Here is a 72,089-nt window from a genome sequence, read left to right on the forward strand (position 1 = left end):
GTGCGAAAGTGCTTTCCTCGACCTGAAGGCACATCTGGCCGAGCCACCCGTATTATCCAAACCAAAGGCAGAAGAGCCCCTTTTTCTCTACCTAGCTGTCACAGAGGATGCAGCTAGTGCCGTATTGGTCAGAGAAGAAGACTGGGTTCAGAAACCTGTCTATTACATCAGCAAGAGACTTCTCGGGGCTGAATCTCGATACCCATTGATGGAAAAATTGGCGTTTTGCCTTATCACGGACTCCCAAAAGCTCAGGCCATACTTCCAGTCCCACTCAATACACGTCATGACTGATCAGCCTTTAAGGCAGGTTTTGCAAAAACCTGAAGCATCGGGACGCTTGTTAAAGTCGGCTATCGAACTCAGTCAGTTCAAGATTTTATACACCCCACGAACTGCTATAAAAGGTCAGGCCATGGCTAATTTTGTAGCAGAGTGCACAGGATTCCAGGAGGATCCTGTAGAAGACTCACCCTAGCTCACCTCAGCCCAGGCGTCATGGAAGATCTTCGTGGATGGCTCATCCAATGAGAACGGCTCCGGGGCGGGAATCATTCTGATATCCCCTGAGGGACATAGATTCCACTCTGGGCTGAGATTCAGATTCAAGGCCTCCAACAACGAGTCCGAATACGAAGCTTTGCTGGCCGGGCTAAGAATAGCCCAGGAACTCAAGGCGAGCTCCATATAGTGCTTCAGTGATTCCCAGCTCATGGTAAACCAGGTTCTGGGCGAATATCAAGCACGAGGACCCAAGATGGCTGCCTACCTGTCAAAGGTAAAAGTTGAGCTGTCCGCATTTGGGCGAGGCTCAATCGAGCAGAACGCTAACGCAGACGCTCTTGCCAAGATCGCCACCTCCGGGGAGACAGAGGCTTTGGGGTTAGTGCCAGTAGAATTCTTGGAGAAGCCAAGTATAGAAGAAGTCAGGGCGGAGGTCGAGATGATCGACGCCAGGCCGACCTGGATGACCCCCATTCTTGAATATCTCGCCGAGGGGAAGCTACCTGAAGGGCATAATGATGCGCGGTGGGTACCGTACCAGGTCCCAAGGTATACGGTGGTAGACGGGGTGCTATACCGGCGTGGGCACTCCCTACCTCTCCTACGATGTGTTCTTCCAGGCGAAGCAAAGGCCATCCTGCAGGAAGCGCATGAGGGCTTTTGCGGGGATCACACGGGGGGGCAAAGCTTGGCCCTAAAGGTCTTAAGGCAAGGGTATTAATGTCCCACTCTGTCCAAGGACTCGATCTCGTATGTCAAGAAATGTGACAAGTGCCAACAGTTCACCACAGTTGCCCGAGCTCCCCCAGTCGAGCTGAAGATGATCTCTTCCCCGTGGCCATTTGTGGTCCGGGGAATCGACTTGGTTGACGCCCTCCCTACTGGAAAGGCGGGGTCCGATACGCTGTGGTGGCCATCGACTACTTCATGAAGTGGGCTGAGGCAGAACCTTTGGCAACGATAACTTCCAAAAAAGTCCTCGACTTCGTGGTTAAGAGCATTATCTGCCGATTCGAGCTGCCCAAGAAAATCATTTCCGACAATGGGACTCAGTTCGACAGCGACCTATTCACCGAATTTTGCAAAAGGTACGGGATCGTGAAAAGCTTCTCGTCCATGGCCTATCCTCAGGAAAATGGCCAGGTCGAGGCCGTCAATAAGACCCTAAAGGCGGGCCTCAAGAAGAGACTAGACGAAGCTAAGGGGGTCTGGCCAGAACAGCTCCCCCAGGTTCTGTGGGCATACCGACCTCACATCGGACTCCTACGGGTCATACTCCTTTCTCCCTGGCTTTTGGGAGTGAGGCAGTCCTCCCTGTGGAGATTAAGGTACCTTCGCATAGAGTCCAGGCATATGACCAGGACCGCAACCACGAGCTACTTTGCGCTTCCCTTGACTTGGTTGATGAAAGACGAGAAGATTCGGAACTCCAGCTCGCGCATTACCAGCAAAAAATCACTCGTTATTTCAACTCAAAAGTCAAAAAGCGCGCCTTTAACATTGGCGACCTGGTCCTCAGGAGGGTCTTCTTAGTCGGTAAGGATCCCAAAGATGGAGTATTGGGACCGAACTGGGAAGGGCCATATCAAACCATCGAGGTCATTAAAGAAGGAATTTACAAATTAGCTCGGCACGATGGAGGGGCAATCCCACGAACTTGGAACGCCATCCATTTGAAGAGATATTATCAATGACACCCTTGTAAGGCCTAAAATGCCATTTTTTATGTATAAGCAATGAGAATTAACTTTTCGTTTATGATTGTACATGTTTACAAGTGTAATCTAAAGTAACCACGAAAGACCCTTTCCTAGTTACTTGGGGGGCATATGGTGCCTGGATATAGCCAGGTCGCCTTAAAGACTTAGAAGTTAATTCAAATCGATTGATCGTTGTTTTTCTTAAAAAACGCGAGATATTGATAAAAATTAACGCGAACTAAGTTTTCAAACTAAGTTCCTGGACATAACCAGGTCATAAAACTTAGGAGTTAATTTAAATCGATTGATCATTGTTTTTCTTAAAGAGCACGAGATATTGATAAAAATTAATGCGAACTAAGTTTTCAAACTAAGTTCTTGGACATAACCAGGTCATAAAACTTAGAAGTTAATTTAAATTGATTGATCGTTGTTTTTCTTAAAGAGCACGAGATATTGATAAAAATTAACGCGAACTAAGTTTTCAAACTAAGTTCCTGGACATAACCAGGTCATAAAACTTAGAAGTTAATTTAAATCGATTGATCGTTATTTTTTTTAAAGAGCACGAGATATTGATAAAAATTAACGCGAACTAAGTTTTCAAACTAAGTCCCTGGACATAACCAGGTCATAAAACTTAGAAGTTAATTTAAATTGATTAATCAATGTTTTTTCTTAAAAAGCACAGGATATTAGTAAAAAATTAACACGAACTAAGTTTTTTAAAGTAGTGACTAAAATGCGTAGAGGCAAAGGGGAATAAACCAATTAAAAGAAAAAATTGATAAAACTAATTGTCTCGAGGTGGAAAAACCTCATGCAAAGTTACAAACAAAAAAAATGAGAATATTAAAGGAATGGCTGCGAAAAGGAAAGGCCCTAAGCTCCACCAGGCTGCCCCGTGGAGGTCGTTGTCTCGCCCTCCTGCTCGGCTACGACGGGTGCCTCCCCAGTCTCAAAAGGTGCCTCCTGCTGGAGGCGAGCTTTGAACCCCTCCAGGAAGACCTCCCCATCTGCTCCTAAGAAGGAGAAGTCGCTGTCCGGGTTATAAGCCCAGCAATGGTAGAGCATGTCCTCCATGGCGGTGCTGGAAGCTGCCTTCTCCGTTTCCAAGGCGGCCTTAGCCTCCTCGGCCCCAGCCTTCGCAGAGTCTAGCTCGACCAGCGCGGCAGCGAGGGCGGCTTTGGTAGCCTCGACCTCTTGAAGCTTGGGATGGACTTCTTCTAGCTCGGCTTGTACGGCCGCCAGAGCATCCTTGGCTTCCTTTTCCTTCTGTTGGGCCGTCTGCAAGGAAGTCTGATGGGCAGCAAAAGCCGCCTGATGCTCGCCCCTCATATCCTCGAGCTGGGCCTTGGACCTGGCTATGCTTCGGTGAAGGGCCAAGACGCTCTGCGAAAATAGAGGCAACTGCCTTAGGAAAAAAAAAGAGGAAAAACAGGGCAAGGCATGATAATAAAAAATAAGGGTAAAGTCAGCTTACCGTTAGGGCCATGCCCAATGAAGATTCCATTACGCCCACCGGGCTCCTTGTTTCGATGGCCCGCAGCTCCCTCTCATTGAAGCGGTAGAAGTGGTCGACGGCGTAGCTCGCCGTCTCATACACCGTCCCCCGAAAGACGTCTGGAATCTTCTCCAGGGGCTGGGGGTCCACCGGGATGCGCACCTCGGGGGTCGCGATTTCCGAGGCCCCGAGCTTCACTCCTGTGTCCCGGAAAAAGACCGGAGCTCGCGGAGGGGGTGGGGGCATGCTCCCCACAACAGCAAGAGGTGCAGCTTCCTCGGCCTGGGCAGCTGGGGTCTGCTCTTTCCCCTTTGCAGGGGACTTGGTTGGGGTCCTCGTGGCTTTCTTCGCCACCTGGAGCTTCTTCATTTTGGGCCCAGAGGCCCCAGCTGAGGAGTTCCCTCCGGTGAACATAGCTCGCAGATTTTTTCCCCCGGGCTGAGACATCTCCTCTGGCAAAATAAAGACAACATCAATATATCAGTAAGCAGACATACAAGAACAAAAACAACAAAAAAAAAAAGAGCGAAACTCAAGTATATATATATATATACTAAAAGGAATCCTACCCCCCGAGCTAGAAGAGGAATCTATGGTCACGACCATCGGCCCCGGAGCTTCTACGGGGGAATCTAAGACAATTACTTCTCGAGCTGGCGCGGGTTCTGGATCCGAGGCTGGCTCAGGACTAGACTATTCTACGTATTGCCTAAGACCCGGAGCTACGACACCCTCCTGGAGTGATGGCCATGACCAAAGGTTGGTCCCATACTCCTCGAATAGGACCGACCTAAAGGCTAGGGCGTTGTCTACAACTATGGTACCCCTAGGGCGGCTACTTTCGTAATCCAGCATGAGCCGGTCGACACAATGGAGCAGGGTTACATCAAAGTCTGGATCACTTCGATGGCATTGGACAAGTTGTGTGGGATTGAACCTAGCTAGCCGGGGATCTGCAGTGGCCCTATCTAAGTTCCTAAACATATATGGGTTACCTTGGCCGGAGGGACCTGCAGCTGCTCTGGACCGGATCCTCTCCTCGTCCGTTCTTTGAGCGACCTCCAGCGCCCGCTTCCTCGTCCTCACGAGGGGCACCTCGTCCTCCACATCCTCATCCCCCGCGGCCTCCTCCTCGGGGATAGGCCTCATCTCGCGAGCTGGGGGAGGCACCCGAGGCCTCCTCAGGTTCAGAGTCTGGCCTGGGGAGATTAGCTTGCAGGTCAGCATCGTCTCGTCTGTCATGAGCTGGCGATAGTCCTTTTCACTGGGGGGCAAGCCCGCCAGTGTCTCATACTGACTCCCGAGGATCACGGACTTCTCCGTCCTTGAGAAAATGGCTGCAGAATTGTTCTAAGTCAAAAGCTAATAAAAGAAAAAGGAGGGGGGGGGGGAGCTAATCGATACTTAACTAATGATCTAAGGAGAATAGGCACTTACGTGGACGGTTGAAGTAGTGCAGCTCGCAGTTACGAAACCCCGTGGACATGAAGAACTGGTCTTTGAAGTCGTTGGGGTGGCTAGGCAGCTCGATGACCACCGCCGTATTTGGGAATCGGGTCAAGTAATAGAACCCGTCGCCTCGCCCTCGCTGCTCCGGGCTGGCCTTGAGGCAGAAAAAGTACAAAATGTGTGCCGGAGTGGGGACCTCCCACTCCTGTTTCAGAAAAAGGTATCTCAACCCCGCCAACAGGCGGTAAGAGTTGGGGGGGAGCTGGAAAGGTGCCAACCTCACATAGTTGAGGAAGTCGGCGAAGTACTGGTCCAGCGGGAGGAAAGCCCCCGCCTTGAAATGCTCGTCGCTCCACGCTGAGAACACCTCATCGAGCGGCGCGCAACTCCGCTCACCTTCCGCGGGAGGTCGGGCAATCAGGGCGCCTCTCCCCAGTTCGATGTTGTGGGAGAGGAATATTTTATTCATTCTCCCCTGGTCGGTGATCTTTGAGACGATCCTCTCCGCCTCGAAGAAAGCATCGGGCGCCACCTCGAGCTCCCGCTCCACTGCTGGCCCAAATGTGGGGATCGGGGAATCGACCATCACCTCATTTCCCTTGTGCTGTTGGGAAGACGAGCTTCCTATGTTCTTCTTGGGAGCGTTTTTCTTGGGCCCCATCTGGTCGCTTAGCGAACAAAAGAAGAATTTTTAGAAAAAGCGACCTAAAAATGGAGAAGAATGTGAAGGTGTTTCCTTTGCACGAGCTGAGGTAAGCTCAACTCGGGGAGAGTGAGACCACGCAGTTCTTTGAACACGCGCCAGTACTCCCAACGGATCCCCATTTACTTGGGATTCGTGTGACAGGAGGGTCAGGATGAAAAATTGCCTTGGAGGGAAAGTTTCAGTAGGCAAGGGGTACAAAACCGCCTATGAAGCATGCCTCCTAAGCTACCCGGTTTTGCACCCAAAAGTACTGGATATTTTGAACAACCATACCAAAAATCCTACCCAGAAGGTTCCCCCAGAAAATGCACCATTTGAGCCATACTCCTAAATGGCCCTCGTATACGACTAATACCCTAACCTAAAAGTTTTCTCCCTTCATACCCACAAAAAACCAACAAAACCTTGCATGCGGCTACAGTAAATATTTACCTAGGCTACAGTGAAAAATAATTTCAAAACATGCACAGTCAGGGGACTTACGGAGTATTCTGGTTAAGAAGAGGATGAAGGGACCGTCTAGGTTGGGGCTTCGTCGAGGTAGTTGATTCCAAAGCTTCAAGGGAGCCCTTACACCTGAACTTATTGAGTGCTGGGAATGGCAGCCAGAAAGAAGAGGGTTTTTCTTTTGAAGATGAAGAAGAGAGAAGAAGAAGGAAAATTCTGAAAAATTTCAAATGAACAGGTGGCCCATGCGTAAGGTGGCCACCCCTTTTATATATGTGAAAGGCCACGTGAGGAGGACCGTTGGATTGCCCTGATGTGGGATCCAAGGCTCTCCGCTCGAAAGGCGGAACAACGACTGAGTGTAGGCTAGGCCATTTAATGCGGTTATCGGAAGACGTACCGTCACCAACCACGATGTTCCACGTATTCGGCGCCTGCATAAAATGTGGAATATGAAGAGTTCGTGGGGAAGCCTAAAAGCCCCTACTGTGGCCCTACACGACGTCGTGTACCACGAGCAGGGGCTTGGGGTGCAAATGTACGCCCTAATTTTCCCACGGGCTATTAGCGAGTTGAGATACGACCTAAATCATATCAGCCATGTGGATCCCCCATGACTAGAGCTGCTGTCGTCAGGTCCTACCTCGTTAGCTCGGGTATCCAAAGGGTTCACCAAGATTACTTAAGGACTGAGTCTGGACTCTGAAGGCCACAGGTCGAGGGAAGCATCCCGCTCGTGGTACGAGCTGGAGTTGGAGGCTGTGACCTTTTGTAAAGTCAACCACGCAAGGTAAACGTGCATATATCAGACATCACGTGTCTGATATATCCCTGACTTCTCGGACACGTAGCATGAATGTGCGTATTCAGGCGCCCACGACTAGGTTGGGCCGTGCGGCCCATTATCCCCCTTACCTATTGATTAGACCACACTTCATGTGTCAGGTTTTAGGAATTAATCATGAATGTCACAGAAGTGACATGATAGGTAAGAAGGTCACGGGATGACCTTCTTACCAACTCCGAGGTGCCCTCTCCTATAAATATGGAGACCCTGGGAGTTGTAAGGGGTTGGATTCTATTGTGTAAGGAAATACCCTGTTAGAGAATACCAAGCATATAGCAATAATATTGACTTGTGGAGTAGAATGATTTTAACCTTTGAACCACCTAAAAAACGTAATTGTGTCACCAGTTCATTTCCAAAAGATCATTCATCTGTTTCGATTCATAGTTAAGCACTAATCCCTTCCTCTTATTTTCTTAATTACCTGTTGGGGAAGAACCGCGTCAACAATGTCTATTAATTTTGTTTAATTAGTTTTTATTTTAAAGTTATATGGATTTTTTAAGTTTTTTATAGGTTATTGGTATATTATTTTCTAATTAATGTATATATTTTTTGTGGTATGGTATATAATTTTTTTTTGTGATATTTAGTTTCTATTTTATTATACATAGTGACAGTATATAATTTTGTATCATCGTATATATATTTTAATGGTAGTATATAACTTTGTTAACATAGTATATACATTTTTGAGTAATAATTTTGTATGTTTTGATGGTATATTATTTTTTAACTCAGTACATATATTTTGTAGTATGATATATTATTCAACAATCCATAAAAAAACGAAAAAAAAATCAAAATAACTTTAAAATAAAAACTAATTAAACAAAACTAATATACATATACCATAATATTAAAATATTTAGAATAAAATAATAATTTGTTAAATGTCGTATTTAATAATTTGTGATATTAATAAAAAGATTGAACTATTTTACTACAAAACTAAAAATATGAATATTTACTTGCTTTCACGCATCATTAAGAGTCTTTTTGTGAGTCTTTATGTGCCTTGCTTTTGGAGCCAGATTAGGGACTGCTCATCACATTTGGGCTTAAAGCCCATTAAAGCACATCGATGTTTAGCTCCATTACGTGGCTTTCTGTTCGCCTTACACGACACCGTTTTACTACTTTTGTCCCCAACTTTTCTTCCTCTCCTTATTATCACTGTAGGTTCCTTCCTCCGTTTTTCGCAGAGAAACAAAAAGAAAAATGGCGAAAAATCTTAGCCGTGTCTTTTCATCAATCTCGAATCTATCGACCCCAAAATTGACTTCCTCCTTCGCTAGATCCGATCCTCTAAACCCAGCGATTCGACTCATCTCCTCCTCAGCTCAACAACCTCGAGAAAGCGTCAACAAGGAGCGGAAAGAGAGCTCGAAGAAAGATCTGGAATTCGAGAAGAATGAAGAGGATAAAGATGGTGAAGACGATGATGGTGATGAGCTCGACCTGAACGAGGAAACCGGTGAGATCGGTGGGCCTAAAGGACCCGAGCCCACCCGCTACGGAGACTGGGAAAAAAATGGTCGGTGCTATGATTTTTGACACTTTTTCTATGTTGCAAAAAGTATAAATTTTACTTTTGTTCTAAGTAATAATTAAAAACGAAATATCATAAAAATGACGATTATGTTTATATGATCATCATTTTATTTTTTTAGTGTACTTGATCACATTTTAATATGATTACTTTGCAATTGTTTTTTTTTAATGGAAGTTGTTAGAGATAAATTTTTTATCAAAGTAAATTTGACAAAGCTCTTTTATATAAGAAGAAATTCAATTGAAAAGATGAATGTGCCAATTGCCATATATATTGATATAAGTTTATATCCTTTGAATTCTGCCAGTCGCGATTCTTCATTATGCTATTCTAATCTAAACGATTAATTACAATTTAAAAATCATCCTATTTGCGGTGGACAATTACAGTAGTAATTGAATCACATTTATAATTTATACATGAAAATGCAATCTCAGACTCAAATTTCAGCTTTCTGTAAAAGTAAGTTAATAAGGCATAACCAAAAGTTTTAGGGTACACCACCGGTGATGGTGGGGGCAGAGGGTGACCTACAAAGCTTTCTTTCTTTCGGACATTTAGGGATTGATTAGTGATTATATTTAGTGATGCAAATTGATAAGAATTAATTATTAGTGGTGTTATAAATGAGCTAATCTTAAATTAATGGATCACAAATAGTCCTCATTTATTATTATTATTATTTTATTTCAAGTGTTTTTTGCATTATGTGATTCTTGCTTGTAATTTGTAACGTAAATGTCCTTTCTATTTTTGTTGATTTGTTTGTATTTTTTTCCAATTTGATTTTTTTTTTATTTAACCTATAGGCCCAAATGCACACTTAACGATCCTTAGACCCCCAAAAGCCTATAGGCTTTGCTATCTCATAGCCAACAAATGCACACTTAATGACTCTTGGACCCAACTTAGTCATTTTAAGCTCCGTGCTCTTGCAATAAGCAAAACACTAAATCTTTAAGATAGCCTAAGTTAGACTTCGTACTTCTCCATAACTCATATGGAGATACATTATTCTTTTTTATATAAATTTGATTTAATATATGACACGCAGCAAGTAAAGCTTCACCCTACAAATTATAACACAAGTTAGCATGTAAAAGCATGAAGTTAATTGTAACGTCCTACTAATCTAGGACCGTTACACCGTATGTTAAAAATAATGCTTAACTTGTTAAGCGAGTCATTTGGACTTAAAAATATAGTTAATGTTAAACGACAATTTATGTATTAAAAAATTTGTCAATAAGTCAAACTTTTCATTAAAAAAGATTTGAATAATTAAAAGGATCCCAAAGGCTTTAATTCAAAACACATGTTTACAAAATTACAGAACCAGCCTACCTAAGTTGCAAAACTGAGCTAATAACCCCTGCTCCTCATAAGTATTTCGACTGTGCCAACTGAGTAGGTTGATTATGTACACACCACCCATACAACTCTCCAACTTATGACTGGTTTAGCTTTCCTTTATCCTTACCTGCACCATAAAGCAACCGTGAGCTTAGGCTCAATAAAAAAACTATCATGTCATTTAAAATTCACAATAAGAATAACAATAGACATATAATTCATGTCAATTCAACATTCATTCATACAACTTGTGCTGAGCCAATGGGTTCATAAAGTGCCCCCCATGGAAGGATCGAGATTAAGATAATAAACTTAAATATTTCGCAGTAAAATAAAGTTATTTAGATTAATTACTGCTAGTACAGTCTACTAGTATTATGAATACATTTGCCTTAGATCCATGTTACTAATGTAGTAAGATACTTTAGTAGATGTACTTTGCATGCTGAGAGTATGTAGAAGTGGACCATATGTGATTTGTTAATACTTATTTAAACACCGTTTTATAGTATTAATCAAACACACCAAACGATGATCATGTACATGATGATCTTAATCCTGAGGTTACTTTGAACTCCTATATATGTCATCTAATCCTTTTATTCATGCGTTAAGGTTTGTCAGAATGATCAGGCCAAGAACAATTGTTTTGGGGACTCAATGATGTATATGGTTCGGGACATAGTTTAATAGATATGGAATTTATACATTTTTATAGATTGAATAATGGTTCCCTATTGAGTTGAAATTTGGAATTGAAAAGGTTATGAGCGCTCACGTTGTGACACAACCTTCACTAGTAAAGTCAATGGTACTCTAGGAACAAGATATAGCTAAAAGGGTCAAACAATAATTTTATTCCCTTTTAATTATGAACCATTAATAGATGATTAACGTTGTATGTAATGATTATATCAACGGACACTTTATTCTCAATAAAATTCAGTAAATATATGTCTATAATTATCTAGAGTTCAATTTCATATTTTTAGTAGAGTAATCATGAGATTAATAAATATGATTATTTAATCAAAGAGCTTTGATTAATAATGTAATATTTATTGGAGCTTGATATTATAGGTCCATAGGTCCCCTGGGTGGCTCTATCAGCACCATATCAAGGTAAGAGTTGATACAAGAGTATAATTATAATTTGAGAATTTGAGAAGAATTTTATTCTTCGGACTAAGTATGCAATTATATAATAATTGAGGTTAAATAATTAATTTAGAATTAATTATTAATTTTCGAAAATATATTTATTAATTTAAATATATAAAATTTTGAATTTCATATATATATATATAAATAAATAAATAAATTTTTGAAATAAATTATTTTATTTGACTGAGAGAAAATAAAATTAGTAAGTCAAAAATAATTTTTGATTTATTGAATTTTAAAATATGATGATAATGGTGATCATAAATTTGAATTTAGAATTTAGAATTTAAAATTTGAAATATAGTTGTCATATTTTCCTTAAAAAGATTAACACCTTGTTTTGTGGGAGATTAATTTTAATTAAATAATTAAATAAAAGAAAAATACAAAATCTTTGAAAATGGAATAGCGGTACACGCATGGCACAGTCCTTGTACTGATATTGTATCAGCATAGTTTTTATTTTATTTATTTAATTAATTAATAATTTGAAAATAGTTTTTTCAAATGTGGTAAGTTAGACATTTACCTAAAATCAAATCATATCATCATTATTATATTATTTGAAATAATAAGGTAATATAAATCTCTCTCTCTATATATATATATGATATAGAAGAAGAAGAGAAAAACATAACAACAAACATCAGATACAATAATATACAATTTAGAATAGTTCTCAGAGGTTTTTGTTAGACAAAAACTCTCTCTATTTCTTCTTCTTTATTCTAGTCATTCTCAGGTCATAATCCAAATTCTCATGTGTTGAGAAATACTTGTGATTCCTAAAATACAAACTCATGTTTTCTATGTGCCCACACACATTTTGAGGTGTAGAGAACACTCCGGAAGATCGTGGTTTGAGTGCTCAAAGCTTTGGAAAAAAAGATCGATAAAAATACGAAAAGACTCAATGACACTTGATAGGCTTCAAGATGTAAAAATTTATGTTCTTGTTTTTTTTTTGTGTTTATATATTATATGTATACATATTTGTTACATGATTAATAGTATTGTATGATAATGTTTCTGGATTGTTTTCTTGGTCATATAAATTGTTTATATGAATATTGAAAATTTTTGTATGTTGTTGTTCTGTTGTTTCATAATAAGAATAAAACAACAACGGGCCCACCATGCCAATTTTTCGCTACGTGCTCTGATTGGTTTTTCCAACAGTAAAGTCATAATTTTTTCCAGATAAGAGGGCCAATGCCCAACGCATGGTGTAAGTGACTATTTCCTTACCTTATGTCCTATGCAAATTAGCGAAGCAACCCTGAGTATGATCCCTTTCACATGAGCCTTGCAGAAAACCCTAGTCAGAACACCAATGGTACATTTATCAGAGATAATTCAGATAATAGGCTCCAAGACCAAGCCTTAGCTCTTGGGACCTCGGATTCCACTAAACAGGAACGAGATCGTCCACTGAGCCTCCAAAGATAACTCCCCAAAACCCTAAATAAAATGCACCCTAAACTGCATTTGCGTCGCGACGTACCCTTGCATCGCCGCAACTCTAAAACAAACCGAGAAGCCCTTATGTAAAACTCGTGCATTTTGAGTCGCAGTGCTTCCCCTAAAGGGTCGCGATGCTCCAACAATCAGAGAGCTTCCCTATCATTTTCCCCATTTAGGGCCACGATGCCTCGTCTAAAGAGTCGCAGCGCCACGGCGGTTCGAGGCAAACCCACCCTCAAAGAAACTCAAGCGGGCAGCGACGCTCGACCTAAGCGCTGCGACGCTACCACTAGAAAACCCACAACTACGATTTTCCCTTGCATTAGCCAACACCAAAATCAACCCAAAATAGATTTCTCAATAGATTCTTAACCACAAAACACTTCATACTCACCAACAAACCCAATCCCAAGCTCCAAAGTTCCCAAAGCTTAACAAAATACACTAAATCCCACACATTAAAAATTTGAGTTCAAAGTTTAGAAACTTACCCAAATCTGAAAATTATGAATTTCAAGCTCAATTCCAAGCTTAGAACAACCACCAAATCATGTTTCTATCAACACTAGCAGCTCCAAAGTCCCTAAAAGCTTCAAACCAACATAATTTAGCTTAACCTCAGCTTAACCAAGAACACCACAATTTGAGAAGAAAAACAGAACAAATGGGTTCTTACCTCATCTGAATTTTGAAACCTTTAGATTGGGTATGATGGTGCTGCTCCTAATCCTTCCAAATACCCCAAATTCCCAAGAAATTCCTCAAATCCCAGCCAAGACTAGCTTGTGTTCTTGGAAGAGTCTTTGAAAATGACCAAAAGTGAGTAAGTGTTGACCCAAGATTTGGCCAACTGACACGGAGTCAGAATATGCTTGATATGAATGAATATAATGAGAAGAACGTAATGACAAAAGTAAATGAGACACAGTGTTTTATAGTGGTTCGGCCCCAAGATCTGGTAACGACCTACGTCCACTTAGAATGATATTGATCTAAGAATCAGAAGGGTGATCAAAGAACTAGGGTTCAATGAGTTTCACTAACCTCTGAAGAACAATACAATATTACTAGGAGAATTACTCTAGTCTCAAATGATTAAAAAGAAAAAGTCCCTTCCTTGAGCTATCTCCTGCTATTTATAGGTTCAAGGGGGATTAAAAAATATTGTTACATATATTCTTTCCCGAATAATCGGATATTCAGGAGAATGTGTGAGATAAATTCGGGATTCACAAAGATCTTCCCATGAATGTTGTTTTGTATGCGGAACTATCGACCAGCCTGGTCGCAGGTAAGACTGGGCCACTAACTGCTTCTAATGCGTCTTTTGGTCGATACTCTAACAGAACGTTTCCAGGTGTCAGCCACGTGTCCAGGGATCACTTGCCACGTCATCAATGCTAATTTTTTGGATAACATTTGCCCCCCAAGTTTATTTATCACGAGCAGTAAAATAAACTTTTGGACGAACGACTCTTCAGTAACCCCGTCTTACGTGTCAGAACCCTTCGTGTGTTCTTGGAAAAAGTAACCCACTTCTTTCTAATCACGTCCTTTCGGTTCCCCAGAAATGATTTCGACAGCCATCCCGCTTCCCCATATTTTGAAAAAGGGAAACTAATGATTACACTTTTTAATGCCAGAGACAAACTTATATAAGACCTTCGAAGCCTTCCTTTTCTTTTTACGCACGCCACTGTCTTTGCAAGAAACCCTAAAAACCAGAGTTTTAAACTTCTCCGGAGACCGCTCTCCTACATTTCCAAGACTCAGACTGAGAGTTCCTTGATCTCCGAAGACCTTTCTTCCATCTCCACGATCATTTTCTTGGTAAGTTTTCGAATTCCCATGCTTCAGATTTTCGTGGCGCATGTTTCTGTATGTAGACCGTTTGAGATTATCTGTTTCTGGTTTGAGATGCTTGTGAATAGGATGTTTTGTAGGCAAAAAGAGTTACGAGTTAGTTTGATTAGTCAGGATCATATGTTTAGGACGTAAGATCGAAGTAAAGATTCGATCTATAGGCTAGTTGGAAAATAGGTTTTTCCTGCCCTACGGGGAGTTGAAAAAGCTTTCTTGAAAAACTTTTTGCTTTCACCCTTTAATCCGTCTTTCAAACTGTTCGTATGGAACACTTTAGCTTCTTGTTAGAATGTTGTTGTATAAAATCTTGGCTTTTTATACTCGTCCAGCGTTATTCTAAAAAGCTAATGAAAATTCTCTATCCTCACCTCCCCATTCTTCTGTTTGCAGACATTGATGCCAGATTTGTGGGGAGGTGAGCGGCCCATTGACGACGACCTTCTCGCCCAGCTGCTCGAGGGTGAAGAACAACCGGCCGACTGGGTTCACGAGATTCCCTTCTCACGGTCCTCTACTAGACCCCGTCCTTTTCCTCAAATGGCCCGTTCAAAATCAGTAGGCAAGAAAAGACCTGAACCTGAAAACAACCCAAACCATCCTACCCAGCCTGATCCGCAGGCTAGGGCTCCCTTGACCAGTGGTCGAGAAAATCCTATCCCTGACCCTAATATCCAAACTAGGGCCTGCCCTCGGCATTAGAATCTGCCTGATGTCGAGTTTTATACTGCTCCGACCAGTTCAGTGACCATGCGGATGGTTGCTAACTACTTCAGGAAATACCCTCTCACAGGGGTTTCCATTATACGTCCTGCCGTAGACCAGAGGGCTAACCTCCCCGGAGGTGTAAACAGCGCCTGGTCTCGGTATCACATTGAGGCGGGAGCTTACCTCCCTCTTCATCCTTTTTATGAGGGGGTGGCCAATTATTTCGGTGTCGTCCCCTTCCAAATAACTCCAAACGGATATAGAATGCTGGCCGCACTCTATATCCTGTATAAACTTAAGAAATGGCCAGAACCCTCGCCTCATGAGGTCAACTATCTTTTTGACCTTAAATCTAACTCGCAACAACACGGAACAGGTTTTTTCCACTTCTGTCACCAGGAGACCAACCAGACGTTCCTAAGTGATACCACACACATCTCGAACGTGGGACAGTACAGTAAGGAGTACTTCCTTACACTGAACATAACCAGCAATAACCTGGCCTTCTCTCGAGGAGGTAAGTGCTTGTATTTGACTGGTCGATACTTTTAATCAAGTTGTTCTCTTTCATTTTTCTCAGTACTGAAATCTATCTTTCAGGCCCATGGTTACGTCCGACCCCAACACCATGGTGTTGAGGTCCAATACTTTGGCCAGGATGACTGACGCAACAAAAAGTGTCAAGATCCTGGTCACTGATGAAAACCTGAGGCGGTCTGGCCTCCTGGCTCCTCGCCATGAAACAAGAGGGTCCGTGGTAGGCGATGCCACTGCCGAGGGGGTTCCCGAGCAGCAACCTCCTGCATCCCCTCCTCGGAGGAGGCCAACGGGGGTTACTATCAGGGAGCCCACGGGCAATTCTCCCGCAGAAAGGCCTTCTCCTCCCCAAGGCAAAGGGAAACAAAAGGCCAAAGAGCCAGTTGTGGACTTGGGGGAGTCTTCTGATGAGAACGGTAACACTATTTTACTTTTGAACAATTTGCCAATTCCCTGTCACTTGTTTGACGGGGAAGTAAACTTTACATATACTCCTAAATTAGGGCCAGAATTCTTCATGCCAGATAGTGAGTGTATGACTAATAGAGTCAATAGTATAGCGACCAGTAGTTGTAGCTCGGGTATTCACTTTGTTACCTCTTTTCTGTGTATAAAGAATTTTCATTTGCCTCTTGTCTTATCACCTGCTTGTGTTTACTTGTATGCAGACATGGCCACTCCAACATCTTTGACATGTACCAGGCCGAGGAGGAAGAGGAAGTTCCCCAACTTCGGCGAAAGTCGTCAAGGAGGCACACCGGCGAGACCAGCCAGGGGCCCACCAAAAAGAGTCGAACCAAAGATCCTCCAAGGGAGGCACCCACTGGGCAAACTTCCGCCCATCCTCCGACTCCTACGGAGAAACAGACTCCTTCGGCCACGCCAAAACCTCCGGCTGCGCCTACCGGAGAGCAAATTACTCGGGAAGAAGCTCTCGGGGCCAAAATCTTGAGCTGCACTCTGCGATCAGCCAAGGATCGCCTTGTACACATCGGTAAGAACGACCGTGTCAAGGATGCAATGGTCAAAGCAGAAAATATGTCGGTTGACCTGATCCTGAACAGGACCCTGAATGAGATTTCCAGTGTAAGTACTCCCTTGTCTCTCAAGCCTTAGTCCTTTATTTTATTGCAATAGGCTTTAACTTTTTCCTTTGTTCACAGGCCTTACTGTCTGCTACCACTGCTCGCACCCGTGCCCAAGCCTCTATCGACCAGGCTCGGGCAAAGGCCATTGAGAGGTATCAGGTGAAGGCAGCCGAAGAGCTTTCGGCTGCAGAGGCTAGGCACGCCAAGGAGTTGGAGGCGATGGCTCGAGAGAGGGACGCTGCGGTGACAAAGCTGTCAGAGGCTGAAGCTGCAATAAAGTCGAGGCAGCAGTATCGAGATTCCAGCGTAACCCATCTTCGTGAAATCAAAAGGTTGGAAGAGATGCACAAGTCCAAGGACGAGGCCATTGCTACTCTCGAAGGCAAAGTAAAGCAGCTGGAACTTGACAACTCCAAAAATCTGGAGAGGTATAAGAGGACGACGCTCCGATGTTTCTACAACTTCTGGAAACACAATCAGGGTGCCGAATTCAGCTATCTTTCTGAAGATGTTAGGACTGCTAAGCTGGCGCGCTGTGCTGCCCAACTGGCCGAAGAGGAGGCAAGAGCGAGGATCCCTGATTCCCCAAGCCAGGCTGTCGTAGAAGAAGAAGTTGCTGCTGAGGATGCTATTATCCAGGATGCCTGTGAGGACCCTCCGGCCCCAAATGCCTCTTGAACTTTTTCATTTATTTTTTCTTTCCTTTTGATCACACGACCCACAGGTCGTGATGTAAAGACAATATTTTTGCTTTAAACTTTGCTGCACGGGCAGTAAATCTTTTTTCTTTTACTTGAACAATTACATCCAAGCAATGATGCTTGCGGTGTAAAAGATTGTATGATGCTATAATATTTTTATTTATTATAACACTTGTCCGTATGACTGAACTTAGCATAGTACTTTGGTATGATTTAACAAAATATAAATTTTGAAAAATACTTTAAGTACCCTAGCATGCTTTCACTCATTTTGTTCATGTGTTTACATACCTCATGGTACGCTTTGCTATCGATGTGCCTTATATGCCCCCCAAGTGATCGAGGAGCTTTAGGTCCTTGGTCACTTGCCTTGACCATGACCTGTTCGAACATTCCTGTTCGTGTACAAAAATGATACTTGTAATACAGCAAAACAACACACGTAATGAACAAATACTTGTAAATGTAAATTCACAAAGGTTGGCAAGAATGACTGGCTGCGCACAGTCCTTTATAATCTCGTATTATTAAAAATGGACTAAACATATCTTTACGAGTGATTCTGAAATAGAATCTTACATATACGAGCGATTAGCCATACAGTGTGGCTAACCCTCTTTGCTAAACTTGTAAAAAGAAAAATTAATACAAGCCAGTCCTTTAAAAAGGACTGTTTACTGATAATACTTGCGCAGGTGTTCTCCATTCCAATAGCGTGGAACGAGATCTCCGTTTAAGCGTGCAAGTTTGTAGGTGCCCGGATGAAGGACTTCTTCAACTTGGTAAGGTCCTTCCCAATTAGGTCCGAGCACTCCAGCAGTAGGGTCGCGGGTATTTAAGAAAACTCGTCGTAGCACCAAGTCTCCGATGTTGAATTTTCTTTCTTTAACTTTGGAGTTAAAGTACCAGGCGACTTTTTGTTGGTATGCTGCAACTCGGAGTTGAGATTTCTCTCGTATCTCATCGATTGAGTCTAGGGACTCCATCATTAGCTGGCTGTTCTGGTCCTGGTCGTAAGTCAAACGCTGATGTAAGGGGGGATCTAACTCGACAGGTAACATAGCTTCATATCCATAGGCTAAGGAAAACGAGGTATGTCCTGTCGCTGTTCGGTGGGACGTTCTATACGACCAAAGGACTTCAGGCAACTGCTCTGACCACGCTCCTTTGGCTTCCTCAAGTCTTTTCTTCAGGGTGTCTTTAAGAGTCTTATTTACGGCTTTGACCTGCCCATTCACTTGGGGGTGTGCGACTGAAGAAAAGCTTTTAATGACTCCATGTCTTTCGCAGAAATCGGTGAATAAGTCGCTGTCAAACTGGGTCCCATTGTCTGAAACTATCTTCTGGGGCAAACCATATTGACAGACAATGTTCTTGATAACAAAATCGAGAACTTTCTTGGTCGTGATGGTAGCGAGTGGTTCAGCTTCGGCCCATTTGGTGAAGTAATCGACTGCCACGACTACGTATTTTACACCGCCTTTCCCTGTAGGTAGGGATCCGATCAAATCTATCCCCCATACTACAAAAGGCCACGGACTTTGCATCTGCTTCAATTCGTTTGGAGCCACTCGTGGAATTTTGGAGAACCTTTGACATTTATCGCACCTTCGTACAAACTCCATCGAATCCTCGTTCATAGTTGGCTAGAAGTAGCCTTGCCTTAGAATCTTTTTTGCCAAACTCTGCCCCCCAACATGATCCCCGCAGAAGCCTTCATGGACCTCTTTCATGAGTTCCTTAGCTTTTTCTGGTGTAACGCACCTGAGTAGTGGCATTGAATATCCTCTTCGGTACATAATGCCATCGACCAGTATGTACCTAGTAGCTCATCTTTGTAGAGTTCTGGCTTTGTTCCTATCTGTTGGCAGCGTACCATTTGTCAGATACTCCAAGTAAGGTGCCATCCATGTATCCTCCATTCGAATCTCCATACTGGACTCAGCTGCTTTTATGCTTGGTTTACTCAGTCTTTCTACGGGCACAATGTTCAAAGTGTCAGCATCCTTCGCGCTTGCGAGTTTGGCTAAGGCATCCGCGTTTGAATTCTGATCCCGTGGGATTTGCTGGAGGGTGTACTTCGTGAACTGGGCTAGCAAGTCTTTTGTCTTATTTAAGTATGCCACCATTTTCAAGCCTCGCGCTTGGTATTCTCCCAGGACCTGATTCACCACCAGTTGTGAATCACTGTAGATATCAAGCGTCTTTATGCTCATATCCTTTGCCATTCTCAATCCAGCGAGGAGTGCCTCGTATTCCGCTTCATTATTTGATGTGGTAAAGTCGAACCTGATGGCGTAGTGAAATCGATGCCCTTCCGGCGTTATCAATATCACTCCCGCTCCAGCGTGGGATTCGTTGGATGAGCCATTCGTGAATAGCTTCCACGAAGGAGCTTTGTCTTGAGGCTCGGGCGCTTCAGGCTGTTTGCGCTGCTCGCTTTCTGGGAGTTCAGTGAACTCTGCAATAAAGTCAGCCAAGACTTGTCCTTTGATTGCTGCTCGCAGTGAATAAGTTATATCGAACTGTCCCAGTTCTACTGCCCACTTTAATAATCATCCAGCCGCTTCCGGTTTTTGGAGGACTTGCCGAAGGGGTTGGTCAGTTAGGACTGTAATAGGATGGGCCTGAAAGTAGGGGCGTAACTTCCTAGAGGCCAGGATCAAGTAATATGCTAACCTCTCAATTGGTGGATATCTTAATTCTGCGCCAATCAGTCTCTTGCTGACATAGTAGACTGCTTTTTGTACGCCTTCCTCCTTTCGCACTAACACCGCGCTGGCAGCAACTTCAGTAATCGCCAGATAAATAAACAAAGTTTCTCCTTCAATTGGCTTTGATAAGATAGGAGGCTGTGCCATATGCGCTTTCAAGGCCTGGAATGCCTGCTCGCAGTCTCCTGTCCATTCAAACTTCTTATTTCCCCTAAGTAGATTGAAAAAAGGGACACACTTGTCTGTGGATTTTGAAATGAATCTACTTAGGGCTGCGATTCTTCCGGTTAAACTTTGTACATCTTTGATCTTTTCTGGCGACTTCATGTCAATCAGGGCTTTTATCTTGTTGGGGTTGGCTTCGATTCCTCTTGAATTTACAATAAACCCTAAAAACTTCCCTGATCCAACTCCAAAGGAACATTTGAGGGGATTTAACTTCATTTGGTACTTTTTAGCACACTAAAGCACTCTTGTAAATCCCTCACATGCCCTTCTGCCTTCTTAGACTTTACCAGCATGTCATCCACATATACCTCCATGTTTACACAAATTTGCTCTTTGAACATGTTGTTGACTAGCCGTTGGTAAGTCGCACCTGCGTTTTTCAGTCCGAAGGGCATTACTTTGTAACAATATAAGCCCGTATCGGTCCGAAAGCTGGTGTGATCCTCGTTTGGGGGATGCATGCTAATCTGGTTGTAGCTTGAATATGCATCCATGAATGAGAGGATCTCGTGTCCTGCAGTTGCATCGACCAGCTGGTCGATCCTTGGGAGTGGGAAGCAGTCTTTTGGGCAGGCTTTATTGAGGTCTGTAAAATCCACACAGGTCCGCCACTTGCCGTTAGGCTTGGGAACCAGCACTGGATTGGAGACCCACGATGGATAAAATGCCACCCTGATGAACCCATTCTCCTTTAGTCTTTCGACTTCTTCTTTTAAGGCCCTTGATCTATCTTTATCGAGCAACCTTCTTTTTTGTTGCACGGGTGGAAAGGTCTTGTCTATATTCAGGACATGGCTGATTACTGCAGGATCTATCCCAGCCATGTCTTTATGGGACCAGGCGAAAACCTCCTGGTTCTTTCGTAAAAATTCCACCAGTGCGTTCTTCGTGGTAAGCTCTAAGTTTCTCCCAACCTTTACAACTTTGGTTGGGTCTTTTTCGTCGAGTTGGACCTCCTCTAGGTCCTCGACGGGTCCAACATTTTCTTCAAAATCCCCAAATCGAGGATCCAAATCTCCATCCTCACTTTGGGCAACACCCTATTTGGTGACTTCATCACCAGATTGGGCTTGTGCATCTACTGCCATCTGCAACCTATCCGAGGTAGTGCTCCTCGACGCTACACTCTTTGCCTTTGTGATTGAGGCGTTGTAGCACTCCCTGGCTTCCCTCTAGTTCCCTAACACGCGTCCTACCCCCGCGTCTGTTGGGAATTTCATGGCTAGGTGCCACATAGAGATGACGACCTGTAGATCAACCAGTATGGGCCTCCCAATAACGGCGTTGTACGCCGAGGGACAATCGACCACTACAAAAGTGGCGAGTAATGTCCTTGTTGCAGGCGTTGTACCCGTCGTTACTGAGAGTTTGATCAATCTGGCTGGAGCGAGTCCTTCTCCAGAGAAGCCGTATATCGTTTGGTTGCAGGGCTCCAAGTTCTTAACGGACAATTTCATGCGTTCCAGTGTAGATTTATACAGGATATTCACTGAACTTCCTGTATCGACCAGTACCCTCTTCACCATCATATTGGCCATCTGGATGTCCACGACCAGCGGATCGGAATGTGGGAACCTGACGTGTTGGGCATCGACATCAAAGAAGGTTATTTCTGTTGGGGTTTTATGCCCTAATTAAAACCCAAATTCTTTGTAATCTCATTTTATTATCAATAAAAGAATAGAAATCATTTTTTGACTTGGTCAATCACTTTGCTCACATGTTTTATTTTCATGATTATTTGTTTAATATAAACTTCTATTAAATCCAGAGGATATAGCTAATCTTATTTATAGTGGCGTAATCACAGTGGAATATAAATATAATTATATGTTCAAAATAAGTTAGTCCTAAGATTAGTCAGTGCACCGGATTTACACTGACTTGCCAATCTACGATATGATCTACTTACACATTACAGTGTTATATTCTTTCCAGAACATTAGCAAAGTAGATAAGATCGGATGTATTTGTTACATCGGACAGGACCGATATTGACAGTTGATAAGATAAGTAAACATACCGTTATTATCTATTCTAGTCATATCATATAGTTGACCATAGGTCAATTCAATTTCAATTCTGAGTGGTTAGTATTCTAACTGATTGTATTATTTGAGTTCTTTGACTTGTTCGTTACCAGCTTACCCTACGGACTAGCCCATACTTACATCTTGGGAACTCGGTAGTATAATTGAGTGGGAGTGTTAATCATAGATATGAACATCTATAGCTTCTGATGAAGAAGTGAAACGATGGTTTCCTTTTAGTTTGGTTCAAGGTGATAAATGATAGAGATCTCATTTCAGTAATTAAATTAGTTTACTGAAATATCATTTACAAGGAACTAAGTGTTTTAAGGATAAAATACAATGAGGGGTAAAACTGTATTTTAGTCCTATCTCATTGTAGACCGTCTATAGAGGATTGAGTGAAAATTATGGTTGTAACAATGGATAATTAATAGCGTATATATATTTGTTATAGAGCGTTCTATGAATTCAAGAGTGCAATTCCAAGTCTATAGTGGAGTCACGAGGAATTAATAAGTTAGTAAATTTATTTGTTAGATTTATGATAACTTATTGGAGCTTGATTTCATAGGCCCATGGTCCCCATTGTACCTTGGATAAAATCATCTAGATAGTCTCAATTAATTGATTTAATTATCAATTAGAATTATCAAAGTTGACCATGTCAATTTTGGATAGTTTCACAGAGTTGTGTAATTTTGAGAAGAAAAGAGAAATTATGGCAGATTTATTAATTAAGATAAATTGGTATCTAAATTAATAAATAAATTTAAATCAAGGTTCAAATTATAAATAATTAATTTGATAAATGATTTAAATAATTATTTAATTAATTAAATCAATAGAAAATAATACAGGCCTTGATTTTAAGTCCAATGGGCTTATAATCAAATGGGAAATTTCACGGGCCTATAGCCGATGATAATTTCGACCTAGGGCTTCAAAATGGCTGTTATTTTATTGATTTTTTAATTAAATTAAATGGCCTAATTGAGTCTATAAAAGGAGTGCTTAGAGAGAAGATTTTTGAGATGACAGATAAGTCACAAGTCAGATTTTCTGATAGTTTTATATTCTCTCTAAACACAAGTCCTTTTCTAAACCTCTTTGTTATTTTCTTTTCTTCTCTCTATATCTATCTCATGTGTTGAGAATTGCCCACACTAGTCTAGGTGGTTCTAAGGATACATTGGAAGATTGTGAAGAAAATAGAAGATCGGTTCAGTTTCTTGATAATACTCTGCGACAGAGAGGATACAAGAGTTAGAGAAACTGAAGGAAGGACTCTTTAATTCTGCTGTGTATACTGTAAGTATTCTATTTTTTGTTTCTCTTTGAATTCAATTTTAGAAACATGTTTTAGGCTATCTCGTATTAATTTGTTTAATATTAGATATACATGAAAATAAATAAAGATCCTGTATAAACTTTTTCCAACAATTTCATCCTCTTCTGACCGAGCCTTCTTTGGTGCACGGTCCTCCACAATCATCATCTCGATGTCCTAGTCGTGGCACAGAGTCCGAGCATATTATTCTCTGGCCTTTCTGCTATTTCCCGCGAGGTGCGGGCCTCCACAGATGGTTAAGAGCGTTCCAGCCACGGGGGCAGGCTGTAAGGGTGGCGAGCGTTGGCGCGTGGACGCTTGCTCGTTGCCACCCGGAGCTTCTCGTTGGGAATTTCCCGAGGCCCGTACGTATCTTCTCAAGTGTCCTTGTCTAATAAGGAACTCGATTTTGTCTTTCAACTGGTTGCATTCATTGGTGTCATGTCCGTAGTCGTTATGATAACGACAGAACTTGGTAGTGTCTCTCTTCGAAATATCCTTCCGAATGGGGCTAGGTTTTTTGTAAGGCACACTAGAGCTTGTGGCCTGATAAACCTCCCCCCGAGACTCAACGAGGGTAGTGTAGTTAGTGAACCGGGGTTCATAACGATTACCCTTGGCTCGTTTGTTGTCGGAGGTGGAAGGCTCGTTATATGGTCGTTTTCCACCATTCTTGCCATTGCCGTTACCGTTCTCATTGCCCTTGCCGTTGCCATTAGGCCTGGACCCGTTGGCGGCCTTGGCGGGTTCGAAAGCCTTCTTATCCTTTCCTGAGGGCTTTCCATCGTCGGCAATGGCTTCTTCGAGCTTGATGTAACGATCAGCCCGGTCCAAAAATTCTTGGGTAGTTCTCACCCCTTCCTTTCAGAGACTTTTCTAGAGGGGAGAACGGCGGTTAACTCCTGCAATTATCGCCATCATTTTGCCTTCGTCTCCGACAGTTTTCGCTCCGGCTGCTGCTCGCATAAAACGCTGGATGTAGTCCTTCACTGACTCCCCATCCTGTTGGAAAATTTCAACCAACTAGTTGCTTCGGTCGGATGCACACGATCTGCATAGAACTGTCCGTAGAACTCCCTTACGAACATCTCCCAGGAAACTATGCTCGCGGGTGGAAACTTAAAAAACCGTTCCTGCGCAGCTTCAGAAAGTGTTGCAGGGAAGATCCTGCACCGAGCGTCTTCGGACACTTTCTGAATGTCCATTTGAATTTCAAACTTGTTGACATGAGAGACTGGGTCTCCATACCCGTCAAAGTTTGGGAGTGTAGGCATTTTGAACTTGCTTGGGGTTTCGGCATTAGCTATCCTCTGTACGAAAGGAGTGCCTTTCCTCCTATCGTGGTCGATGTAGGATGTCCTTCCCCCGACCAGCTGTTGCACTGCCTGGTTGAGGGCGTCTATCTGGGCCTGTACAGCGGCAGGAATCGCTGTGGCCTCTGTTGCCAGGGGGACGTTTTCGCCATGTCGCTCGCGGCGATCGTTAAGTACATCTCTTAGGTCCTCTTCTCTTCTCCGCTGTTCGCTACCCCCGAGCCGGTTGAAGACATTATTTTGTCTAGGCTGCCCCCCAGCATCCCATCTATTGGGTTGGTCATCTTGAGGTACCTAGCTCTTGCCTTTACCTCTTTCTTCATTCCTTCGGCCAGCGTTCCCTTTGCCTGAGTCAGCCTCATTATATCCATGGCCATCCCTGAACCTCGACTGGCTATGGTGGGATCGACTGTTCCCTCGATTTCCATTCCTGGCTGAACCGTCCCGAGCGTTAGAGGGCGGCCTGCGCTGGTCGTGGTGTCCCCGTGCATCATCGTGCTGTGGGGGACCCCGGACCGCAGAGCCTAACTCTGAGTCCCTTCTGTTACCAGGGGATATTGACCTCTGTTCGGTAGGTTTGGCCCATTATCCCTACGACGTCTAGGACTGCGAGGCTGATGCTCGGCCCTATTCTACCTCTTTTGCGGGGGATTACCCCGAGCAGCTTGGGATGGTGGCTGCTCAGGGTCCAGCGGGGCGTCATCATGGGGCGCTTGAGGCTGCTCGGGCCTTTGCGGACTCGAAGGCTGGATCGGTGGGCTTGGGTTAGGACCCCTCTGGGGTGGTCCATCACCAGGTTGGTCAGGTTGCGAAGCAGGTGCGGGCCGATTCCTTGCCAGCTGCAAGGCTGCTTCGAGAGCTGCCATGGCTTCATTCTGGCGGCGGTCCATCTCCGCCTGTCTTTCGCTTAGCTCCGCCCACTGCCGTTCAATCTCCTCCTGCTGCTGCTGTGACAGTCAGAATCCCGTGATCCGTGAGGGGAAAGACCAAGTAAGCTGTGCAATCCCACACCGCCTGGGGAAGGTCAAGTGTAATGATTCTAAGACTGTGTAGGTATGGGACTACACAGTTGAAGAGGGCTTAAACGGATTGATGGGTACTACCTATATCAGGAAGGTGCATCTTCTTTTCGGTAGCTCATCACTTGAGAACTCCATGGTTAAGTGTGCTTGGCCTGGAGTAATCTAGGGATGGGTGACCTCCTGGGAAGTTTTCCTAGGAAGTGTGCAAGTGAGGACAAAGCACGCTGGAAAGACTTGTCTTGGTTTGTAGGGTCAGTCGTCATTCCAGAAAGTAGCCATAGTGATGTGGGGCGTCACAGCTGCCGTGCCACAACTTCGGCAACAGTCTCCTGACTGGCTCTTAGATTAGCCAGCTCTTCTTGCAACGCACCCAGGGTACTCTTCAGCGTTGCATCATCCATCTCTTCCTCCTCAAAGTCCAGATGTGGCTCATCCTCCGCCACGCTTGCAGGAGGAGGAGGAGGTGGCGGGTTTGACGGTGCAGCGGTGGCCGCCTGTCCAGTTTTCTTTGTAGATTTCGCCATCGGTTTTTCTCAGCAATGATATGTCAAGCTCTCAATGAAAGCACCAGAATGTTGACCCAAGATTTGGCCAACTGACACGAAGTCAGAATATGCTTGATATGAATGAATATAATGAGAAGAACGTAATGACAAAAGTAAATGAGACACAGTGTTTTATAGTGGTTCGGCCCCAAGATCTGGTAATGACCTACGTCCACTTAGAATGATATTGATCTAAGAATCAGAAGGGTGATCAAAGAACTAGGGTTCAATGAGTTTCACTAACCTCTGAAGAACAATACAATATTACTAGGAGAGTTACTCTAGTCTCAAATGATTAAAAAGCAAAAGTCCCTTCCTTGAGCTATCTCCTGCTATTTATAGGCTCAAGGGGGATTACAAAAGATTGTTACAGATATTCTTTCCCGAATAATCGGATATTCAGGAGATTGTGTGAGATAAATTCGGGATTCACAAAGATCTTCCCATGAATGTTGCTTTGTATGCGGAACTATCGACCAGCCTGGTCGCAGGTAAGACTGGGCCTCTAACTGCTTCTAATGCGTCTTCTGGTCGATACTCTAACATAACGTTTCCAGGTGTCAGCCACGTGTCCAGGGATCACTTGCCACATCATCAATGCTAATTTTTTGGATAACAGAAAGGTTTGCCCCATACGTGACTGCTCCATACTTAGCCAATTTTTCTATCAAATAGGTCAAATGATAATTTTGCCCCTATCTCAAATTACCCTTCATTTAGTTCCCAAAGGGCATTTTGGTCATTTAGCCTAATTTCCCACTAAACCTCAAATTACACCCCTAATATCCAAATTAATTAATCAATCATCCTATAAAATTTATTTCCCATAAAATACCCTAATTAATCAATAAATCATGTAGTGTGTAAAATTACCAAAATATCCCTTGGCTCACCCCTAGCTGAGTATTAATCCTCGTTGTGACATTTTCGCTAAATTGCTTAAACGGATCGACTCGTGTCGAATATCATGAATATATTCACATAATAATGTGGTCTCAAGCACATAGCATACAAAATTACAATTATACCCTCAACATATCAAAATTACGAAAATACCCCTTTTTGAAAAAAGAGGGCCTTTAAGCATATTTAATACAAATAAACATGCATAATGTGACAGTTAGAATCCCGTGATCCGCAGGGGGAAAGACTGGGTAAAAGTTGTGCAATCCCACATCGCCTGGGGAAGGTCAAGTGTGATGATTCAAAGACTGTGTAGGTATGAGACTACATAGTTGAAGAAGGCTTAAATGTATTGATGTGTACTACTTATGCCAACAAGATGCATCTTCTTTTCTGTAGCCCATCACTTGAGAACTCCAAAGTTAAGCGTGCTTGACCTAGAGTAGTCTCATGATGGGTGACCTCTTGGAAAGTTTTCCCAAGAAGCGTACTAGTGAGGACAAAGCACACTGAAAAGACTCGTGTTGGTTTGTAGGGCCAGTTGTCATTCCAAGAAGCAGCCATAGTGATATGGGGTGTCATAAATGGTATCAGAGCCTTGACCCAGCCGGAAGTGTGGTCGACGAGGACGTGGGACCCCTAAAGGTGGGTGATTGTAACAGTCAGAATCTCGTGATCCGCAGGGGGAAAGACCAGGTAAAAGCTGTGCAATCCCACATCGCAGGGGGAAGGTCAAGTGGGATGATTCTAAGACTGTGTAGGTATGAGACTACACAATTGAAGATGGTTTAAATGGATTGATGGGTACTACCTATGCCAACAAGATGCATTTTCTTTTTGGTAGCCCATCACTTGAGAACTCCAAAGTTAAGCGTGCTTGACCTGGAGTAGTCTCATGATGGGTGACCTCTTGGGAAGTTTTCCCAGGAAGCGTGCGAGTGAGGACAAAGCACGCTGGAAAGATTCGTGTAGGTTTGTAGGGCCAGTCGTCATTCTAGGAAGCAACCATAGTGATGTGGGGCGTCACAAATAATCAGTATCATAATATAACTCATATAATCCACATAATCACATATATATAATTAAAATCACCAAATTCACAAAAATCTCAATTATGTGTGTAACACCCTCACTTATTATAGTTAAAACCATATTTGAGGTGTTACGTTTTAAAACTATATCATAATTTATTACTGCGGAAATCTGGACACATTTTTTTTTTTTTAAACTTGAAAACTTATTTCACATTATTTACATTAAACATAAAGTGTGTCTCAAACATATTATACATAAGTATTAAATAACCCAATTTATTTTCAAAACATAACTTCACACTTTATTACAAACATCTCACTGATAACTGAAATAACCCACAAAAGGTCGATGTGTTCATATGTACAAATCAAGGTCAGGACCATGCTTCAGTTCTCCTCATGTCATTCACATATTTCTTTCTCTACCTGCAACACAAGACAACTGTGAGCCTAAAGCTCAGTAAGCAAAGTAATGAATACAATGGTAATGATTGCCCAATATCAATGGACATACACAACTTCTTTTTAAATTTTGGGACCCTTAATATTGTGCACACTGTTTGAATTGGTCAATGCCTGCAGGGCTTGTTACACATACAATATAAAATCCCATGGGTTCTCCTCCGACTAGCCATCACCACAGTAGGGCACATTAAAAACCTTATTCCATCGTTGCCCTGTCAAGCTCAAGAGTTAAGGCGGCCACACACTGTGGTGTCAATACATATAACAAAAACTCATATGGAGGAGAAATAAAAACGGAAACATGGCAAACAATATAATTGGTTCACTAAAACCTAGCCCAAATTATTGGGCAGCCACTATAAGCCTACTATAGGCCTCCGTTTACACTTATTAACACTTTCATTTGCCTTTTCAAAACAGTGGCACTGAACTTAAACTTCTTATTACAACTTTCTTTTATGTTGCACAAAACTTGCAAAGGCATCATATAATTAATCATCATAATATCATGCATGGTCTTATATCATATAATAATTTACCATATCACTATTATGCCATGCATACAAATTTATGATGAAGTGTCACTGTATGTTAATACCACTTACTCACAAAATATTCATATAATGCATACTTTCACATAACACATAATTCTTGTGTTGCAGTTGAGTACTTTACTTACCTTCTGTCCAAAATATAATTCAGCGTGTAACAAGTGGTGTCTTAGGTATTGATGTGCTTATCCTGACAATGGCATAGATTTCTCATCATAATGATGGCAGTAATACATTGAACTCTCATTTAAAAAAATACCCATAAAACATCATATCAAATTTCATACCCAAAACATGCCTAAAATGTCTTAAACCACCTAGATCGAGCATTAGATTTATCTTAGACATTTGGAGATATTTTGACAGAGTTTCCCTTTAATTTGAGCTATCCTCAAATATCAAAATCAACCAATAATCAACCTCAAATAGCCTGCCATAACCATATATATCCCAAATACCAACATAATTCATCATAAAGTTATCATATACCGATTTTGATAAAATTCTAATTTCCTAGATCATCACCTAAATTAAATGAGTCTCCACATCTATTCAAACATTTATAAACATATATAATCTCTTATAAACTCAATCAAATAACCAAAAATCATCTTGTACTCCAAGAACCCCAAAAACCTCATAAAACACAAAATTTCACTTACCGAGCAACTTTTCGGCGAAAACAATCTCTTCAAGCTTTTCTAAACCTCAAACCACTTGGAAACCCTGAGAAATATCTTAAAAAGGATAAAACACCATATATAAGCTCTCAGAAAAATTCAAAAACATAGTTTAACTTCCAAGTACAAGAACTTACCATAAAAAGGCTAGAACTAAGCTTAATCTACTTCTTTGGCTTTGCTTTCACTTGGATCTCCTTAGAATTTCTTCAAACCAGCCAAGAAATGGTTTTTGGTTTTCTTTTCTCTCTGTTTTTCAGAATAATGGTCGTGCAAAGTGATAAGGTTGATGAAAATTCCTTATTTTCAATGATTTAGCCTTATTGTATCAAAATTTGACACCTTTCATCTCATCATTTCACCTTTTGACTTATGAAAACCTTATCACTTCAATAATTTCGACTTAATCATCTGCTAGGCCTATTATCCTTATGTGTAAAACACTCACACAAAACCTTAGGTTCATATGACTTCATACTCAATAGTTATGCTTACCCGATCGAGTGTAGCGCACTTATGCTAAGCTCGTTATGACTTTGCATCAATACCACTGATTATGTATACCTCCCATCAAGAATTGATCTAATGGTTCTAAAACCATTTTTACATCATCGATGAGACCTTAATCATACCTCGATTACATTTGGTAAATCCATAAATACTCAATTTTACACCGAAATACTAGTAATCGACATTGTACTATTTTTCACTACTTAACCTATTTTGCCTTCTATATCTCACTTTCATCACTTAATTCCATGCATTGTCCATATTTTTCATACTTTCTTATATCTTGAGCACATCAAACACCCATAAAAGACAACTCAAATGCCACAAGGTTAATAATATTGAGCATACATATAGACATCACATACACAACTTTTATACTTATACATGAAAACACTTATAAGAATATGCATATGCTCAAATTATACATATTGTATGATATGTAATGCAATGCAATCATGTGATTATTGGCTATATTATATCAAAATAATGTGGGTGCTACAATGTGCTCTTCAACACTAACCAAGTACTAAACCTCATTAGGAGTTTTGAGACAATACATTAATCATCTCAGATAATTCCTATTCTTTCTTTCAGCTATCCCATTTTGTTGTAGAGTGTATGGCGCAATGCATTAATGTATAATACCATGTTTTTCACAAAACACATTGAAATCATTTTAAAAGTATTAACCACCTCTATCACTTCTAAGAGTCTTAACTTTCCTTTCCAATTGATTTTCTACGTCAACTTTATAGATTTTAAATGCATTAAATGTCTCATACTTACTCTTAAATAAATACACATAAGTATACCTAGAGCAATCATCTATAAAATTCATGAAGTATCTATTTCTTCCTCCAGTCAATATGTCATTTAATTCACATTGATCACTATGTATTAAATCTAGCAAGTTTAAACATCTATCAACACTTGGAAAATGTTTCTTATCCATTTTAGATTTGATACATAATTCACATTTATCATGCTCACTCACATCACAATTAATTAATCTATATTTAACAACTCTTTTAATTGTGTTATAACCTAAATGAGCAAGTCTATTATTGTACAAAGTAATGGAACTAGAATTAATCGCATTACAAGAATTATATGTCATATTATTATTGTCATTATCAAGAGTACATAGTTTGATCATCCCATCACATGAATAACCTTTTTCCCACAAAAGTACCCAATTTTGTCGAAAGAAGTTTACTTGATTCAGACTCCATTTATATACCAAATTTCCTTAATAGACTTCCTCTTATAATGTTTCTAGTCATATCGGGAACATTGAAAACATTAATTAGGGTCACTTTCTTTCCATTAGTCAAGAACACATCAATGTAGTCTCGTCCAAGTACATTAGATCTCTTTTCATTTCCCATTTGGACTTCAAGTTCCGCCTTTGCACTTTCAATGTTTTTGAAAAGAGTTTTATCATAGATTTCATGAATAGTGGCACAAGTATCATACCACCATCCTTGCACCTTTCCTTGGGTTGTATTAGCTTCACTCAAGGTTGCAATGATCTCAAAAACAATTTCATGGACATGTTTACCTTCTCTTATGGTAGCATTAGTCTCATCACTACATGCATAAACTATGTCAATATCCTTTAGAGTTATCATATATTCCTCATTGAATGAAATATTCTCCATTAGGGTGTGTACGCTCTGATATTCAATTCGAATCTTTTATGCAGCTCGAGTATAGCTGGCTAGTTAAGAATAATACTAAAGGACCCACAAGTTGATATTTCTTCTGCGAAGGTAGGGCGACTCCCTAGGTAATATCACAAGCTGAGGAATATGAAGCATTAAGGTACAAGATGGAGATGGATATAAAACACATCATCCTGGGCACGAGCTGGTGTTATGTTCAAGTCGTGGTACTCTGACAATCTGCCATATCCAGGAGTCTTTATAAACTTGGATACGTTATTTGTAAATGTGCGTGGCTAGACATTACATGTCCGTTACCCCTGAATTCTCGAACACGTAACATAAATGTGCATGATCAAGCATCACATGTACAATTATGCCAGAGGACCCATGATCAATTTTACCTAATGATTAGACCATACCTTAATATACATTGTAATATTCATTATTTGTGCAAGACAGGTCACAAATAATGATTGGTATTCACGTGATGACCCCTACACCTATCCTGGTGTAACATCCCAAATTTTCTAATAGGGCTTAGTGCCTGGATTAGGGGGTTGGGAGGCAATAATTGAGTTATTATGTGAATTATATTATAATATAATCATGCTTATATGTTAGAGATATTAAATATGTGTATGTGGGCCCGTTTCTTATAAGAATGGTATATTAGTAATTTGAACCGTTTGGGGTATAAATGCAAATATGTGTTTGTGTGATTGAGACCACATTATTATGTGGATATATTTGGGTTACTTGACGAGAGGCGATCCCGATGAGCAAGTTAGCAGAAAAGTCACAACGGGGTCTAAATACCCGGCACGGGGTGAGCTTAGGGGTATTTTAGTAATTTAGTACATTACCGGGAATTAAGGGGTAATGGGAATTTATTGGTAACCGAGTGAGAATATTAGAAGTAACGGGAATTATAGGATGCAAATTGTGGATAGCGGGGTTTGAGGCAAAGGAAAAAATTGCCCTTGTGAACATTTGAGGTATAAGCTAAGGGCAAGGGGTAAGATGGTCATTTTCTCTTTAAGTGTAAGGTAAGGTGAGCTCGGAATGTTTGAGAAGGTTAAGCAAATTGAAAAGAAAAGGATTCAGCAGCTCACTCTTGCTCTCTCAAGTTCTCTTTATGCTTCATGAAAGTTTGAGTGGTTTTTGGAAAAATTGAAGAGTAAAGCTTGGGGAATCAAGGTGTTAGGCTTGGGGAAAATCAGAGGCTAAGTTCAAGAGTTTCATCACAGTTAAGGTAAGAGTTCTGAACTGAAATTGTTTGGTTAGCTTTACTGAATATTTAGAGTAAAGATGTCTATGCATGCTTGATAATTGAGAGGATGGATTTGGTAAGTTTGATGAGTTTTAATGTGATAATTAGTTGAGTTTTATTGGTGAGAATGAGTGTATAAGTTGTGGGAATTGAATTGGAGGTGTGGGATGAATTTGGTTAAGTTTTGGCTAGGTTCGGTTGAATGGAAACCCAGGAATTTCTGGGTTCGTGGTGGTGAGCTGCGGCTCTTTTATGGTGAGCCGCGGCCTGCGAGAGGAATTTTGAGCCAACAGGGCTCAGAGGCAGGGGCGGGCCGCGGCGCACATTAGATTTCAGGGAGGTCGAGCCTCTGGATTTAGAGGTGGGCCGCGGCTCGGGTGTGAGGGGCTGCGACCCTTAAGGGGAATTTTGGCTTAAATGGGATTTTTAGATTGGGAACTTAGCCATTTGGGCTCGGGATCGATCCTACTTCCTTGTTAAGTGGAATTCGATGTCCCGGAGGCTAAGATTTGGTCTAGAAGCTTTTATTTACCTGTGGTTGATGGAACTTCCTTATTACGGTTGTGACTAGGTTTACGCTAAAGGCTTAAATCGGGGATCATACTTAGAGGGTTGTCGCTAATAACTCGAATATGGACCAAAGGTAAGAAAACTGCACCTGCTATGTGAACGCATGTATAAAGCTTAGTCAAGGTGATGAACATGATTATAATTATGTTTGTGAATATCAGATTAGGTACGTTGTAACGTGCATAATTGTGATTATGCTTATGACTGCTATGTGAATGTATTATAATGCATTGTGATTGTTGATAAGTATGCTATATGAAACATGTGACTGTCTGTTATGACTGTGAAGCTTAGTTTATAAACTAGAGTATTATTAGGGTGTTGAGTGGGGATCAAATTATTAGTTGAGAATATGATGGACTCTGGGAGACTCGCCTTATAAGTTGAGCGTCCCAAAGTTTCAACTTATAAGTTGGAGGCACGTGGTGGCTTGAATTGTAAGTCTAGGGTTTAAAGAACTTAGTTTATAAGCTAAGATTGGCATAATGCACATGGAATGCAGGCCACCATGGCTTGGCCACCCTGGGAGTGCGACATGCGCTTGACTAGCTCGGATGCCAACAACTTGAAAGAAAGTGTGATATGCACTTGTGTGACTCTATGGTCTCCAATTGGGTTTAATGATTGCACTAGTTTCAGTTATTACTGTTTGATGATTGTTTTATTCAGTGAACTATTGAATATGTTTTCTTGCTGAGTCTTCTGGCTCACAGGTGCTTTGTGGTGCAGGTAAAGGTAAAGAGAAGCTCAACCAGCCATGAGTCGGAGGGAATTAGTAGTGGTATGTACATATGTAGTCCGCTCGTCCACCACGACCAAGACGCTCAGAGGAACTAGGGTTAAACCCAGCTTTTCCCGCCTAGGTCGGCTTATTGTGTAATCTGAGTTTTGTAATAAGCTTTTAAACTAATGTTTTTGGGATCCTATGTAAAGAATATGTTTCTATCTTAATGATAATACTTATTCGTTGATCAAAAGTTTCATTACCCAAACCATAGTAGCTTAATCACATGTGTAGTCCAAATGACTTGTTAGCAAGTCCAGCACTGATTTCAAAACACACCTGGTAATGGACCATAATTAGCAGGGCGTTACAACGTGGTATCAGAGCAGCCAAGGTTTAAGGGTTCCTGATGTTGGACTGGGCATGTACATTCACTGCTAAAGACAAGCTCGACTCAGGGTTGGGTAACTATTAATATAATTATGTGTATATATGCTTAAATGAATCATGTGTGCTTTATCTGCTAGTTTGAATAAGAAGCATGAGCTATTCTGATAAGGCTTGGCCCTTGACTACTGTATATAGGTTAAGAACGTGTTTATTAGCACGATAAATATTTGTAAATGCTATAGGACTGCTTATTAGCGTCATTGAACTTGATGAATGTCAGAAACGCTTATTAGCGATGTTGTATGTGTACCCTGGATAGAGGATGCTTATTAGCGCCGTAGTATGCTTAAGGAAAATGTTTATTAACATTGTTTAGAGGATTTTGCATGCCAAAGAATATGCTTATTAGCATTTTGTTTAGATGATGCCATGAAATTTCCTTGCTTATTAGCATGATTATTGAGTGTGAATTATTATGATGCTTATTAGAATTGTTAATGCAAGTGGATGCTTACTCGATCGGTTTTGAACCGTGGGTTGATGTGGGATACCGTTATTATTGCCTGATAAGATGAGTCATTGATTGCAGATAGACTTAGAAGTATGCTTCCAGGGCAATCCAATGAGCCAGCTAGCGCTGGAAATCAAGCCGAAAGTAATGATCAGGGTCAGATACCTCCACCATCCCCTGAGAACTGGCAGCAGGTGCTTGCAGACTTGCAAGCTCAACTGTAGAGGCAGAATGAAAAGATATTACGATTACGGCAACAGTAGGTTCCAGTTGGGAACGCTGCTTCAGGGGCCCCATCTATTGTTTCAGTACCGGCCGTACAGCAGCAGACAGAGTTGGAGAACCGTTGGGAGTTGGTATATGAGCGGTTCAGGAAGCAACACCCTCTGGTATTCGAGGGTGGCGCAGATCCACTTAAGGTAGAGTAGTGGATGGCTATGATTACGTCCATCTTGGACTTCATGTGAGTTGTGGGCAATGAAAGGGTGGCCTGTGCCACGTACATGTTTCAGGAGGATGCCCGAATCTGGTGGGAGGTGGTGTCCCAGACTAGAAATGTAACTACAATGGGTTGGGAAGAGTTTAAAACCTTCTTCAATGAAAAGTATTACAATGAGACCGTCAAAGCTGCAAAGGCCAAGGAATTTAGTAAACTTTTGCAAGAGAATATGTCAGTGACTGAGTATGCCCTGAAATTCGACAGATTAGCCAAGTTTGCTCCAGACTTGGTGCCCACTAATGGGACAGGGAAGGAAAGATTTCTTCAGGGGCTACAACCTATGATAGCCCTGGATGTCAGAATTACCACTATACCTGGAGTGACAACTTATGCTCAGGTAGTGGAGAGAGCCTTACTGCAGAGGGTGCTGAGAACAAGATCTGGCGTGATAATGCAGCCAGGAGGGATATGAGGAGGATGGGACCTCCCTTCTCAGGAGTCAGTAGGGGCGGAGGCCTCAGTGATCAGAAAAGAAAGACCCCGAACACCATTTTGGCTCCTAGACCTGATAGGAGGCCACAGGGTGCACAGATTGGCCGCCAGGGCGGCAATGAGAACTGGAAGACATATCCAGAGTGTGCCAGATGCAGGAGATGTTATCTGGGTGAGTGTCGGGCGAAGGCCTGTTTTGTATGTGGACTTGGGGGGCATCTTAAGAAGGATTGCCCAAGACTGAAGAAATAAGAACTTAAGAAGCCAGATAGCGCGACTCCGGCTCGAGTATTTGCATTGACACAAGCTGAGGCTGAGGCTAGGCCTTCAGTGGTCACAGGTCAGCTTTCTAGTGCTGGCATATCCTATTTTGTGTTGATTGATTCTGGTGCTACACAATCATATGTATCTAGTAGGATTGTTGATAGTTTGTGTAGGCCCTGTGAGTTTTATGTTGTGGGATTTGGGACATTGTTACCCACTGGGGAGTTGGTGGTTTCCAGGAGGTGGGTTAGGTCTTTACCAGTGATGGTAGATGGTAGGGAGCTATCAGTTGACTTGATAGAGTTAGCCATGACTGATTTTGACATGATTTTGGGGATGGACTGGTCAACTAGATATGGAGCAACCATTGATTGTAAAAAGAAGATGGTAACTTTTGAACCTGAGGGTGAGGAACCTTTTGTATTTGTTGGCACTGTGCATGGACCTCGAATGCCCATGATTTTGATACTGAGGGTTAGGGACCTACTACAGGAAGGCTGCATAGGATTCCTAGCCAGTGTGGTGGATACCACGCAGGTCATGCCAGTGGGACCATCAGAGACTAGGTTGGTCTGTGAATTTCTGGACTTGTTTCCAGAGGATCTATCGGGATTGCCGCCGTATCGAGAGATTGATTTTGTTATTGAGCTGGCACCAGGGACAGAGCCAGTGTCTAGGGCACCTTACAGAATGGTCCTAGCTGAGTTGAGGGTACTCAAGGTACAGTTGCAGGAGTTGTTGGATCTAGGTTTTATTAGACCCAGTTTCTCACCATGGGGTGCGCCGGTATTATTTGTGAAGAAGAAGGACAGTTCACTAAGGATGTGTATAGACTATAGAGAACTGAATAAGTTGACCATCAAGAACAAGTATCCCCTACCAAGGATAGATGACTTATTTGATCAACTACAAGGTAAAATCGTATTCTTAAAGATAGATCTTCGATCTGGTTATCACCAGTTGAGAATTAAGGATGAAGACATACCCAAGACAGCTTTTCGTACTAGATATGGGCACTATGAGTTTCTCGTTATGTTTGGTTTGACTAACGCTCCAGTAGCTTTTATGGATCTAATGAACAGGGTGTTCAAGGATTATCTAGACCAGTTTGTGATCGTCTTTATTGATGATATCTTGATTTATTCACAGTCAGAGGAGGAGCATGAGCAACATCTCAGGTTAGTCTTGCAGAGACTGAGAGAACACAAGTTATTTGCGAAGTTTAAGAAGTGTGAGTTCTGGTTACCGCAGGTGACATTTTTGGGTCATATTGTTAGTAGAGATGGGATCAAGGTGGACCCATCTAAGATTGAAGCTGTTAAGAATTGGCCAAGGCTAAGGAATGCCTCAGAGATTAGAAGCTTCCTTAGGTTGGCAGGCTATTACAGGAAATTTGTGGAAGGATTTTCCATAATATCATCTCCATTGACAAAATTAACACGTAAGAACCAGAAGTTTATATGGTCAGGTAAATGTGAGAATAGCTTCCAGGAGTTGAAGCGGCGTTTGATTACTGCTCCAGTCTTGAGTCTTTCGACTGGTCAGGGGAAATTTATGGTTTACTGTGATGCCTCAAGGCAGGGGCTAGGCTGTGTCCTTATGCAGGTAGAGAAGGTGATTGCCTATGCATCACGACAATTAAAGGATTATGAGCAGAAGTATCCAACTCATGATTTGGAATTGGCAGCAGTGGTCTTTGCATTGAAGGTATGGAGGCATTACCTTTATGGGGAGAAGTGTGAGATATATACAGACCACAAGAGCCTCAAGCACTTCTTTATACAGAAGGATTTGAATATGAGACAGAGGAGGTAGTTGGAACTGGTGAAAGACTATGACTGCGATATTCTCTATCATCCATGTAAAGCCAATGTGGTGGCTGATGCCCTAAGCCGGAGAGGTTCAGGGTAGTTGTATAGTGTGAGACAAATATCCAAGGAGTTAGCAGAGGATATGACCAGAGCAGGGATTGAGTTAGTAGTGGGCCAATTAGCCAACATTACCTTGCAGTCTACTCTCCTAGACAGGATAAAGGAGAGTCAGTTACAAGAGCCGCAGTTGGTGAAGGTTAGAGAGGAGGTTCTAGCTGGAGTAGCTAGGGACTATTCTATATTTGACATGGGCCTGCTAAGATACAAGGGTCGGATCTGTGTTCCAATGAATGATGTTATTAGACAAGAGATTCTGGATGAATCTCATACCACCCCGTATTCCTTGCATCTCGGTACCACCAAGATGTATCAGGATTTAAGAACTTTGTATTGGTGGTCGGGGATGAAGAGTGATGTAACTGAATATGTAGCCAAGTGTCTGACGTGTCAGCAGATCAAAGCTGAACATCAGAGACCTGCTGGACTATTACAGCCTTTAGACATTCCAGAGTGGAAGTGGGAAGACATCGCTATGGATTTTGTGGTGGGATTGCCTAAGACAGTGGGTCAGCATGATTCAATATGGGTGATAGTGGATAGATACACTAAATCATCTCACTTTCTACCAGTGAGGACAACCTATACCATTGACCAGTATGCAGATCTCTACGTTAAAGAGATAGTACGTCTTCATGAAGCTCCGAGGTCGATCATGTCAGATCGAGATCCTACTTTTACTTCCAAGTTTTGGGGAAGTTTGCAGAAGGCAATGGGCACACAACTAAAGTTCAGTACAGCGTATCATCCTCAGACCGATGGTTAGTCTGAGAGGACTATCCAGATATTGGAGGACATGCTGAGAGCATGTGTACTGGATTTTGAGGGGTCTTGGAGTAAGTATTTACCTCTGATAGAGTTTTCCTACAACAACAACTATCAGGCGACCATAGGAGTGGCTCCTTATGAGATGATGTATGGTAGGAAGTGCAGATCACCTATTCATTGGGATGAGTTGGGTGAGCGCAGATACTTGGGTCCTGAGGCAGTTCAGAGGACCAATGAAGCAATAGAGAAGATCAGAGCTCGGATGCTCGCATCGCAGAGTAGACAGAGGAGTTATGCGAATCCAAAGCGTAGGAACGTGGAGTTCCAGGTGGGAGACTATGTCTTCCTTAGAGTCTCACCGTTCAAGGGGGTGAGAAGATTTGGTAAGAAGGGCAAGGTGAGCCCTAGGTGTGTAGGACCATTTGAGATCCTAGAAAGGATCGGTTAGGTAGCCTATAGGTTGGCATTACCTCCGGCGTTGTCAGCTGTGCACAACGTGTTTCATATCTCGATGCTACAGAAGTATGTTTTTGACGAGACTCATGTGCTGAGTTATGATGATCTGGAGCTGCAGTCAGATTTTTCCTTCGAGGAGCAGCCAGTCCAGATATTAGACAGAAAGGACAAGGTCCTGAGGAATAAAGTGATACCTTTGGTGAAGGTACTATGGAGGAATAGCAAGGTCGAGGAGGCGACCTGGGAATTGGAGTCAACTATGCGGGATCAGTATCCTGAGCTGTTCAAGTAAAATTTCAAGGACGAAATTCCTATAAGGAGGGGATAGTTGTAACATCCCAAATTTCCTAGTAGGGCTTAGTGCCTGGATTAGGGGGCCGGGAGGCAATAATTGAGTTATTATGTGAATTATATTATAATATAATCATGCTTGTATGTTAGAGATATTAAATATGTGTATGTGGGCCCATTTCTTATAAGAATGGTATATTAGTAATTTGAACCGTTTGGGGTATAAATGCAAATATGTGTTTGTGTGATTGAGACCACATTATTATGTAGATATATTTGGGTTACTTGACGAGAGGCGATCCCGATGAGCAAGTTAGCGGAAAAGTCACAACGGGGTCTAAATACCCGGCATGTGGTGAGCTTAGGGGTATTTTAGTAATTTAGTACATTACCGGGAATTAAGGGGTAATGGGAATTTATTGGTAACCGAGTGAGAATATTGGAAGTAGCGAGAATTATAGGATGCAAATTGTGGATAGCGGGGTTTGAGGCAAAGGACAAAATTGCCCTTGTGAACATTTGAGGTATAAGCTAAGGGCAAGGGGTAAGATGGTCATTTTCTCTTTAAGTGTAAGGTAAGGTGAGCTCGGAATGTTTGAGAAGGTTAAGCAAATTGAAAAGAAAAGGATTCAGCATCTCACTCTTGCTCTCTCACGTTCTCTTTATGCTTCATGAAAGTTTGAGTGGTTTTTGGAAAAATTGAAGAGTAAAGCTTGGGGAATCAAGGTGTTAGGCTTGAGGAAAATCAGAGGCTAGGTTCAAGAGTTTCATCACAGTTAAGGTAAGAGTTCTGAACTGAAATTGTAACGCCCTGGATGGCCAAGACCGTTACATTGTGTGTTTATAAAGTGTCAGACTTGCTAATCAAGTCATTTGATTGAAAGCGTGTCATTAAAACTGTAAAGGAACTGGGGTTTAAAATGTTTTGGTCTCAAAAGCCACATTTTCATTAAGAAACACTATTTGTCTACACGGGATCCCAAAAATACAAATTTAAAGATCATTTACAAAAGCTATAAGGTTTGAATACAATAACCAGCCACACTAAGGCAAAACAAGCAGTTAGGTAATCCCTGTCCTGACCCATTTCTCGACCATGGTGATCGAACAGCTGGCTATGTACATTCCACCTCGGAGCTCTCCACCTCAGGCTTGGTCCAATCTGCCCTTGCCTTTACCTGCGCCACGTAGCACCCGTGAGCCAAGGCCCAGCAAGAAAACACAACAATAGAGCATAAGCAATTAACAGACAAATCCATAACTCACATTGCATCACAAGTTCTCAAATCATATAATCATTCTGTATAACCAAATATTCAGCATACTAAGCATATCAATTCATATCACACATCACTGCACAAATGATAACTAGGGCTAGCGCTCACAGGCTGCTCCCTCTGTTATCCCACTGACTCCGGCCCGCTTAAACCGAGCTCAGTGAATATTAAGCTGTCCTTGGCTACTAGTGGCCAAGCCGCGCCCTACGCACAAATATTATGTACGACACTCTTAGGCCGCTTTAACATGTCCCATGGTGTAATACCATCATTGACACGATACAAATCTCGGGAGCACTTAGTCCCATCACAAACATATAATCGGGTTCAGTTATCTTACCTTTCAATTTACTAGCTTTGATCCCTTGACTCATTGAGAACGATCCCCCTCGAGCCCTAGCGCTCACCTAAACACAATCATGGACCAAAGTCATCATCAATCCTCAAGTTCAAAACCTAGCCTCGAGGCTAATCCCGAGCCCCCGGGATGTCCTAGTTCCACCAAACAAGGTGGTGGAAACAAACCCCAAACCATAGGTCAAAAACCCTTGCAAACAACCCTAAAATCCCCTTCAGAAAGCAGGGTAGCGCTACAGCGCTCATGGGAGGGCGCTACAGCGCTACAAACAGAAGCCAAAATCCCCTTAGCATTATGGCCTAGCGCTACAGCGCCCAAAGGCTAGCGCTGTAGCGCTAGTCACAGACAGACCAACACCAATTTTTCTCTTCTGCGATTTTCTCGAACCAACCTCAACCAAAACTCTTCCAACTCCTTCCCAAACTCAAAAACAACCTTATGACCATACTCCACTCATCCCAAGCACCCCAAATACCTAGAACTCAAGCACATGCATCCCCAAACTCAAAATTCACCATAGCCACTCCCAAGCTCTAAAACTTAGTAAAAACCAGCTGAACAACAAAGTTAGAGTTTAGACTTTATACCTTTGATAGGATTTCGACCACAAGCTGTCTCTAGACCTCCTTGGCTTGCTTTTCCTTAACCTTTGCCCTGAATTTCCCCAAAGTTCCCCATCAAACTCAACTTTTACACCATAATTCAGAAACCAAACCAACAACTGAAGAGATTACAGAACCTTACTTCAAGTGATGGCCTAACCTTGCTAAAACCTTGTTAAGTCCTCAATCTTAGCTCAGTAACCTTGTGGCTTAGTTGAACTAGCTCTCCTTTGAATTTTACTCCAGAAATCCTCAAGAAATTGGTGAAGGAAGATTGAACCGACTCAGAAAACTCCCTCTGTTTTCTCTCTTTCTTTCCCTTCCTTTTTCTTCTTTTTCAGACTTCTACACCTTTCTACACTTCCCACTAACATAAAGTCTCAGTAAAACTTAATTCCTGTAAACCAAATGACTATTATGCCCTCCCTATTAAGTCTAAGCCCTTTAATCCACTTAAGGGCATTCTAGTCATTTTACCCAATTCCCGCTAACACCTCGAGTGTCTCTAATATTCCCCGCTTAATTCCCGATACATATTTAATCACTAATAATGTTCCTCAATATCAGAGTAGACCCTAATATATTTACCAAATTCCCATTTATACCCCCAAGCTCACCCCGAGCTGGGTATAAATCCCCGCCATGACTTTTTCGCTACTTTGCTCACTAGGATCGTCTCGAGTCACAGATCACAGATATATCCACATAATAATGTGGTCTCGACAATTATCACATATATCAAAGCAGTTATGCCCATAATGGCCAAAATTACGATTATGCCCTTCTAACTTAATCAGGACCTACACGCATACTAATACACATAGTCATGCATCTCAAATACTCAAATAGTCATATAACATGTTTTAAATCATAATCACGCATCTTAATCATTAAAACCACACATAATTCCCATTATTCCCTCCACACACACTAATCAAGGCCCTTAAGCCTTATTAGTGAATTCGGGTCGTTACAGAAATTGTTTGGTTAGCTTTGCTGAATATTTAGAGTAAAGATGTCTATGCATGCTTAATAATTGAGAGGATGGGTTTGGTAAGTTTGATGAGTTTTACTGTGATAATTAGTTGAGTTTTATTGGTGGGAATGAGTGTATAAGTTGTGGGAATTGAATTGGAGGTGTGGGATGAATTTGGTTAAGTTTTGGCTAGGTTCGGTTGAACGGAAACCTAGGAATTTCTGGGTTTGTGGTGGTGAGCTGCAGCTCTTTTATGGTGAGCCACGCCTGCAAGAGGAATTTCGAGCCAGCAGGGCTCAGAGGCAGGGGCGGGCCGTGGCGCCTCAGGGACGCGCCGCGGTGCGCGTTGGATTCCAGGGAGGCCGAGCCTCTGGATTTAGAAGCGGGCCGCGGCTCGAGTGTGAGGGGCCGTGGCCCTTAAGGGGAATTTTGGCTTAAATGGGATTTTTAGATTGGGAACTTAACCATTTGGGCTCGGGATCAATCCTACTTCCTTGTTAAGTGGAATTTGATGTCCCGGAGGCTAAGATTTGGTCTGGAAGCTTTTATTTACCTGTGGTTGATGGAACTTCCTTATTACGGTTGTGACTAGGTTTACGCTAAAGGCTTGAATCAGGGATCATACTCAGAGGGTTGTCGCTAATAACTCGAATACGGACCAAAGGTAAGAAAACTGCACCTGCTATGTGAACGCATGTATAGAGCTTAGTCAAGGTGATGAACATGATTATAATTATGTTTGTGAATATCAGATTAGGTACGTTGTAACGTGCATAATTGGGATTATGCTTATGACTGCTATGTGAATGTATTATAATGCATTGTGATTGTTCATAAGTATGCTATATGAAACATGTGACTGTCTGTTATGACTGTGAAGCTTAGTTTATAAACTAGAGTATTATTAGGGTGTTGAGTGGGGATCAACTTATTAGTTGAGAATATGATGGACTCTGAGAGACTCTCCTTATAAGTTGAGCGTCCTTAAGTTTCAACTTATAAGTTGGAGGCACGTGGTGGCTTGACTTATAAGTCAAGGGTTTAAAGAACTTAGTTTATAAGCTAAGATTGGCATAATGCACGTGGAGTGCAGGCCACCATGGCTGGGCCACCCTAGGAGCGTGACATGCGCTTGACTAGCTCGGATGCCGAAAACTTGAAAGAAAGTGCGACATGCACTTACGTGACTCTATGGTCTCCAATTGGGTTTAATGAATGCACTGGTTTTAGTTATTACTATTTGATGGTTGTTTTATTCAGTGAACTGTTGAATATGTTTTCTTGCTGAGTCTTCTAGCCCACAGGTGCTTTGTGGTGTAGGTAAAGGTAAAGAGAAGCTCAACCAGCCATGAGTCGGAGGGAATTAGTAGTGGTATGTACATATGCGGTCCGCTCGTCCACCACGGCCGAGATGCTCAGAGGAACTAGGGTTAAACCCAACTTTTGCCGCCTAGGTCGGCTTATTGTGTAATCTGAGTTTTGTAATATGCTTTTTGTTATCCAATAAATTAGCATTTGTGACGTGGCGAATAATCTCTTAACACGTGGCTGATACCTGGGAGCGTCTGCCAGAGTATCGACCAGGAGGCACACCAGAAGCAGGGCAAGCCTGTCTTACTCGCGACCAGTCTGGTCGGTAGTTCCACAAACAAGGCAACATTTATGGGAAGATCTTTATGAATCCCGAGTTTATCTCATGTAATCTTCGGAATATCGCAATATTCAGGGGATTATATCTGTAACAATCTTTTGTAACCCTCCTTGGGCCTATAAATAGCAAGAGATGGCTCAAGGAAAGGGACTTTTGGCTTCTGAATCATAGGAATTATAGAATTTCTCTTAGCAAACTTGTATGGTTTTTCAGAAGTGTTGAAACTCATTGAACCCAAGTTCTCTGATCACACTTCTGATTATATATCAATACCATTCTAAGTGGACGTAGGTCATTACCAGATCCTGGGGCCGAACCACTATAAATCACTGTGTTTTCTTTACTTTTGTCATCACGTTATTCTTTTTATATTCGTCCATATAATTCATATTTTGACTCCGTGTCAGTTGGCTAAATCGTGGGTCAACACTTTTAAACTAATGTTTTTGGGATCCCATGTAAAGAATATGTTTCTATCTTAATGAAAATACTTATTCGTTTATCAAAAGTTTTATTACCTAAACCATAGTAGCTTAATCACATGTTTAGTCCAAATGACTTGTTAGAAAATCCAGCACTGGTTTCAAAACACACATGGTAATGGACCCTAATTAGCAGAGCGTTACACCTAGGATGGTTCTTCTATAAATACCAAGACCTGGGATAGAAAAGGGGTGGGGTTTTTTCTGTGTAATGCAAATACTCTGTCAAAATATAGAGAGTTATACAGTAATAATATTGACTCGTGGACTAGGGAGATTTTAGCCTTTGAACCACGTAAAAAAGGAACGAGTGTTCTTACTAAAACATTCTAAGCATCCTTAAGAGTTATTATCCTTATTACGGTTTCTTTAAGCACTAGTTTATTCTAGCTAATTACATAATACACTATTGACGAAAAATCGCGTCAACAGTTTGGTGCTTTCATTAAGAACTGCAAATTAGTGCCATCGAAAAAGATTCATAACAAAGTTCATCATGGTGGTCACTAGTTCAAGGCATGGTAACGAAACAGATTGGCATGGTGGGCAGGAGGCTCACCATACCGTTGTTTCCGACGAACAAAACCCGGAGATTCAGCAGCGGTCGGGAAAGCAACCGATGGGCCACGGCGACACCGGAAGTTCAGCACCTCTATCGCCGAATCCGAAACCGAATTACTTGACTGTAGTGGAGTTGGAGAACATGCAGTTGAGGAGCCATCTAGCCAAAGAAAACTAGCAAATCGAGGAAGTCTTGGCTTGGCTACCCCCTCTTAGAACCAACGTTAACGTCGGAAAGAGGCAAGGTGGGACTCGTAAATCCCGCCTGGATAGTCGACCCAGGCCTAGTTGGTCGGTTAGAACCTCAACTCCAAGTTCTACGCCCGTTTCACACAACCACCAAGAAACCCCATTTCGTGGCTTTCCCAGAGATCATCAACGAGTCAGCCGGTCGGTCAGAACCACGACTTCGAGTTCGGCGCCACTGTCGAATGCCCATGGAAACCCACACAGACGGTCAAGGACGAACTCGCAAAGATGACATGTCCCAACCGACTTCCTTGTACCGCAATCAGATCGCCAGACACAGAGAACCAGAAATAGTGGAGCAGAGCGACTGCGAGCTAACTTGGTCCGGCCTAATGAGACGAGAATCGCCTCACCAATCAGACATCCTCCGTCGCCGATAAGGCATCAGTCCCCACCTCGTTCAGCTCGAGATGTTCCCACCTATGGAAACAGCAGAAGGAATCCTCCTTCTGCTGCCCCTGCTCATGTCCCGCGAGCACGCAAGAATTTCTCAGATCCTCATCCTCGGCCGCAAGCTCTGAGCTTTTCTAATGGAAGCTATTGGACGGAGGGTCGTCGAAATGAGAGGACCAACACAGATTTGAGGAATCATCTGAGTTCGGCTCAGAACCCTCGAGTTAATCCACATACCAATCTGCGAGATCGCCTAAACTCACAAAGAACCAATTCAGCTCGCGATGGAGTCAGTGACACTCACCATGAGGGAAGTCCTTCCGAAGTGCGTGATAACGGGAATGCCCCACCAAACCAAGCTCGAACCTGGAGGGACAATAGCCCGTCAAATGCGTATGGGTGAATGGGAGCTGTTAAACAGCCCTAGGGAACCAAGGACCCAACCCTCAAGAGGTTGGCCCAGATGGAGGAACTGATGAAAAGACTCCTATCAAAGAAGGAAAAGGACGAGTATGACTCAGGGGACGAACTCGAGCTTTTCGCCCCCAACATCGCAGCAACACCGTACCTTCCGGGTTTCAGGATGCCCCATTTATCAAAAGTCGACGGAGATGGAGATCCGTCCAACCACTTGGGGATGTTCAATACCCTAATGATGGCCTATAACGTCGGACCCGAGTTAAGGTGCTTAGTATTCCCTTCGACTCTGGTCAGACCGGCTAGGCAATGGTTCAAGCAATACAAAAAGCATTCTATCAGCTCGTGGAGGAGCTTCTCCGCTGACTTCAAGAGGGCGTTCCGGGCTTCCTAAGCAGCTCGGATAAAGGCAGAGTCCCTTGCAAACCCTCTGAAAGCTTACTTGAGTAGGTTTGCCAACATCGATGTGCGAGCTAGAGATGCGGATGAAAGCTCTAGGCTTATGGAGATGAGAACAAGAATCCTTGTCGGAGGCGATCTGTGGAAATAGATCCAGAGAAAGGGCGTCAATACAATGTATGAGTTCTTGAACAGGACTTAGAGATGGATCAACCTAGAAAAGGCACGAGCTTCGGTCGCAGGAACCAGCCAAGTCCCTGCCCAACCCGTTGGAGCGGTAACAGACGTTGCAGCTACGACTCAAACCGTTACCCAGAATAACCAAGGGGGAGGAAGCAAGAGGAAGGGAAGTGGCGAAGGTGGCCAGAATGGTTCAAAGAAAAACAAGGCCGCGGAGAAGTTCAAACCAATCTATGCGACTTACGCCGACCTCACGGATACCAGAGAGCGCATCTTCTTGGAAAATTCTACCTACCTTCCGTGGAAGAAGCCTGAACCTCTAAAAAATCAAAGGGCGAAGAGGGACCCCTCAAAATTCTGTTGATTCCACAATGACATTGGTCACAACACCGATGACTATAGGCATTTGAAGGATGAGATCGAGACACTCATCAGGGCCGGGCCCCTGGCTCAGTATGCCCGGAATCGAATCACTCCTAATCAACTCACTAGGAAAAACATTCAATCAGCTCCGAAAGCCCCCGTAAGTTAGGACACCCCTCCTTTGATAATAGGAGGATAGGTAACCACCATCTCTGGAGGCCCTCATCTGGCAGGCACGAGAAAAAATGCCCTGAAGAGGTATGTCAATGAGCTGAGGTCTCACAATGGAGTTGAGTTCGTCCCAGAGCAGCGTTTGTCTAAACAACAGCGACTGGAGAAACAACCAATCAGTTTTACTGAAGAAGATGCTAGTCATGTCCAGTTCCCGCATAACGACCCTCTAGTCATAACCGTCCAGCTCGCCAATCGAAGAGTTAGGCGGACACTAGTTGATAATGGGAGTTCTGTGAACCTGCTATTCAGGTCCACACTAGAAAAAATGGGGTTGTTTGTGACCGAGCTGAAGGCAACCTCCATGATGTTGTATGGGTTTTCCAGCGAAGGTTCGACAGCTATCGAAACGATCGAGTTGGTGATAACCTTGGGTGAGGGACCACGAACTGTTTCCAAGCTGCTCGAGTTTGTGGTCGTAGATATTTCCGACCGCATACAATGCAATCTTGGGTAGGTCCACGCTGATGGCATTTGAAGCCATAACTTCTGTCCGCCACCTCGTGATTGAATTCCCTTCATCCACGGGAATATGTACTGTCCAAGGTGATTAGCTCGCTGCCAGGGAATGCTATAGCATTTCCATGAAGGGAAAATCATAACCCGGGCAGCAACCGATGGCCGTGCAGGATCGAGGCGAGGAATCTTAGGAAGTCAGAGCTGATCTTGGGATGGAAGAGCACCAGCAAGTCAGTTGCAGGGGAACCACCCCGAGTAAGGATATTGATCCCTGAATAGGTGAGGATAGGTCCGAGCTCTAGGCTATTGAAGAACTCGAAGAAGTAAACATCGATCCCAAAGATGCTTCGAGGGTCATTAAGCTCGGGAAAAATCTTGACGCCAAAAGAAAGGCGGAGCTGGTAGCATTTTTATAAGAAAATCTAGATGTTTTTGCTTAGTCCCATAAAGACATGGTAGGAATAAGCCCGAGTATCATCATGCATACACTAAACTTGGACAAAAGCATGCCTGTGAAATCCCAGAAACAGAGGCGTCTGGGTACGACCCGAGCTGAGGCCCTGGAAGAAGTAGCTCGACTTTTGAAGTGCGGTTTTATTCGTGAGGCTAAATACCTGATCTGGGTCACCAATCCGGTCCTAGTCCCAAAGGCAAATGGGAAATGGCGGACCTGCATCGATTTCTCCGATCTGAACAAAGCCTTTCCCAAGGATTGTTTCCCCTTGCCAAGGATTGACCAATTGGTGGATGTTACCGCAGAGCATGAGCTCAAGTCCTTCATGGATGCATACTCCGGATATAACCATATAACTATGAACCCCATGGACCAGGAGCATACTAGCTTCATGACTCCAACCAACGTGTACTGTTATAAAGTCATGCCCTTCAGGCTGAAGAACACTGGGGCGACCTACCAGAGATTGGTCAACAAAATGTTCGCTGATCAGATCAGGTTAAACATGGAAGTGTATGTTGATGATATACTGGTCAAGTAAAAAACTGCTGATAACCATGTCTCCGATCTGAAGGAATGTTTTGGGATTCTAAGGAAGTATAGTATGAGGTTAAACCCCCAGAAATGTACTTTCGGAGTGGCGTCGGGAAGATTTCTGGGATTCATAGTCAACACCAGGGGGATAGAGGCGAACCCCGACAAAATTAGATCATTGCTAGAAATGCCTTCGCCCAGGTCGCAAAAAGATGTCTAGAGTCTGACAGGACGAGTGGTAGCCCTCAATCGGTTTATTTCTAATTCCACCGACAAGTGTTTGCCATTCTACAACCTGCTCTGGGGGAACAAAAAATTTGAATGGACTGAGGAGTGCGAGCAGGCTTTCCTCGACCTAAAAACACATTTGGCCGATCCACCAATGTTATCTAAACCAACGACACGAGAGCCCCTTTTTCTTTATTTAGTTGTGACGGAAAGTGTGGCCAGTGCCGTGCTAGTCCGGAAGGAGGACCGAGTTCAAAATCCAGTATATTATATAAGAAAAATACTTCTCAAAGAAAAATCTCGGTATCCTATAATGGAAAAGATGGTGTTCTGCCTTATTATGACCTCCATGAAGCTTAGGTCGTATTTCCAATCCCATTCAATCCATGTCATGATCGATCAACCTTTAAGGCAGGTGTTGCAGAAACCTGAGACATCGGGACGTCTGTTGAAATGGGCGGTCGAGCTCAGCTAGTTTGAGATACTGTACGTACCCCAAACTACGATCGAAAGCCAAGCCCTGGCTGATTTCATGGTTGAATGCACTGGATTCCAGGAGGAGCCCTTGAGAGAACCGATGCAGGAATTATGGAGAATCTTTGTGGATGGCTCGTCTAACGAGAACAGATCCAGAGCTGGGATCATTTTGATATCCCCAGAAGAGCATTGTTTCCACTCCGTGCTGCGGTTTGGATTCGTAGCGTCCAACAACAAAGCCGAGTACGAAGCCTTATTGGCCAGACTTAGAGTGGCAAAGGAATTGAACGTCAGGGCCGTCCAATGCTACAACGATTCCCAGCTCGTGGTAAACCAAGTGTTTGGGGAATATCAAGCAAGGGGGACCAAGATGGCGACTTACCTGGCCAAGGTAAAGAATGAGCTATCCGAGTTTGAATATGGCCTATTCAAGCAGATCCCTCACGAAGCAAAACGCCAATGCTGACGCTTTGGCTAGACTCGCTACCTCCAAAGAAGCCGAGACTCTGAGCATAGTACCAGTGGAGTTCTTGGAAAGTCCGAGCGTGGCAGAAAGTGTGATGGAGGTCGAGATGATCAATATCAGGGCGACCTGGATGACTCCCATAATAGAGTATTTTATGACAGGGAAATTGCCTGATGAGCGGAAAGACGCGAGGAGAATACTCGATCAAGCTCCAAGGTATACAATCATAGACGGGACGTTGTACCGACGTAGCCATTCCTTGCCTCTTCTACGGTGTGTTCTGCCAGAGGAAGCCAAAACTATTTTGTAGGAGGTGCATGAAGGCTTCTGTGGGGATCACGCTGGGGGGAAAAACCTGCCCTTGAAAATATTAAGGTATGGGTACTTTTGGCCCACGTTATCAAAGGACTCTATATCCTATGTCTAAAAGTGTGATAAGTGCCAGCGATTTGCCACAGTCATCCAAGCTCCGCCAGTCGAGCTGAAAATGATATCATCTCCATGGTCATTCGCGGTATGGGGAATCGATTTAATTGGAGCCTTTCCCACGGGAAAGGGAGGAGTTCGCTATGCAGTAGTGGCCATCGATTATTTTACGAAGTGGGCAGAAGTAGAGCCCCTGGCAACAATCACCTCAAAAAGAGTCCTTGATTTCGTGGTCAAGAATATTGTTTTCCGGTTCGAATTGCCAAGAAAGATTGTATCAGACAATGGAATCCAATTTGATAGCGATCTCTTCACTGAATTTTGTGAAAGACACGACATAATTAAAAGCTTCTCCTCGGTGGTCTACCCGCAGGCCAACGGGCAGGTCGAGGCCGTGAAAAAAACTCTCAAAGCAAGCCTTAAGAAGAGGTTAGATGAGGCCAAGGGAGTCTGGCCTGAGTAGCTCCCACAGGTACTGTGGGTGTACCGGACCTCCCACCGAACTTCCACTGGGCATACCCCATTCTCCTTAACTTTCGGAAGTGAGGCTGTCCTCCCCGTCGAAACAAAGATAACCACGCACAGGCTCCAGACCTTCAGCCAAGAAAGGAATGATGAGTTGCTCAACGCGTCCCTCAACCTAATTGATGAAAAACGAGAAGATTCGCACCTACAGCTCGCGGATTACCAACAAAAAATCACTCGTTATTTTAATTCGAAGGTCAAGAAGCGTATCTTTGGTTTAGGCGGCCTGGTACATCGAAGGGTCTTTTTGGCAGGCAAGGACCCCAAAGATGGTGCTTTGGGTCTGAGCTGGGAAGGGCCCTATCAGATAGTGGAAGTCATACAGGAGGGAACTTTCAAATTGGCTTGACTCAATGGAGAAACAGTCCCACGGACCTGGAATGCTATGCACTTGAAAAAGTACTATCAATGATCATACCGCTTGACTATGTGAAGCTTAGTTATAAAAGCCATGTAATTTAAGAAATAAGACAAATCTTTGTGTATTTCTTGTTTTTATATGGTTCCATCTACGTGTTAGTTCGGGTGATAGCGTTCGTCCAAAGCAATCAGGAAATTTCACTTTCTGATCGCTTGGGGGGCATATACCACGCGAAGGGGATTAAAACTTAGAAGTTGGTAAAATTGATTAACCAGTGTTTTTTCTAAAAAAATGCGAGGTGTCAATAAAACTAACACGAACTAAGTTTTAATTAAACATCTTGGATACGACTAGGTTCCGAAACTTAGAAGTTGGTAAAATTGATTAACCAGTGTTTTTTCTAAAAAATGCGAGGTGTCAGTAAAACTAACACGAACTAAGTTGTAATTAAATGTCCTGGATACGACCAGGTTCCGAAACTTAGAAGTTGGTAAAATTGATTAACCAATGTTTTTTCTAAAAAAACGCGAGGTGTCAATAAAACTAACACAAACTAAGTTTTAATTAAATACCCTAGATACGACTGGGTTCCGAAACTTAGAAGTTGGTAAAATGGATTAACCCATTTTTTCTAAAAAACGTGAGGTGTTGATAAAACTAATGCGAACTAAGTTTTTAATTAAAAACCTCGGATACAACCTGGTCCAAGGCCTGATACTTAACAGGTAGGACATAAATACATTTGTGGTTACGACCACAATTAAAGTATCTATCTCGACCTAAGGGTCATTTGCTAAGATTTTAAACATATAAGTCATGAAGCATAAGAGAAATCATGGAATAGGTAAAAGGTAGATGCTGGAATTATAAATAAATTGTTTTGAGGAAAATAACCTCGTATCAAGCCAAAATCGGAAAATGTTTACAAAAAAAAAGTGTAAAAGTAAACAAAGGAAAAAGAAAATTAAGCCCCTCCTGGGCGCTCGGAGGATGTCACCTCCTCGGTCTCCTGCCCGCCAGCGATGGAGGCTTCCCCAGTCTCGGACTGCTCTTGTTGTGCCCGGGCCTTGAACTTCTCAAGATAGAGATCCCACACGTCAGAGGGGAAAAAGGAGAAGTTTCCTTCTTGGTTGTAGGCCCAGTAATGGTAGAGCATGCTCTCCATGGAGGATATTGAGGCCGCCTTCTCCTCCTTAGTAGCTGCCTTCGCCTCCAACTGCTTGGCCTTGGCCTCCGTGAGCTCGGTCTGTAGGGCAGCCAGGGAAGCCTTTGCTGCCTGCTCACCCTCTTGGGCTGCCACTAAGGCAACCTTTGTAGATTGCTCGCTTTCTTGTGCCATCGTCAGGGCAGTTTTGGTGCTTAGTTTGCCTTGTTGAGTAGCTGTGAGGGTAGCCTGGGTAGTGGACAGGGCGACCTGAGCAGACTAAAGCTCGACCTTAAGCTCTTCATTCCTAGCCCTGGCCCGAGCTATGCTACGATGCTGAGCCAAAATCGCGTGCAAGGAGAGAGAAAACAAGTTAGACGCATACTAGAATATAATTGAAAGAGCGTATTCAAATAAGAAAAATGGGCTTACTGTGAGGTTCATTCCTAGAGCTGACTCCATGACGTTCTCTGGGCTCCTCTCCTCAATTGCCCTCAGGTCTATTGGTTTGGCCTTATAAAAGTGCTCCACCATGTGGTTCGCCATCTCGTAAATGGTCCCTCAAAATGTGTCTCGAATTTGCTCCAGGTCCTGAGCATTGACCGGGATGTGTACGGTGGTGGTAGGGATGACCGGAGCTGGAGGATAAACCGGTGCTGTCTGGTCTCGATCAGGACCGGAAGGAAACTGGGAGGAGGCGGAGGCAGACCCCTTTTGTATTGAGCATCAGCAGCTGGAGCTGTCGAGCTCTGGTCCTTCCCCTTAGCTGGGGATTTGGAGGTCGTTCCGGTCGCGAGTGGTACCTTCTTGGATGAGAACCGGGGCTTCTTTACTGCCGGCCTCGAGCTGGATTTCCCTTCCTGAAACATTGCGCGGATGTCGAGAATCCCTTGTTGTTCCATCTCCTCGCCTGAAAAAGAAAGGGAAGTACGTAAGTGTATGTACAAATCCTTCAGTCCACAATGTATGCATGTTTAGGATATAGCAAAAAGTCCTACCCTCTGAGCTAGAGGAGGAGTCTACTGCCACGACCTCCGGCCTTGGAACCACTATAGGAGAAGGGGAACCTAAGTCTATAACTTCTTGGATCAGGGGAGGCTCGGGTTCAGGTTCTACCTCAGGGCTAGATTCTTCCACATATTTCTTAAGCCCTGTCCCTCGACTTGGGCAATCCCTTTTTATATGTCCAACCACTCCACATAAGAAACATGTCCTTGGTCGGCACCCCTTCAAATGACGCCTCTTGCACCGAACACATATTGGATAAGTCCTCCAGTTCTCTTTCTTGCTTGCTCCAATAATTGGAGGTACCATTATCTGAGCTCCGTGCTCTTTTGCACTCTCCTGCCTAATCTGATCTCCTGCGCTCTCAACAGCAAGAGCCTTCACTACCACCTGAGCATATGTAGAGACTTCATGCACTGGGGAAACTCTAATGCCCTGAGCTATTCCAGGGTTCAGCCCCTGGATAAACCTTTCCTTCCGAGCCACATCTGTGGGTACCATGTCTAAAGCAAACTTGGTCAACCCATTAAATCTATTAACATACTCGGATACTGATGCCTTTCCCTGAACGAGATTAGAAACTCATTCATCTTTGCAGTCTTGGCTACATCACAATAATACCTCTCATTAAACAGCTGCCTGAATTCTTTGCAATCCATCACAGCTATGTCTTGTGTCTGGGATACCACCTCCCACAACGTCTGGGCATTATCCCACAATACACATGTAGCACAGATCACCCTATCGTGACCCATCAGTCCCATACTATCAAGAATGGAACTGATAATGCCCATCCATTGTTCAGCTCCAAATGGATCTTGGCCTCCCTCGAAGACTGGAGGATAATATTCCTGGAATCTTCCACAAAGGAATTTCCATCCACTCTCAACCCTAGGCTGAGCTAAAGCTGATGCCACTCCTGGGATAGCAGAGGAAGAGGTGCTCCCCAACAGGCTCCGCTGTTGCTTCAAGTATCTAATCTCTTCCTCATGCCTCTGCAATCTTAACTGCAAATCTGTAAGTGTCTGCTGAACATTCATATGTGCAGACGAAGAACTGATACCCTGGCTGTAACTCCCAGCCCTGTATAACCACCACCAGGCCTCATATTCTGCCTTGAATATAAACCTGCCAATTAAATCTGCAGTCAATAACTTGACCCATTAATCACAATGAGCATATCGAGGGCTTTCCCCCACGGGATAAATCTTACCACACCACAATCATAAACCACTTGCAGTGCTACAAACATGCCCATGGCATTCATACATCACTCATAATCCCTGCTCTTCCAATACTCAAACCATGCCTCCAACCTCAGCATGCAAATATCACAGTTATATATTCACAGAGCAGGTAGTCATACGATCACAATCATATATATATATATTCACGGAGCATATAATCATATAATCAAGAGCCAAGCTCTATCAGAATCTCATGCTCCCTAATACAATGTGCAGGTAAAACATTTGCATTCTATTTAAGCAGCTATGCACATAACTACCGAAATAGTTACCATTCCATGAGTGAAGTTATCTTCAGTGATGAGTGTACATGCCCAGCTTGTCTTCAGGAACCATAAACCTTGGCTCGCTCTGATACCAATTTGTAACGCCCCAACTCCAGGGACCGTTACGGTGTGCCTTGTAAACAGTGCTAAACTCGCTAATCGAGTCGTTTGGCCAAAATTGTGTAACTAAGTATGACTAGCGGTTTAGGGATTAAAAACTTTGGATAAGATAGAACGTTTCATTAGAACGTTTAACTATACATTGGGATCCCAAAAATATAATTTCAGAGTCTATTACAGGAAAATATTTACAACAGGCCGTTCTAAGCGGCAAAACAGGGTTTAACCCTAGTTCCTCTTTAAACCTCGGCCGTGGTGGTCGAGCAGCTGCATATGTACATGTCATCACCTAAGCTCTCCAACTCAAGGATGGTCCAGCTTTCTTTTGCCTTTACCTGCACCACATAGCACCCGTGAGCCGAAGCCCAGCAAGAAAACACAATATAACATGATGTAATATCAACAGTGATCATAATAATCATCCAGGACTCCCAGTCCCAATATAAATAGGTGACAGTCGCAATAGTCACAAAAGTGGATACAACCCCCTCTAGCCATGTGACGTTAGGGTCACTCGGGCTTAACTGATAAGAGAACCTTTCATAAGTCTGAACAGGATAGGTGTATGGTGAATAGTCACCAACATAACCTTCCTCCCGACTCTAGAGTCGTAACTATGGAACATTGTTCCCTAGCCATGTGACAACAGTCACCGGGGCCATATACTCTGGCTTTGAGTACTAGTCTTAGACTAGTCAAGCGCTTATAAGTTCATCGACCTTAGGTTCGGTCCAGCATTAATGTCGTAGAACCATTCAATGTTGATATCGATTAAATCTAATCTTCATTTGGCTTGGCGTTCATGTCGCTATGCCATTTCTGACTCTTTAGGTCAGTGTCCCTGACTAGTCAGTGCCATACACAAGTAAGTCATGCCACCAAACATGTATCACATGTTCAATATTCATAAACAAGGTATTCAGCATGCTTACTAAACAGGTACTAGTATAATTAGGATCATGCATAAACACAGAGACTCAAGCTCTGAACGATATCATACTCAGTATACAAAGCATGTCCTAATCACATGTTTCTTGTGCATCACATGCATCATATTTAACAATCCAACATGCACTAATGATAGCCATGCATGCCACGTTTAATAACCAACCAACATGCACCAATAATAACCATGCATGTCACGTTTAATAATCAACCAACATGCATCAAGAACAGCCATGCATGTCACATATACACAGGGTGCAGTTTTCTTACCTCAGATTCGAGCTAGAATGATAAAAAGAACAACCCTTGAGAACGATCAACTTTTAGTCCTTTAGCGGTCACCTAGTCATAACCAAATATAGGATACCATCAATAAAAATTATCAACATAGGTTCCCAAACCAATATCTAGCCTCCGGGACATCAATCCACACTTAACCAAGTAGTAGGATCAACCCCGAGGCCTATGGCAAGCATCCCCAAGTCAAAAACCCTATTCTGGAAAAATCTGCCTATATGGGCCGCGGCCCTCCCTAGCCATGCCACGACTCATCCTCAGACAGAGGCGAAATTCTCCCCAGAAACACACGCAGGCCGCGGCTCACCATAGCCAGGCCGCGGCACATTAAGCAAAAACAGCAAGAACCATAATTCCTTCCCCTGCGTTTTTCCTCGAAACCAAACCTTCAAACCAGTTCCAAACCTCAACCTAACATCCAATTCAACCACTAAACATCACCTATATCAAACCCTCATCAAAACCCAAGTTAAACACCAATCAAACTTCCATTAATTCCAACTAACCCCCAAGAAATCACAAGCTGAAATTTAAAAGAAAACAGAGTATAACAAGACTTTCATGGCTGAGTTTCCTTACCTCAAGCTTGGTTTTCAATCCCCTTTAATGGTTGAATCAAGTTCCTAAGCTCCCACCTTTGATCTCCTAGCTTGATACCTCAAGATGGCTCTCAAAAATTGAAATAAAGATGAAGGAGAAATGATGTACGGGTGAGGGAGAAGGTTGAGGATAATGATGCTTTGTTTTTAACCATTCCACAGCCTTCTAAAACTCAAAGGCTGATACAAATCCTTAAGGTCAAAAGACCATAATTCCCCTAGGCCAATTAAATCCCTCTAAAGACTTCCGAGGGTAAAACCTTCCTTTCCCGCCTATCTCGTTAATTATAATTAACACTCTCCAATTCCCATTATTCACAACATTCTCAAATACCAATAAATCATATCCCATTACCCTTTTATTCCCGGTAATGCTCTAATCATCAAAATGACCCCGAGACTCACCCCGAGCCCCGAACTTTAACTCGTTATGACTAGACCGAACACTTACATTCCATGATCGTCTCATGCCGAATAACTCGAACTAATCCACCTTATAATGTGGCTATATTAATTAATCACAACGATGCACCCAAAATACACATTTACGCCCACAGCGGCCAAATTACCAAAATACCCTTATAATCATAAATACACCCATATGCATGCATTTACCATCATATAATAATATAATTAACATAAACATGCATATAATCATTAAATAGCATCATAATTCAATCATGGCCCTCCCGGCCTCCTAATCAAGGTCCTAACCCTTATTAGGAAATTCGGGGCATTACAGTTTTGGTGGCAGATTTTTGGGATTTTATGAGAAAAGGATGAGGGTTTTTTGAAGCTCAGAAGAGAGAAAATGAGGAAAAATTTCGAACGAAAGGTGATGAACATCAAAATTTGCCAGCCCTATTTATACGTAATAGGCATGGAGAAACGTGGATCGTCCGATCAAACTAATGCGAGATACGAGGGTCATGTTTCGAAAGATTAAATAACGGTAAAAAGGTGGCCAGGCCATTTAATGCAATCCTCGAAACCCGAACAGATGTCAATCGCAGCATTCCACGTATCATTACTCGAGTAATGAACAAACATGGATAATCGCAACAGATGTTTAAAAGTCCCCACCGTGTCAGTCAGAGGGTGACGTCATAAGACACGGGTAGGGACTTAGGGGGAAAATGTACGCCCTGATATTCAGCCCGGGTCTTTTATGCAGCTCGAGTATAGCTGGCTAGTTAAGAACAGTACTAAAGGACCCACAAGTTGATATTTCTTCTGCGAAGGCAGTGCGACTCCCTAGGTAATAACATGAGTGAAGGAATATGAAGCATTAAGGTACGGGCTGGAGATGGATATAAAACACAACATCCTGGGCACGAGCTGGCGTTATGTTCAGGTCGTGGTACTCTGACAATCTGCCATATCCAGGAGTCTTTATAAACATGGATACGTTATTTGTAAACGTGCGTGGTCAGACATTACATGTCTGTTACCCCTGAATTCTCGGACACGTAACATAAACATGCATGATCAAGCATCACATGTCCAATTATGCCAGACGACCCATGATCAATTTTACCTAGTGATTAGACCATACCTTAATATACATTGTAATATTCATTATTTGTGCAAGACAAGTCACAAATAATGATGGGTATTCACGTGATGACCCCTACACCTATCCTGGGATGGTTCTTCTATAAATACCAAGACCTGGGATAGAAAAGGGGTGGGGTTTTTTCTGTGTAATGCAAATACTCTATCAAACTATAGAGAGATATACAGTAATAATATTGACTCGTGGATTAGGGGGATTTTAGCCTTCGAATCACGTAAAAATGGAACGAGTGTTCTTACTAAAACATTCTAAGCATCCTTAAAAGTTATTATCCTTATTACGGTTTGTCCTTAAGCACTAGTTTGTTCCAGCTAATTACATAATACACTGTTGGCAAAAAATCGCATCAACAGGGTGGAATGCATTATATTTAATTAGGGTCACAAAGATCTCATCATCAATTGCCTTAACCCTAATCTCATTATGGTTAATTTTACAATTACCATATCTCACAAGATGATCAATAACTTTACAAACAAAACAAGCATAACAATAACCCTTGAATTGTTTATTAACATTAACCATTGTACTCTTAATATAAGCAATGAAATCAAGCTCACAAAAATATGGAAGCAAACACATTTCATTCAAATTCTTGAAATCTACATATTTAGAAATAAGGAATTTGATGATACTGATCTCATTGAGTATGTCATCCCAATGAGTTATTTCATCATTTGTTGATGAAGACTTTGAATCCATATTCACATTCATATAGCGCATATCCAAATAGAACTTTCTTTGATCTCTCACGATTATGTGTTCAACACATACCAAATCTAGAAGCAAGGATTTGAAGGTTGTAGAAGATGAAAAAATTTCCCTCATTGTTGATTATGCAAAACACAAAAAGAAAGTAATTAGAAATAGAGATGTTGATTGTTGGGAATTAATGGCTTTACACTTTCTAAATCAACAATGAATAATGAGAATAATTCAATATTACAAACCGTAGATGCTAATCAAGATTCTAATTTAAAGTATGAACACAAATCTTGATAATCAAAGAACCATATTCAATGTATGAATGAAAATCTTGATATTTAAAGATTATAAAATTAAATGATTATAAAATAGAACTAGAATCATTTAATCATCAAAAACTAACAATAATGAACACAATTAAAGAAGTAAAACACAATGGAATAACACAATTACAAAGTTAAGTGTTAGAAAGATACAACCTTGCTTTGAGCACTTGAATCTTCAAACTTGAGGAACATCTAAGGATTATACACGAATTAGCATCGTTGTCCAAAATCTCTATACCAAGCCTTCCCTTTGTTACTTGAAGCTTCACCAAGATAGAATGAGATTTGGGATTGAACAAGCCTTTAAAACACCAATTCAAGCAATACTTTGTGAGTTTCTTGGAGAAAACTTATGATCTTAGAGAGCTAGAGAGAGAGAGAGAGATGTTAGAAAAAGAGTTGAAAAATGTGATCAAGACTTTTTAACTCTGACAACCCTTATTTATAGTGTAGGCACAGTCATTAAGTTCAACCAATAGGATTAAAGCTTTTAAACACATCATTTTGAGCGAAGTCATGTAATTGTACGGTCCCGTACGGACCGCCCACGCGATGTGTCACCTGCTAGGTGGAGATGCATCACTTGCCAAGCAATGCGTTCCCACCCAGAAGGTGATGCATCGCCTGCTAGGGGGTTTGCCTCCTAGGCACTTTTATGCGATGCGTCGCCTCCCATAGATGATGCAACACATATACCTTTGTATTAACGCCCCGAGCATGACCCCAAAATGTCTCCAAATGACTCAAAACTTTTGAGAATGTTTAGATACCTCATTGTATCACTTTAGACCCATAAAAGTCAAATTTAGATGCCTACTACACAATCTTATGTTTTCACTTCAACTTTAGTGAAAACTGTTAAGTGTTTTACACCTCATTGTGTAAAACACTTAACCATTATATTTAACCAATCTCAATAGTTACCTAATAGATTACCTTTTACATATTTATATCTTTTTTCTTCATCTTTCAAATATGGATGTTTCTGTTGGGTAAACCGTTATTATCTTTGTGGTAACTAGTTACCAATATTATAGGTAAATGGTTACCGAATAGATTGCCTTTCACATATATATATATATATTTATAAAAAAATATGGATGTTTCCATTGGGTAAATTGTTACGATCTTTGTGGTAACTCATTACCAACTTTGGGCTAACCAACAATTACCCATAATATAGGTAATCGGTTACCTATATTATGGGTAAACCATTACGATCTTTGGTTACCCATATTATGGGTAACCATTTACCATGAGGATAACCTTTTACTATCTTAGAGGTAACCATATGCTTTTATTATGGGTAACTGGTTACCATAAGGATAACTTGATACCATTTTATAGGTAACCAATTACCATCTTTGGGGCTACATTAATGAGCATGAACTAAGTTGAATAATACTTGATAAAAAAGATTAATCGACAAAATGAAAAATAACTTGTATAGAATCAATAAACATATGCAGAATTTATAATAAAAAGGTAAAACAATATTAAATAAAAGGAGAAAAGAAACTCAGGCAATAAGCTAGATTGTGTCCTTATTTGTAGCCACGCTGAGCAATATTTAGGAACACATTCAATACACTAATATAGGGGAATGAAAAAAAATGAAGGAAACTATCAAAAACCAAACACAATGGAAAAATAGACGAGGGAATGAAACAAATAGTACTCATTTTGTGCAAATTCCTAATGAAACACTACCACCTCCAAGCTTGTCAACACAAAAGAAAACACTTATACGGGCGTAAGAGAGTGAGTGATGATAGTGAGCTATAGATAGACAAAAGAATGACATGCTTACTAGATACTGAAACCAACAAGTTACTATTCACTCTTGGGACTATTAAGCTCTTCAACTCACCAAGCTTATATGGTAAACATGAAACAACACAAAAAAAAGGCTAAACAAAATTGAATGAATTTTTTTAACATATTGTAGAGAAAATTGTAAAAATGAGTACAATAATAATAAAAAAATTATGTAATATTAAAATATATGGGAACAAAAAGAGAAAATGAAGGGAAAAATAGGAAAAAGAAAATGGAAGAAAAAAAGATGAAAGAAAAAAGAAAAATTAAAGAAAAAGAACAAGAAAAAGAAAAGGAGAAAAAAAAAAAAGAAAGAAGAAGAAAAGAAATGTAAGGAAAAAAAGTAGGAAAATAATGAAAAAAAGGGAAAAAAGAAAAAAAAAAACAAATTTGCACTTAAAATAAAAAAAAAATAACTATCATTAGAAATATGACATAATTAAGTTTGTTTGTAAATATATATGAAAAAAAATCTCATAAAAAAACTTTCAAATAAAAAAATAATCATAACATGATGTATATTTTGGTATAAAGCTACTTAAAAATATCCATAAATATGAAAAAAAAATCATTTAAGTTTATATACGAAAAAAAGTAACTCCAGTGAAAACACTTAACAACCATTTCGGGGCAACAATACCCATAAATTCACCATAACAAGTTGACTATTTTAGGCTTCCAAATATTGTTCACCTGCTATGGACAAATATTCTTATTGATCCATAGTTGCAAGGAAAGAAATCTCCATTGTTTGATGGCAGATTTAAAGATTCGAAGAAAAAACTTATAAAACGATACAAACGAGCAACAAACCATCCCAATAAACACCAACGGAAAATATATATTTACATGAGTGTAATTTTATGTAACAATAAATTCATAATAAATATGTTTCAAGTTTTGCGGAGTTGAGTATTGAAGTGACACAATGCTCGTGATCGAACCATTTGGAGAGTCATTTGTATTGTAATCCTCACTACAAGAAAAAGACTCTACAATGACGACTTTTGTTGTCGCTGTAGATCAAGAAGTCGTCGCAGTAGTGTTTTACTACAGCGCGACATGCCGGTCGCATTAGGAAATCCTTTTTTCGATTGGACTCGGATAATGCGACGACATGTCGTCGCTGTATGTGGTTACAAAATTTGAAAATTTGAATTTTCAAAAACTCCTACAGGGACCACATGCGTCGTTGTAGGTCCGTCGACTGCCCTATCTACAGCGACAACATATCGTCGCTGGAGAGTGTGTGAGTTTATATACCTACAGCGATGACATGTTGTCGCCGTAGTGTCACGAAATCTAAATTTTCGAGTTCAGCGAGCACCCTACGGCAACATCATGTCGTCGCTATAGGTATATAATTTAAAAAAAATTAATTAATTATATTGATTAAAATTTACTTAATAAAATATTAAATATTAATTAATTAAATAAAACCAATTTATTTAATTAAATAATAAACCCAATTTAATTATTAAATAATAAAACCAATTTAACAATATCCATAGCCTCCAAAATGTAAAAAACAAAACATAAGTAGTATTGTCTCCAAAATAAATAAAAACAACATAAATATTAATAAGTTCAAAATAATAATATAATAAAACTAAATGTCATCAAAATCAATTCCAAAGTCATTATCGTCGTACTGTTGTTGCGGCTGTGGTGGTTGCTGTTGTTGCGGCTGTGGTGGTTGTGGCTGCTGTGGTTGTTGTGGTTTAAGATTTTCCATCATGGGCTGTATCATATTCATGTCCAAGTTGACAGGCTGAAATTATGGAGCTTGGATGTTCAGATTTGTTGCTTGCAAAAATTGTTGCATTTGCTAGAAGTTATTGTTCTAGGCTTGACTGAAGTGTTGAACCATGAACTGGAAAGCCTTAGGTGGTACCGTTGGAGGGCCTTGTAACACCCTACTACCCAGTGACCGTTACGTTGTGCATTTTAAACAGTTCTAAACTCGCTAACCGAGTCATTTGGCTATAATCGTGTAACTAAATGTGATTAACGGTTTATGGTTAAAATTTTTGGTTAAAGATACAACATTTTACTAGAAGGTTTACTGTATACATTGGGATCCCAAAATATATTATAAATGTTAATTACAATAAAAGATTTACAACCAGTCGACCTAAGCAGAAAAATAGGGTTTAACCTATTTCCTCTTTAAACCCTCGGCCATAGTGGTCGAGCAGCCGCATATGTACACATCGTCACCGAAGCTCTCCAACTCAAGGATGGTTCAACTTTCTTTTGTCTTTACTTGCACCACATAGCACCCGTTAGCCGAGGCTCAGCAAGAAAACTCAATATGCTCATGAACAGGTAATAACATGTCACGAATCATAATAGACATGCCTAGCAATAATAGTCATATTCATGCATGCAGACAAGTCCAAATAAATTATTATGGGCCCTGCCCCCTGTATAGATGACTATCAAGCCAATCTGGGAATAGATGGTTAATGTGTCCATCTTTGAATAGATGATTAATGAGTCACACACTTGGGCTCTGCACCCTAATTAGATAAGTGACAAATGAGTCACGCACTTGGGCTCCGCACCCTAATTAGATAAGTGAGAAATAAGTCACGCACTTGGGCTCCGCACCCTAATTAGATAAGTGACAAATAAGTCATGCACTTGGGCTCCGCACCCTAATCAAATAAGTGAAAAATAAGTCATGCACTTGGGCTCCGCACCCTAAGCCATGTGACGTTACAGTCACCTAAGCCTTTTGGCCCTGATTCTAAGTAACTAGCCTTTAGACTAGACAAGCGCTTTTAGTTTTCATCGAACTTAGGGTTGGTCAAGCATTTAATGCTTATGTTGATTAGATCTAATCATTTCGGCTCTGCTTTCAATACGCTTATGCCGCTCTTGACTCATAGGTCAATTCCATACGACTCGTGTCATTTCTGACTAATGAGTCAATACCACTCACAAGTAAACAATGCACCCAGGCATATACCATATGTCAAATATCCAAATATAAGGCATTCAACATGCTTACTCAACATTCGCTAGCAAAATTATGATCATGCACATTTATAGAGACTCAAGCTCTGATCAATCTCATATTCAACATTCATGCCATGCCCTAATCACATGTGTTGACCACGATTTTTTCCAACGACGAATAGACATCATAACTACAATAAGCCTTCAAGAGAAAATATGACACCAATAATTTTATAGTGGTTCAGCCCTAATTTATTAGTAATAGCCTAATCCACTTGGAGTTGTGATATATCAAACCTACACTTAAGATCAGATGAACCGGTGTCAACTGAGTTTCTTAAATGTAAGTGAAAAAGTCAAAATTTCTCTCTCAAGAATACAAATTTGATCTCAGTACAATACACTAAGAATATCCGAGTTCCCAAAAGCTTAGCCAGAAAAATTAGAATAAGAATCCCTTCAATGATACCATGAGCTCTTCATTTATAGGCTCATGGATCGTACAATCAAAACCCCCCAACAATTGGGATAATTGGGTTGCTCTAACCAATTCTAACTAATAATCAAATTTAAAATATAATGATAAGTGATTTCTTCGGGATATTTGAGAGATTCTCGCTGTAGCTACGAATGATTCTAACTGAAGTTGTTACTGAAACTGGCTAAGTTTCTGATCTATTTGGTCGGCCAACTCCACTCCCTGGAGTGAGACTGGTCAACCATATCACTTTTCTGGTTAGGCAAAACATCTTCATAAGCTGACTGGCCGGATAAACCTGGTTCCCAAAGTGACAAAACACTTTACTGGTCGACCAAAACATTTTACTGGTCGGATAATACTATTTTCTGAAGTGACTGGTCGGACATAATTTTTTACTGGTCAGTCAAGAACCTTACTGGTTGGACAGAAATTTTACCTGGTCGGTCAAATTACTTTCTGACCAGATAAATCAATTTATTGACCATTAATATCACAACTCCAAAGATTAATTTCAAACCTTTGCACTTCTTGGTCAACCTACTTATTGACTATTAATGTGCCATTCACTGCCATGCATTGCCACTTGTCACTTTTGATTGTCACGTCATTGAATGAAATTTTGGGGATAACAACATGTATCTTGTGCATCACATATTGGGTGCAGTTTTCTTACCTTTGATCAAAGCACAGGTTACCAATAAACGACCCTCAAGCACGATCCTGTTTCCAAGCCCCTAGCGATAACCTAGTCACAACCATAATATAGCATCATATAAAAAATGAGTAAATAAATACTTCCAGACCAAGTCCTAGCCTCCGGAACATCGAATCCTACCAAACCGGGTAGTAAGATCGATCCCGAGCCCTTAGGTTTAAGTTCCCACGACTAAAAACCCATTTTGGCCATTTCTGGCCTTTTGGGTCGCGACCCCAAACACCCAGGCCACGACGTGATCAAGAACAGGGGCTAAACCCCTCTCTATTTGGACTGTGGGCCACGACCTGACAAAAAGGGGCAGCAGCCCAAAGTGCCCCCAACAGCCAAAAACCTCTTTTTTCAAGCCTGGGCTGCGGCACACAATAAAAGGGTCGCAACCCAACCACGAACACACCCATAAAACTTCGATTTTCCCATTTCAAATCCTTCCAAAATCCCATCCAAACATACCCAAATCTCATAAACAAAGTTCCCAATCATCTCAATGGCCCAAAACCATCAAAACTTGTAGACTCCAAGAACTTTACTTAGCTAGTTAGATAGTAGTATAATAGTAATAGTAGTAGTATTTTTATGACTGTGGATTTTGGTTCAAACCAGGATTTAATTGGACACTCATAGTAACACTTGTAGATTTTCTAAGTTTAACCTATAGTTTAAGAATATTAATTTTAACCTAAGGTTTGATTAATATGACTGATATTTATGGTGATATTTATTATATTATAAGGTTTAGATAGACCCAATAAGAAAGTAACACTTGTCATGTTCATGTTTAATGATAATTAAGTATTTTTGAGGAATAAGTTTATTAAGAGAAATATTTGAATATCCTAGGGTCTGTCAATAGCTTTGAAAACGTTAGAGGACTTAGTCAAGGTTGTTTACTCAATTCAAATTAAGCTGAAATTGTGCAATTTCGTGTTTAAATATTTAGCGTATGCCGATATATCGTAGCTATAGGGGGCGATATATCGCAGTACAGGGATACGAAAAACACGTAACTTCGCACGATCACCTCGACGAGCCTCGGGCATGCTGGCCCAGGCGATATATCGCCTACAAGGGGCGATATATCGGCTCCTTTAGTATATTTTTGAATGTTTTTGAAAACGTTCTCATTTTAATCTTTAACCTCTTGATAAGTCCAGCATCTTTCTGACCGAGTCTTCAGCCTCTGCTGAACGATAATTCAAATATTTTTCACTTAAAAAGCCATTATTTTATTCAAGTTAAATGAAGACTTTTCATTCTTGAACTCTATAAATAGGACGTAGTACCCAGCCATTTATTCATTCATCAAGCTAAGTTCAGAGGCTGCAAGCTGCTAGGTTATTTTTGAGAATGTAAACACTTGGGTTAAGGATTATAAGCTTACCAAACACTTGGGAAGTAAGGTTTATAGCACATTTTGGTTCGAGGTTTAGATCAATCATAGAAGCATTCAAGGTATTCCAAACTCTAGTTCATTTGGGTATTGTTTTCCTTAAGTTCTTATAAGTTTTCTACTCAGCATCCTAACTTTATTCTTTATTTTTGGATATGAAATCTAGGATCTTGAACATAAGATTTTTGGTAAGTATCTTTTGATGGAATAGTTCTTTCATTATTTTCATCCCTTTTTCTTTAAGTATACTCACCTTCCTTTGATGGTTTTTAGGAGTGTCCCAAGGTCCCAAACCTGTTCACATATCCCGGTATATTTGGTAAGGAAAATAGGATAGGATTTTATGTGTTATGCCATATGTTATATGATTTATGTGTTATGTTAACTTATGATTTGTGTGTTATGTATGTTTGTAGACTTGAGCACATGACCTGTACAGCTAACAAGCCCCAATAAATTTATGGGCATATGACTTGCTTAGCTAGCAAGCCCCACAAATCTAATGGGCATATGACTTGTTTAGTTTATGGGACCCCAAGTAATAATGGCCATTATAGTATATGTGACATATGTTATGATATGTTTTAGTATATGTTGATATGAATATTATTTATATGATTTATGTGTTAGATTTTCTTTGTTGGGCATTAGGCTCACTCCTTTATGTTTATATGTGCAGGAAAATAGCTTCGGTGGCGGGAAATGTTCTTGGAAGCTTGGGGATGTGTATTGAGGTGGGATGGAATCGATGGACCAAGCATTCGATTCAAGGATGAAGTCTCTTTAAATTTTATATGTATTTTCCGCACTTTACTATGTAATCCATTTATTTAAAATTATGTTATGTTTTTCTTTTAAAAACAATGGGATCCCATGTCCTACTTTAAACTTTATGTAGTTTAACATTTGTTTTTATAAGTTTTAATGAAGTTATGATTATTTCACTTGTAAGTTTTATTGAAAATTAGTGTCTATGTATAGTAGTCATTAATGGTCCAAAGTCTAGAGTAGTTGGGTCATTATAGTTGGTATCAGAGAAACAGTTCATTCGCATGAAGTTCTCCTCGATACATACACTCAAAGCTCCGAAACTGACCGCCAAGTAAGTATTTAAGTTATAGTTAGTTTGCTTATATGTATAGCTAACAATTTTAGCATTTATGTTTTCAGTTAAGTATGAACGGAGCATTAACTAATGAGGATATCCAAGCCATTAAGGCTTTAAAAAGAATAAGAGAACCAAGAAACACCGTAGGAGCACTAGAGAGAATCACTCGAAGGCTGCTTTTGTTCCACAAAGAAATAGGTCACCTTCAAGAGTCTAAGCAAATCATGATGAGAGCAACGGAACCATACATTTTAGTAATTAGACTATTTAGAGATTTTCATCCCGTAATTGCAGCCTTAGAGGAAATATGGGAAACAATGGATGATGAAGACGAACTGGCAGTAGCAATGCGATATTACTTTCTCTTAGTTAGGTTCACGGCAAAATCATAATTTCAGTTTACAAATGAGCAAAAACATAGGATTTTTACGAACCTTCCTAGAGGACATTTTGAGGCACATGATAATGAAGACTATGAAGAATTAGATGACGATATGCTAGATGAAGGATCGGATGTAGAAGATCCTGATTTTTAGAATAGGTAGTTTTCATTGTTTGTTTTATGGTTGTAATGAGTGAAAAACTCTTTTCCAAATTAATATCATGTTATTTTGTTATCATGTATGAGTTTGATTTTTATTTCGCAATCATAATAAATAATAAATAAAATAAATAATGAATAAGTTCGGTGAGGGTGGATACAAATCAATGAACCAAGTTTCTATATTGAGAGTTAGGGGGCCATAGTAGTGGGAACGATTTTACTGATCCCAGCCCTCCCTCAATATGGTTAACTTTGGAACAAAGATGAGTTACGAGCCTGAGAATTAAGTCATATAGGATGAGTAGAAACAGACTTAGAAATAATAAAGATGGCTTGTTTTTCTAAGTATAGAAACCCACTCTAATAATAAAGACTTATATAATTTTTCATAAGAAGTCATAATCAATAGGTCCGAGATATGTTTGTTTTAGAATAAATTTTTGCATTAGAGCCAATTAGGTAAAGTTCTAACATGTTTCTTTTAACTGTGAGAACTTTGCTGAAATGTCACTCCGAAGATCTGTACGGACCAACGGAAACGTCTCCAACGCTGTTCCAGCAAACAATGAAGCCCCTCCAGTTCGCAGAAGGGGAGTGCGTGCTACTGCTAGCCGCAACGCACCGGCACTGCCATCTAACAATACTTCAGAGATCGCCAGACTGCGACAACAAGTCGAGGAACTTTTGCAGCAACAACGACAACAAGCTTAGCCCCAGACTCAGCCCCAGCCTCCACCGCAGCCGCAGCCACTGCAAATGGCCTCAGCACCCCAACAAGTTGGTCCATTTGGGGGATGGCCAGTGGCGAACTACGCGCCGTATCCAGTACAACACATGGAGCCAGTGTATGAGAGGTTTTGCAAACAGCACGCTCCGAACTTCGAAGGGACTACATACCCCTTTGATGGTGAAGAACACCTGCTCGAAATTATGAGGAGCAGGTGAAGAACTCAAACCCTGGTTATAATTCCTAGCCTCGGTATAACTCCACCAGGTCTCATTATCTGCCTTGGATACATACCTGCTGATTGAATCTGCAGTCAATAACTTGACCCATTAAACATGATGAAAATATTCAATAACCTTACCCACAGGAACAATCATACCACACTACATTCACAGACCACTGCACTGCTGAAAACATGCCTATAGCATTCGTACATCAATTCATAACCCCTACTCTTCCAACACTCATACCATGCCTCCAACTCCAGCATGCAAATAACACATTTATATATTCACTGAGCAGGTAATCATATAATCATATCAATAATCAAGAGCCAAGCTCTATCAGAATCTCATGCTCCCTAATACAATATGCAGGTAAAGCATTTACATTCTATTCAAGTCGTTAAGCACATAACCACATAAATAGTTACCATGCCCTGAGTGAAGCTTGCCTTTAGTGACCAGTGTACATGCCCAGCTTGTCTACAGGAACCCTTAACCTTGGCTCGCTCTGATACCAAGTTGAAATGCCCTACTACCCAGGGATCGTTACGTTGTGCATTTTAAATAGTGCTAAACTCACTAAACGAGTCATTTGGCCATAATCGTGTAACTAAATGTGATTAACAGTTTAGGGTTAATTTTTTTTGTTAAAGATACAACGTTTCACTAAAATGTTTACTGTATACATTGGGATCCCACAATATATTTTAAAGGTTAATTACAATAAAAGATTTACAACTAGTCGACCTAAGCTGCAAAATAGGGTTTAACCCTAGTTCCTCTTTAAACCCTCGGCCGTGGTGGTCGAGCAGCCGCATATGTACACATCGTCACCTAAGCTCTCCACCTCAAAGATGGTCCATCCTTTTTTTGCCTTTACCTGCACCACATAGCACCCGTGAGTCGAGGCTCAGCAAGAAAACTCAATATGCTCATGAATAGGTGATAAAGTGTCACTGAATCATAATAGGCATGCCTAGCAATAATAGCCATATTCATGCATGGAACAAGTCAAAATAAATGATTACGGGCCTTGCCCCCTGTATAGATGACTATCAAGTCAATCTGGGAATAGATGGCTAATGTGTCCATCTTTTAATAGGTGACTAATGAGTCACACACTTGGGCTCTGCACCC

The 72,089-nt window shown here is 41.6% G+C and overlaps 1 protein-coding gene and 1 long non-coding RNA gene across 2 annotated transcripts; one reads left to right on the forward strand and one right to left on the reverse strand.

Moving 5' to 3' along the window:
* The first annotated feature begins 8,318 nt into the window (after positions 1–8,318).
* LOC133834553 (uncharacterized) lies at positions 8,319–8,880 on the forward strand. Its single transcript, XM_062264204.1, has one exon. The coding sequence runs from the start codon at positions 8,379–8,381 to the stop codon at positions 8,712–8,714; it is 336 nt and encodes a 111-aa protein (XP_062120188.1). The 5' UTR covers positions 8,319–8,378; the 3' UTR covers positions 8,715–8,880.
* Positions 8,881–28,731: 19,851 nt separating this feature from the next.
* On the reverse strand, positions 28,732–30,838 carry LOC133780289 (uncharacterized). The gene is made up of 3 exons (XR_009869210.1): positions 30,540–30,838; positions 30,385–30,459; positions 28,732–29,132 (listed from the first exon to the last, which is right to left on the reverse strand). It is a non-coding gene; the product is annotated as an uncharacterized LOC133780289 (long non-coding RNA).
* Between the last annotated feature and the right edge of the window lie 41,251 nt (positions 30,839–72,089).

The sequence above is a fragment of the Humulus lupulus genome, chromosome 5 (assembly GCF_963169125.1).
Source record: "Humulus lupulus chromosome 5, drHumLupu1.1, whole genome shotgun sequence".
Lineage (NCBI taxonomy): Eukaryota > Viridiplantae > Streptophyta > Magnoliopsida > Rosales > Cannabaceae > Humulus > Humulus lupulus.

What these genes read in the sequence shown, in the direction of transcription:
- LOC133834553 (XM_062264204.1), top strand. Translation starts at nt 8,379, where the DNA reads ATGGCGAAAAATCTTAGCCGTGTCTTTTCATCAATCTCGAATCTATCG.